This window comes from Salminus brasiliensis, chromosome 13, assembly GCF_030463535.1.
Source record: "Salminus brasiliensis chromosome 13, fSalBra1.hap2, whole genome shotgun sequence".
In the NCBI taxonomy this organism is placed as follows: Eukaryota; Metazoa; Chordata; class Actinopteri; order Characiformes; family Bryconidae; genus Salminus; species Salminus brasiliensis.
The window spans coordinates 8,076,317-8,143,275 of NC_132890.1; the positions used below are offsets into that span (position 1 = coordinate 8,076,317).

Genomic DNA, 66,959 nt, shown 5'->3' on the forward strand with positions numbered 1-66,959 from the left:
TAGGTTAAAGCAATAGTAAAGGCCAGCAGTAGCAGCTAATATCAACTTGATTGCATCATAGCAGCCGAAACCTAATTTGACTTGGTGACAGGGCCCACAGCTTGTCATCTCCAATCATTACAGCTGTCAGGAATCCATCACGTTTACAGCTAATTAGGAGTGTACTAATGAAGCTGGCAAAATGACTTTTCTTTTTACAAGCCTTGGGAAGCCAAGGGGCGAGAGTGTGCACATGTAACAGAGAGAGAGGATAGCCATGCACATACATGCATGCAAGTCTTATAATATATAACATAATGGAAATCCATTATCATGGAGTTAACGGACCAATAGAAAAGCTCTATAATGACCTGGAATCAAATATTCTATTAAAAGTTGTGAAGATTTTGTGAAGATCTCCTGTAAAGTTGGATATTTTACAGGATAATTTTTGAAGGTTTTTGCTATTTCCCTTCATCCTCTAATGGAGAATCATTTGTCCAAAAGCGATGTCCCAAACCCCACGTAAGCGCCAGCAGTACCTTTCGTCCTGGTTTAGGCCTGGTTTTTAGAACTAGGGGTTAAATAATTCAATATTCAAGAGGATATTTCTGGCCCCCCTCTGTTTCACATCCATGAAAATGTGTAGATCCCACTGAAGCATTCTGATGAAATAAAAGCCCCGGCAAGCGTATGGGAAAAGAATGAGAGCACTCACATGGCCTCGCTCTGATTGACCATTAAAGCCTTTGATGGATGAGGCTGTCACGGGGATAACAATTAAATCCAACATGAGACAAAGCTGTTCTGACAGGCCAGTCTAACGGAGCAAGCCATACCCCTCCATTAACCCCCCTCCTCACTACACACACTCACTTACTCATTCACACACACACACAGACACACACACACATACAAATCTACTGTAAAAGCAATTTTCCTTTACCCCAACAGTTCTGTGCTGCTACTTCTACAATAACAGCCCTCTTTATAAACTGCACATGTCCCTGGCCTGTCTGGGCCAATCAGGTGTTCTTGTGAGAGACGTTACAACGTCTGCATTTGACTTTAACGAGGTTATTACGTCTGAATTAGTCTCTACAGCCAAGTGTATGAAGAAAAAGACCAAAACTGAGAGTCCAGCCCCTGTTTTTCTCTCTTTTAGCCTCTTTTAGACTGAAGTCAGACATTTTTCCACAGACTCCATCACAGCATTAGCTACAGTGTTGTAGTAAACAAACCTGGAGCCACAAACTGCAGCTCACACCTGCCTAGGGTTAGGACCTGAATGTACTAATTTAACACACCTTCCATAAAAAACACACATAGTCCACTTTTTACAGCCTGGAAAAGCTGAGGCAGCTAGCACTAACAGCTGGAGCTGGAGCTGCAGCTGCAGCTGGAGCTGAAGCTGGAGCTGACTAAGGTGATGCCTTACCTGCCGCGCGTTTAGGCGCGTGCTGTTTCCTCCTGGTCATGCTAACGGCTAACGGAGGCGGAGAGGCGCGAGATCTCCACACACAATAAGAAGAGACAGGCTCGCTCCCCTTGAACCGCGCCACGTATCTTCTCAGCCACGACTCTCTCGCAGGGCAGGCGCTACATTGGCTGACGCGTTATGGGGAGCAGGTACGCGGCTCACGCGCAGGCTGTCCTTTGTTCAGAGACTGGGTCGGTCCGCCCAGACGTTAAAGCGAACAGCAGGGCAGTCAGTCACGCCTCAGGTTGAACACGTCACTCAAAAGTCTGCAGCCGAGATCTGCCTGGACGTGCAAGTGTGGGACACTCCCACCACCGCCTCGCGCTGCTCCCACAGCAGCACCCTTCAGACCAAACCGCTCAAAACCGGGGGAACAAACAAGGGAGGAGAACAAACGGCTTCGGCTGTTTCGGTAATTACACACTTCTAAGATGACTGAGAGTGTTGCTTGATTTCACAGAAAGCCCAGAGGAAGCACCTTTTCTCCACCATCTCTAGCAGCAGTGGCGTGTTTAGATAGACAGATAAAAAGCTTGTCTGAATTTAGCTGTTAAAATAAAATAATGAAAAAATTAAATAACTAAAATTAACATAATATGTTAAAATGTCATGATGATCAACAGAAATGATCCTAAATAAATTGTTCTTAATTTTGTTACATGACCTCCTGTAAAGTTCATTTTCAGTGGAAGTCAATTGTCATTCTTTTAAAAATCTAATGTGTCCATGAACCTGGACACAACTGCTAGATTACATAAAAGATAGACATCTAAAATTAGATATACAAGGTATATATACAACAATAAGATATATACCTGTGTATGTATATATATATATATATATATATATATATATATATATATATATATATAGGTATATAACTAATTGTATGTATGTATGTATGCATATATATATATATATATATATATATATATATATATATATATATATATATATGGTGGTTGGTGTGGTAACAGATAACACCACTACCTGCCACTGAGCTACCACACCACGTGGGAGGCTGGGGTTCGATTCCCAGCTATGCTGTGTTACACCAGTAAGAGTCCTTGGGCAAGACTCCTAACACTACATTGGCCCACTTCTGTAATACGAGTAACCTTGTAAGTCGCTCTGCATAAGAGCGTCTGCTAAATGCCATAAATGTAAATAAATTATATATATATATATATATATATATATATATATATATATATATATATATATACAGGTGTACCAAATCACTTTTGTTTTATATGGGTGTGTCCTAACTATTAAGACAACTCTCTCTTTCTCACTATACAAACACACACATGTTTAGCTGTATATATGTATATACAGCGAGAGAGAGCAAGTGAAGAGAGGGTTGTCTTAATAGTTAGGACACACCCATATAAAACGAAAGTGATTTAGTACACAGTGATCCAGGTTTAGACACAAGCTGTGGCTGAAGGGGGACACCTGTTAGGCCATGTTTCCTTGTGTCTACTGATCACTGTCTGTTAAACCCTTTTCATTTTAATTGGGTGTTCCTTACCTTTGAGAAACCATGTGTGAATGTGTATGTGTCAACTACTCAGCTCTGGTGAGCCTGTGCCCACTGCAGCCTCAGCTTTCTGTTCCTGGCAGACAGAAGGAACCTTACAATGGTCTTCTCCTGTTGTAGAGGTTGTAATTATTGCGCCTCTGAGTTATTGCACACAGTAAAATATTAAAATGAATTACATTACTACTGTTATTGTTCATATGAACAGCATATTTTGAGTTTTGCAAAGAGGAACCATAGTGTCACACATTGAGGGAGGAGTTATAGAGTTTGATGGCCACAGGTAGGAATGACGTCCTGAGGCGCTCTGTGGTGCATTTAGATGGAATATATATATATGTCATTCCTACCTGTGGCCATCAAACTCTATAACTCCTCCCTCAATGTGTATATATATATATATATATATATAATAGATATTATAGCTTATTTGGTGTTGTAATGATTGGATTTTCAGTAATGTCAACACATCCCATCCCCAGTAAAGGCAGCAATGGGTTTTTCCATATGGAAACATGTTGGTCTACACTATAGCCTTAATTTCTAGTGAAATGCATTATTTGATAAGTGTTCAGCCAAACCCCTAAAAATCTTAGTGGAAATTTCACAGAAGATGAGAACTGGATGATCAGACATTGCAGTTCCTTGAAGTGTGTCTGTGTGTGAGAAATGAATAAGCGTTCAGTTAATTATGCATTTTCAGCACATTCATTTGCTTTTTGCATTTGCTCTGTGTGCCAGCTCTGTGTAAAGTGCTTGGTCCCAAGGCAGAGACTGCATGCTCTTTGTTTAGCCATTCATCTACATCATTCATCATCCTGCTGCCACAGAGCTGTATGAGAGCATCTTTGATTTTTACATTTACTGCAACATAGATCACACCCCAACCAAACCAAGGCCCGCTATCGACATCGACTGAATGAGCAGCTGCAGAATGGAGCTGGAGAGTGCTTGACAACGGAGGCTAGCAACACTTGTAGTCACAATGAAGTGTGAACTGAAACAATATAGTTCTGAAACAATACAAAAATATGTATTTAGTTTATATATAGTTTATATATATTATTATATACATTTATATTTATATATCCTCTCAATTTATATATATATATATATATATATATATATATATATATATATATATATATATACAGACAACACATGAACATACACATGCACATGCCTGCACATTACATGCTATTGTCTCCCATGTTTATGGTGGGAAAGGGTGAGAGAGTGAAAATCAATCTTAGCCACACCATAATCAATAACTGACCAAGAAAGACACAAAATAACTCGACAGGAAAAGCAGAGATTTATGTCTCGGCTGCACATCTCTGTACAAGGCTCATTTTTCATCCTCATGAGTGAAAACCAAGTTGTTTATTTTTATGTTGAAATCTAACCTCCTAAACTCCTCAGAACTGGTGGTTTCCTGGCTTTTCCCCCCGCTGTTATAACCTAGGAACAACTCGGCCCGTTTGCATTGCTTTGCATGTAGTAATCCTGAGGGTGTAATAAAGAGCATAAGGGGTTAATGGGGAATTCCACTGATTTCTCAGACTTCATATTTTGAACAACATGAACATGAACAACATCGTTCAGCAGGGATTGATGTGAAATGGTTCATTATAGAGAAACTTACTGACCCGGGGTTCTTTACAGTGGTGGTGATAGTAACCAGGGGTCGGTGTCAATAATGCACATTTAGCTATTATTTTTTTTAGCATCCAAAATCATCAGTGAACCCAAACTCATCTTCTGAGTTATTTATGTAATGTTAATAATAATAAAACGGGACAGTCTTGGAACATATCATGAAAATATTAGGACACCCCATGAAAACCATTGTCTTTATTGTTTTTTAACAATATTGAGAGCTGGAGGTGATATAACTAAACACGTAAATCTGATCAAATGTATTTAATAGAAATGCATTTTTTTATGTTAGGAAATAGTTAGGACACACCACATTTATTATTAATTATAAATTATTAAGTATAAAATTAGAACCAGGTGCAGCACAATATCTGCAAATGATTAGAACATAGTATGAGAGAATTTAAACTTGTATGTCCCAATTGCACACTAATTGCTAATACTAATTTGTTTCTGAGTATGTCGCAGGTAGTATAGCTAAAAACATTACATTTATACTTAAGTACACTAAAATATCCAAAATGCATACTCAAAACTGGATGTTTTTTGAGTGTGGTTACAATAGACACTATTACCTCACAATGCAATGCAAACGAGAAAGGGAGGAGATTTGCATGTCTGGACAAAATGACCGATTCTCAATCTGCATTCTTGGCTGTCAGTTGCAGCCCAAGTACTGCTCAATTTAAAAGTTCACACGTAGTCAAGTATTGTCCGAACGCCCGGATGTGTTTAACGTCCCGCCCATGTTTTCGAGGATGCACAGCCAATATCCCAGAATGCATTATGCACCATACTGCTGTTCCATTTGCAGAATTACTGTACAGCGTCCTCCCACCTTCGGGAGTTTGTACTTGCAAACCGAACTTCAGCCAAGTCAGTACTGCCAAGTACACTAGTTAGAAAACTTAAAGTGATGTATGTTGGCATAGCAACTCTTCAGAACATCCTATTAGAAGAAAATGGGTTAGTAGGTTAATATTTTAAGATGAGTATATAGTATATACTTTATAGTATTAGTGTGTAGTACGCAATTGAGACAAAGCCTTAGTTTGCTTTGGCTCTTGATTGTTGAAATGAGTGGTATCTCCATGGTGAGATCCAGAAAGCTCCCTGAGGCCTTCAGAAAGAAGGCTGTAGATGCAGATGAGTCTGGCAAGTGGTTTAAAAATCGAATAATTACACATAAGACATTTCTTCAGTTATTCAGTATTTAGTTATATTGCCTCTATCTCTCAGTATTGTTTAAATAAAGGCAAAATGTTCAGATGTTTAAATATGCTAAAAAAGACAAAGCTTTTAATGAGGTGGAAAAAGATACATTATCTTGTGGTCTATTTTGCCTAACAATGCCCTACATGTATCTCCCCACTATAAATGGCTTTACAAACACTCATAAAACAATGCTTCAGGCATCCGATCTGAGCATATTCACAACCATTGCAATACATAACTTATTGAACGCATCTTTCATTCCTGTTGGGTTTGGTGCCTTTTCACGCTCTGCTTGAACAGTGTAAATGCTAAGGAGTGAGCTGTAATGGTATCATCACAGGGACCTTCCTGCTCTCCCCCCACCAAAGCGCATGCCTGTCACCCAGCATCTGAAATCAGAAGGGACACCTGCCAGCAGGACGCCCACCCTACCCAGAGTTCACAGGGGGGTGTGTTTGAGCCACATGTCCATCAGTGCCACTGTGAAGGCTCCATTTGGTCTCCTCCTGCCCTCGCTCGGCCTGTGTTTTGAGAGGTCCCGTTTTCTGGTTTGATCCGTGATGAGCAGATGACCTTTTCTCCACGTCAGGTGTCGGCCTGTGTAACATCATGCTCTTGCTTCGCGTCAAGGCAACATGCCTCACCTTCACCGACTCGGGTTAGGACTCTCACAAACAATCACAAATCTGTTAAGAGGAGATGTAAAGCAAGGCTACAGTGGTGAGAATGTAAACAACGGTGAAGGACACGGGTTCAGAAAAGCAGGGAGGCGCTTTTGTTTCTGTGTTGTAAACAGTCTTGTTTTGGGTTTAATTAAGACGTTCAGCAAACAAGGGCTTTGTGCACTGTGAATAATGTCATGCTGGCCAAGACCGATAAGGCTGAGCAATCTACGCTGACCCCGCGACTGACCAAAAAAAGGAAACTCTAGACTTCTTACTCTAATTCTTGAGACTATATTAACCCCCCCTGCTCATATAAATGGCACATAGAGCTGATTTCTCATCCCTCTGTTCACCCTCACCTTGTCCAGCTGTGCATACTAAATGTTCTTCTAAAAAATTTAATCTTAAAAATTTTAATTCAAAGGGCTTTGTGAAGTGATACCTTGGAAGAACTACTTTTCCTTGAACAGCCTCTCAATTATCGTATCTTTAGAGAACTGTTTTTAAAGGTGTGTGAGTATAAAAGCCATCTTTAAAATCTAAAGAACCACCACACAGGACTTCCACACACCCTTACAAAAAAGTGCTGTAATAAAAGCAGTGGTTCTACACAGAACATGACAACTTAAATGATTAAATGATTAAATTATTATTCTTCATCAAATAGAAACTACTGTTAATGTTTTTTAAAGAATCTTTTTAAAAAAGTTCTTTGGAGCGATGGGTTTTCTAAAGACAACCTAAATGCATTTTTAAAGAGATGTTTAAAGGCTTGTGAGCTCTCTAACATTTAAGGAACCATTACATTACATATATAGTGGGGAAAAAAAGTATTTAGTCAGTCACCAATTGTGCAAGTTCTCCCACTTAAAAAGATGAGAGAGGCCTGTAATTGACATCATAGGTAGACCTCAACTATGAGAGACGAAATGAGAAAAAAATTCTGAAAATCACATTGTCTGATTTTTAAAGAATTTATTTGCAAATAATGGTGGAAAATAAGTATTTGGTCACCTACAAACACCTTAAAATTTTTTTTATTTATTTTTTTTTTTTTATGGGGTGTCGGAGAACCCCATTCTTCTCTATGATGGAGAAACTATATAAAGAACCTATTTTTAAATGCTTTTTAAAACGACGATTCTCTAAAGAACCATGTTTGTAACAGAAATCTGTGTTAGAGAGAATTTCTAAAGGTTTAAAAGACCTTCAAAAGGTTATTTACAGTCATACGTCTCTATTAAAAAACATAGTTCTATAAGGAACCCAACATGGTTTTTCTATAGTATTGCATTTTCTGCCTGTAGTATTATAAGTATAAATTTAAGAGTATGGCTTTTATCAGAAATCTTCAGTGTAAGTTATTGTAGTTTTGTATCATTTCTATTGGTCCATTTATCATGAAATGTTTACTATATAGAAATAGTGGACACATGACAAATAATGCACTTTTAATATGAAATTTCCTCATAATTCACCACCTATATGTTATGCCTGATGACCCTTACAAATCTAATGAAGAGAGAGGTCACAGAAGGACATGGCAGCACACGCAAAAGTCAACATTAAGACAATAACATGTTCTAATGAATACAGAGACCTCATTCATGAGCACAGAAGCTCCTTTCTGACTGGATGGCAGCAAAGGCACGGTCATTGACAGCTCTGCATAGATAATTAAAACTTGCTCTTAAAATATAGATGTGCAGATGGGGCGTACAGTAAAAATGCAAATCCGTCACCTTTAACCAGTGTCGGTTTGACAGTGACGTGAGATCCTGCTCAGTTAGGCCCGATGGTGGGTTGAGCTCCGTCAGGTGAGGGGCTGACGGGGCCGTATGGTGGAGCTCCTGCCTGTGACAGGCTGTCATTGGGAGATGTCTGCCATGTGGCTGTCTCTCAGCCTGTCTGTAGGCTGAAGGATGACCCTTCCTGCTCACTGGGGCTTCACCGGGCCCGCCATCACTGTCTCTCAGCTCGCGCCTTGACAGCAGACATGACGCCCGAGACACATCAGCCTCGTCTACAGGTAGGTCTGGCCCTCGTGCTCAGTGATGGCTCGTGGCAAGGAGAGGGAGAAGGAGGCAGGAGTCCGTGTATGTATGTATGTGTGTGTGAATATGTCCGTCTTCCCCTAAAGGTGTATGAGCGTCGATGGAAGATATTGTTCTGAAAGCTCTTCGGATAGAAGGTGACGCACACGTTCAAAACCATAATCTAAAACTTCGGCTTCTTCTGGGCCGTTGTATGTCTCCAGCGTTTAGACTCTATGACAGGGTTCAAGGCGCAAGGTTACGTGTTTGTTTTGGTACTAGTGAAAGGTGGACGTAATGAAATTTGGAGGCTATTTTTACAGCTTATCCATCATCCATGACATAAATGCATTTCTGCAATTAACTGTCCTTCCTGATGGGGCAATTTACTTTGATTTGTGACTGCTTTGGAGGGCGAAATATCCATCAATTTCTCCCCACAAAACATACAGTAGATATCACCAACAATTTTTCCTAACACATAATTTTGCAAAACAAATGAAATTAAGAGGGTGCAAGGACAGATGAGATGTGAAGACTCACTTATTCACCCCTGCTCCCCACAAACACAAAAAGAGAGAGGTGATTGATCTTCAGTTGCACTAACTCTAATGGAAATTTGGTGAGCTGACCTGATCGTGCTCTGAATGCAAACTCTGCAGATGAACAGAGCACTGTACTTCACCTAAAAACGCTAACGAATGAAGACCAGCATGGGCCAGTTAGCATTATTCAAATGAGATCATGCAAAAAGACCCCAGACCCCTCTCACTCACTGTAAGTAATGGTAATGGTGTTCTGTAAATACCTCTTCAGTGAAGAACTATCTAATATGACCCAAACAAGAGTTTTGCCCTCAAAAATGAAGAGATCAAGAACATCTAATTGGAGGGATGCCAGAGATGAACCACTTTGGTTTTTGTTCTATAAAGAGCCTTTAAAGTGAAACACTACAGAAAAAGATGAAAACATCCTGCACCTTATATTTGGATTTATACATTGGGCCCAGGTCAGTTCACCAGTCCTTTCACCCCCATTCTAATCACCCACAACATTACAACCAATTCACTGGAATAACCAGCTAGGCACTTCCCTCCGTCAGTGCTTCAGTTGGTTAAGCCCACATCAACCACCAACTACTTTACACTTTAATGTTGCTGTGATCTCTCAACTGTTGAGTAGTCAGACCTACAGAAAAACATAGACAATGCTATAATGAAATACTAAAAGAACAGATAAATAACCCACACATAATACCTACACCCAACCCATCCCCACCATCCATATTCTATCCATCCACTGCATTGCAAGCTCTTCACAGGGGTCATGAGGTAGGCACCTCCCTTTGTCAGCGTTTCGCTAAATTAAGCCCACGGCACCTCCAGAAGGCTCAACACTGAAATCTGGTCTCCTTCAAAGCTCACTACACAGGATTTTTACAAATTACTCAGAACTTTGAAAGCACTCCAAATATAAAGTACCACCACTTTATGCATTCTAAAGAAATTGGTTATTTAAGGGTCCAATAGTAATAACAAAGGATATTAAGAGAGCCATGAATGTTTAACTCATGCTTGGCATGGAGAAATCGGTTTAATGGTTCTATATATCAAAATAAGACAAAAATGTCCTTGGCTAAACACAGAACCTTATTGCTAAGAATGTACCAGCAGGGGGGACAGGACATTACCCAAAATATTGAACCAATGATTGTTTATGGTCTGCTGTAGTTAAGCTGATAGCTAATGATTTTACAGCAAAATCTAACATTGACACACTGGGAAACTGTGCAAACATAGAAGTAAGACAAATCTGGGTCTGTTGAATAAAATTACACTATACCCTTTAATCAACAATAATCAATCACTTTCTCAATCAGGTTCACTTTGCACACACCAAAGTAGCCTGTAAACAAAAATTAGACTTTTATTAACACATCTGTTTATTTATTTATTTAAAATCTCCCTGAACTCCAAATCCCAGTCATCTTTAATCTGCTCAGTTCCAGACAACCTGCAATAAAAAAAAAAACTAGCAAGGCAATCAACTGATTCATCTGATTTTTTCTCAACTTTACAGCAGTAGAACCATTCACATATCACCACCTTGGTTCCTCGAGCCCCTGTAAACCCCCTTACCTTCTGAATTGCACTCCACATACTGGCTGTCACACTAATACTTATTCAATTATTCATGTCGTTGTTGTAAGGCAATGCACAGGCACACTTCAAACTCTCAAGTGGACTCACATGTGGGCTATCTATCACTTTAATGAAACTCAGTCAGCAGACTGCTTGGGTTTCCTGTACAACTGAACATCTGTATCAGACTAAAAACCACTTCATATGCTTTGGGACAAAGGCTGAGGGAAATATAGTAGGCCTATATATAGACAGCCTTTAGTGGTTGTATGTATTGACTTACTATGCCACTAAATCTTGATTCTGAGTCAGCTTACGAGTTTATATGGTTCATATGCTTTTCTATTTTAATACTGTAGCAAGCAAAACTAAATATAATTAGGAAAGAATTATTAAAGTAATAAATTGGCTGGTTTATTGTCCTGTTAACCAGTAACAACATAAAACAAAGTTCTAGATAAGTCTTGACCAAAATTTGGACCTACATCCATGGAGCAGGACATTTCCCAAACCAATAAACCAATGATTGTTCATGTTCTCCTGTAGCTAACCTAATACCTAATGATTTTACTGCACTAATTGGACTAATATAAACACACTTGGTCACTGTTACTTTTAGTTGTTGTTGTTGTGTCAGTTATTCTACTTCCTACTGCTACATCATGGCCTTAATCTTCTTCTGTGGTTGGTGTGGCACAACAGATAACACCACTACCTGCCACTGATCTACCACACCATGTGGGAGACTGGGGTTTGATTCCTGGTCTGGATGACTATGCTGCTACACCAATAAGAGTCCTTGGGCAAGACTCCTAACACTGCATTGGCCCACCTCTGTAATACGAGTAACCTCGTAAGTCGGCCCGGGTAAGAGTGTCAGCTAAATGCCATAAATGTAAATGTTCAGAATTGTTAGCTAGCACAGTTAGCTCTCTAAATAAAACTCAGTGAACCCCTCAGGGTCAAAATTAGCTCTAGCAAAAGTTCTACCAGGAGACTCTAATGCAGCATTATCCTTCTTCAGCCAATCACCAGCTTCCACCTGTGTTAAAAGACTTTTAGCTTTTTGCTGCTTTTTTTTAAGCTTTTTTGCTGCTTTCAGAAGTGACGTCACATCTTTCCTTTCTTCATCCCCACCGCCACCAGTTTGGTCCCGACGGCTCTGCCCCTGCCTAGAAGTTCAGCAGGATCTGCGAGAGTCCCGATGTTGCAAGACCTGGGCTGATAAAAGGGCCAATGCCACATATTCTAACATTGTTTCCATCTCATTATTTGTCAATATTAAATGTGTGCCTTGCTGCAGTCATGTCTCCAGAGTCTTCTGGCAGAAATTCAGTTAGTGACCAGGTTGTCTTATCGGTCCGAGAAAATTCCATTAGCATGCTACCGCTAAAATGTACTTACACCATTCCAATATTGGCAACAAACTGACACATTTTTGGGTTTTCCATTAAAACCAACTAAAGTCTTGACATTGGCCTAAAATCAGCTGGTGTATTCAGATTTTTTCGGTCCTGCCTGCCACAGAATTCGGCCTTAATGCTGACTGTTGCGCACTGTGACACACTGTACATTAATGACATTTGGCAGACACAGTTATCCATAGCGACTTATAATTATGTAATTATGTTACAGAGGTACGTAAATGTAGAGACAGGAGTCTTGCCTAAGCACTTTTAATGGTACAGTGTGGTGTTCTTGTCTAGACAAAAAATTGAGGTCAGCAACAACTAACCAACATACACTATATGGACAAAAGACGCCTACATGTCCTGCTTTTGTTGGAGGTACGGTCTCTACTGTCCAGAGAAGGCTTTTTATTAGATTTTGAATGAGCATTGCTTTGAAAATTTGATTGCATTCAGCAAGAGAGTTGGTGAGGTCAGGATGTTGAATGATCACCACCCCACCCTTACGCCCAAATTCCCAATTCGTCCTAAAAGTGTTGGCTGGAGCACCGTCCATCATTCCCGAGAACACAGTTATACAGCTCCACAGCTCAATGCTGGGGGACTTTATATGTATGTAATCATATGCTTTGCAGTGGGCATTACTAATACATTTGCATCACCGTCATACAAAACCCTTGTATCTCCAAAAAGGGAAAAAAAAACTCTTCCTAGATTTTAATGGAAGTCATTTTGGAGCATTTCCATTGGTCCATTCATGACAGTTTGACAGTCTGGTAATTGTACCCATGTGTGCTTCACACTCTATTCAACTCGTCACATAATTACCAGTATTAGCTGCGTTAAAGCAGGGTAATCATCAAACTGTGCTGGACGCTGGCCCTCCAGGACCAGAATTGGGCCTATATTGACATACTTGAATAGAAACAGGGTCTAATGGGCTGCTTCTGCACTACAGAGTCTGTGTGCTTGTCACTACACAGTTATATTAATAATGTAAATCTCATGAATGAACAGCAAACAAATCATACAGTTAAAAAAATAGAGTGAAAGTAATCTGCGGTCAATCATGGAACATCATGTAGATGTAATAGAAACAGAGTGAAGCGGTGCGAGATGTTTTCCGATGTGAACGCATCCTCTCCCCCAGCTGCGCTATCACACTGTGGCTGGACATATTTGCATGCTCAGCGCTGTTTGTCTGCAGTAATTCATCACAGCTCTCTGAAGTATTGAAAGCATCAGCAACCGTCAGCAGCCTTCTGTCAATGGCTCTGTTTTTTTTTAAGAACACAAGAATTATTTCACATCAGGGGCTCAAGCAGACCACTTACTAAAGGGACGGCCGGTTTGTAGTCTGCCTGGCATAACGCAGGCAACAGAGGTGAAGCTGGTTGTTTCAGAGAATGGGAAATGAGTGAAAACAAACCACTGATGTGAGAACAGACGTCGTCTTCGCCTTTGAAGGTGAGACATATTCCAACAAAAGGATCTTGGCTTATAGAACACCATTTTAACTGGCACACCTTTAGTGTGAGTCTAAGCCTTTTGGTGCTACACTATGTGTCAAAAAGTTTGTGGACATCCCTTTTAATATGCACATTCTGCTACTTTAAGTTGCACCCATTCCAAAAGCAGTGCCATTGGAACAGGACTCTCTGGAGCAGATAAACATAAGCCTATTGCACCATGCTGCCTAATGGCAAGCGTTGGCCAGAGGGGTACAAAGCCCTCCAGCATTGAGCTGTGGGGCAGTGGAACTGTGTTCTCTGGAATGATAGTTGGTGCTCCATCCAGTACATTTAGGATGAGGATGAGTTAGGGAGTTGGCGATGATGAGGTAGGGTGGCGATTATCCAACATCCTGACCTTACTAATGCTCTTGTAGTTGGATGCAATCAAATCTTCACAGCAAAGAACCACTAAAGAGACCTAATAACATGTATAACATATATATCATATTAAAGAAGCTCATAAACCTTTATGTAATAATGAAACATTTTTGATGGGGGAACCAAAAGGGGTTCTTTTGAAATATTGGTCCAAAGAACTCCTTTTTAAAGGTTCTGCACCCTGCCCTGCACATTTTAGAGCTTTCCCAGCTCCCAACACACCCGATTCAAGGAATCGGCTCATTAACAAGCCCTTTCAGAACTGCAGTGGTTGTGTTAAAGCAGAGGCCACTAAAATGCAGGGGGCAGGGTGGGGGGTCCTCCGGGACCGGGGAGGAGAAATACTGCTCTAAAGCATCTCCACCACAGAGAAGAACCGTTGAACCATTTAAGAACCGCTTGTGCCTGCAAATGATTCTTTGAATCGTTGAAGTGTGGAACCATTGCGTTTACCATTGAGAACCCTTAAACGATTCTTCAAAGGTGCATCCAATGAAAGGCTGTTAGGAAACTTCTATGGCGAGTGGAGAAGAACATTTGGTTCCTTGAAGAAGAACCTTGGGTTCAAGTCAAGAACCACAGATTATCACTCATTAGGCCTAATACATCGTTTACTGTTTACTGTGGAAACGCAGCACCGACAGCAGATCCAGCTCTGAGAGCTGCTCTGAATCTCAGGTGGTGCAGAACAACAACAGCGCCGCCGCTCGTGCGTCCGTCAACGCATAAAGGGGGTCTTGCTTTCCTCCTCGGCTCTGTCTGACCCCCCGCGCCTGGACCGGATCGCATGAGTTTATTTTCCGCGCTGTCGTGTCCGCGGCGCAGCGCCGCCATCAGTCGACGGTCATGTCCTGCATTTGCACCGGAGGAGCGCGCGGATGGGCAGACGAGAGCGTGTGTCACTTAAAATGACACGCGTGCCACTTTGCCGCGCGACTGGCGGCGACGGCGCGATGCGCACCCGTGTCACTTCACTTCCCCTGCGTGGATGGCCCGCGGCGGCGCGCGCCCTGTCCCTCCGGGACGGTGACACAATCGTCGGCGGCAAAGCAGGACGCACGAGACGTGGGAGTGATGAGCGCGCGCGGCTGAGTGACGGAGGCCGAGGCTTTTTTGTCGCTCCTCATTCTCACGATCTGCAGCTGCCACATCAAACGCCTCCTCTGCCCGTCTCCCACTCTCTATCACTGCGGTGGGCCTTAATCGCCCTGATGGGCCAGAATCAACTCACTGCTCTTAACAAACACACAGTGGTCAGTAGGCGCGCGCGCGCGCGCGCGTGTGTGTGTGTGTGTGTGTGTGTACGCGTGCCCTCATATACACTGCATATCATCACAAACTCGAACTTCTGCAGCACTGCTACTAGGTGACGTAAATAACAGCCTACGTCTGTAGATGCTCCAAGACCCCCACCACCACCACTGGCGACCCCCACCACCACCACTGGCGACCCCCACCACTGAATGCATTGTTGTGTAACAAACACTGTGTTACTTTTCTTATTTTAGTGGCATTATGAAACTTCTACTAGTCACAAAGATGTCCTTACTGTCATGCAAAAACCCAGTATCTCCATTTTTTGCCATTTTTTACATTTTAAAATCATTTGAATCAGTTCTTTACATTGTGTCTAAAATGCATGGACCAATCCAAATGCTCCTACACGACTTGGAATAAAATCTTGGTTTTGAATTTATGCTAAGTAAGAGAAATAGGCATGTATGACTCAATACAAATGCATGTATTGAGTAATTTAAGCTGTTATTAATGAATTAAAAGTTAGTATGTGACTTTGCCGGTGCTGAAAAGTGCTAAGACGCAATGTTACAAGCTAATTTACCACCCTGTTATTTTACCTCAGTACGAAACACCCTATCTGTGTCCGAAACTGTTCCTTATTCACTATATAAGCATTAGTTTAAAGGGAAAGGTGAACACACACACACACACACACACACACTAGTGAACTAGGGGCAGTGAGTACACACACACACCCAGAACGGTGGGCAGCCAACTCCAGCACCCGGGGAGCAGAGAGGGTAAAGGGCCTTGCTCAAGGGTCCAACAGTGGCAGCTTGCCGAGCCCGGGAATCGAACCCACAACCCTGTTATCAATAGCCCGGCAGCTACTTTATTACACTACTTTTCCCTATTTTGTAGAGCTGTCCAAAAATGTAGTGCTTTACAAAGGTTTACAAATTCATACCCATAATTCATAGACGGATTTGAAGACTTCTGTGCAGCTTTTGCTGCAGTGAGCTCACAGGCATAAGGAGGTGTCCAAAATCATTCACTACACTGTTTAATTCTGTTCCTAATAATAGTGCTCTGTCCAGTGATCTGGGTTTTCACAAGTAGGGAATAGTGAATGGGACAGTTTTGAGCACAGCTAGCTGCTGCTTTTCCAGCTCTGCTGTTATAGGCTGGCTTAAATGGCACCGGTCAAACCTCCCCTGCTGAGAAATCCAGCCTGGCCAGCTCAAGCTGGTTATGCTGGTTGACCAGCATGGGGTTTGTTTTTGGTTGACTTATTTTGCTTTAGCTGGTTTACAAGCATGGCCAACCTGACAAAGCTAGACCACCAGTGCCACCAAGCTTGACCAGTTTGACCAAACTGGTTGACCAGCATGACTTAGCTGGTCAACCAGCATGACCAGCATGACAAACATAAGATGTGACATACACTACGCTGGTTAAGAGCTGGTTAACTAGCCAGCTTACCAGCACTGGGTATGTTTTTGCCTGGATGTTTAGCTTTTCAACCTCCATGACCATCAAAAACCAGCGGAGACCATCCGAAACCAGCCTTGAGCTGGATTTTCAGCCGGTAGAAGTGGCATATTGTAGTGTAGTTTTAACACTAGAACAATATAGTGGTGCTGTCTTCTCGTTGTGTCCTCCCAGTATGATGTGCTGTTAGCAAGCTGAAGAGGTTGTAGCCAGGTTAGCTTTTAGCCTTGCGCACACTCACTTCCCTGGGTTTGGCCTTCTGAAGTCTTACCGGTAAAAATTAAATGAGCCGATGCTTTCTCTTCGGATGCGAGTTTAGCTCCAGTTTGATTCAGCTCAGCTAGTCCATTTTGTTAATGAGGGAGTGGACGATGGAGAGAAGAGATGGTAGCTAATAGGCTAGAGTTAGCTTTTTAGCCTAGCGCCGATCCATTCAGTTTCGGAATTACTATATTTGAGAACAATGAGCCATGGTAAGCAGCACTGCTTAAACAGAGCTAAAATACACTACATGTGTTCCACTGAATGCATTCAACTACTGTAAGTTCACCCATTGCTGACACAGATGTGCAAATGCACACACACACACTGCTTGTCTAGTCCCCCCCTAGAGAAGTATGGTCAACAGAATAGGACCCTATGGAGCAGATAAACATGAACATCATAAACACGGCACCATGCCTAATGCCAGGCACGGGCTAGAGGGACATTGAGCTGTGAAGCCGTGGGACTGTGATCTCTGGAATGATGGTTGGTGCTCCATGTAGTACTTTTGGGATGAGTTAGGAATGAGCTGGGATGGTAATCATCCAACATCCTGACCTCACTAACGCTCTTGTCATTGAATGCAATCAAATTATCACAGCAATGCTCCACAATCTAAAGCCTTCTTCCCTGAACAGTAGAGAAGGTTACTCCAACAGAAGAAGGATAAACTCTTTTTAATATCCTTGATTTCAGAATTCAGTCAGTGAAAGAACAGGTATCCCAATAGTTTTGTCCATACAGTGTAGACGAATGGCCCTTCATCAGAGGATACGCCCCTGTCCTCACGTAAAGCACTCTCTAGCACACTCTGCTGGATCATTTCGGTACCTGTAAATGGTTCTTTGAGCAATGCCATAGAAGAACCAACTTTTGGTTCAATAAAAGAATCATGTTTGTAGTAAGAATGAATGTGTTGCTGGGGAGAACCATAATTTGATGTAAAGGTTCTTTATCAAGCTTCTTGATAAAGAACTGGGCGAATAGCAGAGTACTATAGTCACCTTATTGACTTGTGCTTAGTAATGTCTAAGCTTAGAGGTATATTAACTATTAGTCTATTCTAACTAGCTGAGTTTTTTTCTTGGGTAAATAGCAAAGCACTTTTGTAAGTCGTTCTGGATAAGAGCATCTGCTAAATGCTGTAAATGTAAATGTTCTTCACATGCCCATCTCTATTTCAGACATGGTTCTATATGGAACCAACATGGATCTTCTAAGTATCATTTGAGTATCACTTTTTCTTTTTTTTTAAAGTGTGTGCAAGGCCACGGCATGCAAAATACACAGTAACAGATTTCTCTTGACTCTGGCGAAGTGTGCTACACATGACGTGTTTTATTTGGCAGTTTGCAGTATTTACAGTACTTTGTTCATGTGGTCCCTCTGAGTGTGAGTAGGCTACTGTGGTGCCACTTGCATTCAGCACATTAGCGTTTTAATCAACAACGAAACACTTTGGCTTTTTTACAAAGCGATTACCTGGGGAGATGAGAAATTAGTCAAACTCGCTTTACATCAGTGACAGATGAGTAACATATGATTAACATAGTAATTACAAATCAAAACTCCAAAAGGAACAACCAACAACTAGAATGTTAATAATACACACTTTAAAACACACTCTCATCCCTTGAGCTGTACAGATGTGCCTTTCCCATAGATGTCATCAACATCCATACAACAACAATAGTCCATACGGGAACTGTGTCCATATACACTCGTCACGTTACATTGACATTGGCCTGACGTTTGCTAGTCACCAGTTTATAAACACTGACTTTAACAATTCTTTTAAACAATTCAATCAATTTTCACATACATACAAGTACTTCTCTCTCTGCAGAGTCCATATGAATAATCAGGTTGGCAGTGAGGAGTGAAGCTATCGCAGGATTTTAGGCGCCGACCTGTCATTGCAAACGGTTTTCCTGAGACGCACCCCTCTGCGGATGGACTTCAGAATGTCGTGTTCGCTATCCGGGGGCGGAGGGTCCTCCAGGTGGCCTTGGCTGGGCTGGGGGTCCGTGGGGAACGGGTACTGACCTTCTCCCAAGGCGTGAGCGTTGGCCACAAGCTCTCCAATCTTCTCCACCAGGCTGTGGCGGTTAGCAGCCAGGAGCTGCTCCTCTGTGCTGAGGGCCATAGCGCCAGGCTGGTGGGAGTACACGCTCATGCTTGAGCCCCACGCAGAGTTAGGCAGGCTCATCCGTTTGGGAGAGGCTTTGTATTCCAGGATCTCCAGGGAATCTTCACTGTACAGGCTCTCCTCGCTGCCATTGTGCTCTGGAGGAGGGCTAGGGAACCCAGGGGAGTCTGGGACAGTGGGGGTCTTGACTGGAACGATGGGAGGCCGGATGGGAATCGGGCCCACGGTGGATGGGACACGCCTCACGCCGGTTTTGGAGGAGGGGGTTCTGCGGATGGTGGCCGTTCCGGAAGAAATGACGGTTCCTCCTGACGTTCCTTTGCCATTGGCGGCAGAGGAACCCTGGGCACCCACTCCTCCAGGGAGCCCTGCAGTGCTCGCGGGCCTCTTGGTCTGGATCATGCGACGGTAGTTCTGGGCCAGGTTGCTGTGACGAGGGACGGTGGAGGATTTGTCAAAGTCCGTCTGAGCATCACTGTCCGTGTCTCCGTTCATAGAGTAGCAATCATAGTCAGAACCTGTAGTGAGAAATCAAGGTAATTAGAAGTGTTATAGTCAGTTAATGATTATTTAGTTAAAATCTAATTGATATGTATTTGGTTCCATCATCCAAGCAGTTTCTAGGTGGTTGCTATGGTGTTGCTATGTGTTCACTATGGTATCCCACATAATTGCTCTGGCATTACTACGTGGTTGCTACAGTGGTTGCTATGGTGTTGCTTAGTGGTTGCTAGGGTGTTGCAAACCTTTATACCCCATTCATTCCTACAAAAACCATTCCATTAAAAATCACTATGCTGAAACCGCAAAGTGTGATCATGTACTTCTACCTTACATTCTTCTAAATGGATGCTGCGTGTGTGTTCATACATGTGTGTGTGTGTGTTGGGGGAATTACCATGAGAAGGGATGGTGTCTTCAGAGCAGGAAGGAGTAGTGTTTTGTGTGCTGTATCCACTGGAGTACTGCAGTGAGTCGCAGCTGTTCTTCTGCTGCTCCAGACTCAAACCACGAGTCAGAACCATCGCCAGCTCGCTGGCTGCAGACATCATTGGCTTCCCATGCTGAAAGAGAGAGAGAGAGAGAGAGAGAGAGAGAAAGAGAGAGAAAGATTTGCACAGTGTTAATGAAAATGACACATAACACAGATGTCCAGCATTATTCTGCTGTTTTGGCAGAACAATGCAGAACATTTTTGATGGTATGAGCCAGGCGACCCTTCCAACTGACCACCGCCAACCCAACCAAGTCGCAGTTGCAGTTACAACATTAAATCTGCTTCAAAAATGACTAGAAAATGTTCAGTAATTGTCATAAAAATAATATGTAAAACACATATATATATTGACAAAAGTATTGGGACAAGAGTTTGTCCTGCTTTTGTTGGAGTAACTGTCTCTACATTCCAGGGAAAAAAGGATTTCTACTAGATTACTAGACTAGTTGCATTCAGCAACAACAGCGCTAGTGAGGTCAGTATGTTGAATGATCACCACCCCACCTCATCCCCAACTCCTCAAAAGTAATTGAATGGAGGACCAACCATCATTCCACTGCTTCACAGCTCAATGCTGGATGCTTTATACCCCTCTAGCCCATGTCTGGCATTAAGCATTGTACCAGTAGGTTCATTTATATCTGCTCCAGAGAGTCTTACTCTATTGGCAGTGCATTTGCACACGTGTGTCAGCAATGGCTGCAACGTAAAGTAGCTAAATGCACTTAAATAGGATTTGCCTTTGCTTTTGTTTTGCTAGCGTGGTTTGCTTTACTTTGTGTTGTGCCGCAGCTATTTCTTATGCACCTTTCCGCTGATGTTTGCAGGGCTCGCTCTGGTCCTATAAGGGTCTTCAGGGTGCGCCACACCATTCCCCCTCAGGCCACCAGGGGGCTCTGCAGCCTCACTTTTGCGCTGCAAGAAAGCAGCGGGCTGCTCATAGTGAGCTGCTTTGGACCAGTCCTGCTGTGGGAACGAACAAGAGCATTTAGTAACCCAGTGTAGTGCAAACAAACCACAGATGGATATGCCTGTGAGAGGTTAAACAGAGCCAAAAGGGTGACCGCAAGTAATTAAATAAAGGAAAGATAAGCATGAAACCAGATCAACGAAATAAATTAAGGCGTAACAGAACACAAGAACCTAAATGAAACGTGACCAAATGGTCAAAATGAAAACAAACCTTCCAGTGAGGAACTTTTGATGTGGGTGAGGGGGAGTTTGATCCAGGGGAATGGTTAAAGGATGGGGACGCAGGAGCTATGAAAGAGAGATGCCTGATGGAGCCGTTATAAGTGTGAGCAGGGCGGAAAGTAGCGAAGGATGAGCCAAACTGTGGAGACGGAATGACATTTGGTCAGATGGTCAGAATGTTTGTGGAGGAAAGACTCCACTGAGCTCTATCAGGCAGCAGAACAGAAGCAAAATCATGAACCCAGACAAACTTAAGAGAGCTCACAGAGCTCAAATGAAGGCAAAGGCAAAAATGAAAGCAAAGATTCAACAGTACAAGTGCAGCTTGATACGCTGAACTTGCAGCCCATGTTGTAGACTGTGATACTCACTGCTGTAGGAGATCCACACTCACTGACAGACTGGCAGGTCTCTGAGGCCTCAGAGGATGCAGAGCTGGATGACTTCTGAGGAGAAGAGTCCAATGGCCAGTTTAAATGGCAGCCATATAAATACACTTTAAGATTAGATAAAAAATGTAATGCTGAGCATGTCAGTCTAACTAGACGATACACCGATCTGCCATAACATTAACACCACTGACTGACCAATTATCTTTTATTACCGTGGCACTTGTCTGAGGGGTGGGAACATTAACTAGCAAGTGAACAGTTCTTATAGTTGATGTGGTAAAGCAGGAAAAATGGTATGAAAGCAACACAGAAATCTGAGACACTTCTAAAACACTATCCAGGGCCAGACTGTGATGACTAGACGACTAGGTCAGAGCATCTCAGAAACAGCAGGTCTTGTGGGGTGTTCCTGGCATGCAGTTGTCAGCCTACCTACCAAAAGTGCTCCAATGAAGGACAACCAGTGAACTGGCCACAAGGTCATGGGTGCCCAAGGCTTACTGATGCTCAAAGAGGCCCCACCTCACAACTTACAGGACTTGTAGGATCTGCTGTTAATGTCTTAGTGCCAGATACCACAGGACGCCTTCTAAGGGCTTGTGGAGTCTATGTTAGTTTTGAGCCTATATAATATTAGGCAGGTGATATTAATGTTGTGGCTGATTTGTGAATGGTGTTAATATTAGATGCTAATCACCTGGCTGGTGATGTCCGAGGGCATTGGAGAAGGAGGTTTGGAGTGCATGTTGGCATCTTGAGAGATGAATCCAGAGTCATGAGAGGAGACACTGCTCAGGCGATGAGCGCCACCTGGTGGTAGATGCACCAAACTAAAACATAGAGGAGAAGAGATTAAGAAGTTTTCTGGTAGTTGAACCCATAGAGCCTTAGACATTCAGTAACTCAAGTAACTAAACAGCATTGCCAATAACTAAGCAGTATCTTCAGTAACTAATTACCTAATTATTACCTTAGAAATGTATTTATTATTAATGTTAGCTATGCAGTTTTCAGAGTGAAGAACCAAAGCGTAGGCAGACTCATGGGCCCTTAGGGTTTAAATGGTTAACTTAATGAAGAATTTGTATTAATGAAAGCATCCTGCCTAAATTAATTAAGTATTAATTAATGAGTGATAAAAAAGAGCAACATCCAGGAAAAAAATAATTTTTAAAATTGTATTGGGTTTAAGGTTTCAGGGGTTAACTTAATGAAGACGTAATTAACAAAGACATCAAAATCTAATACATCAAGCATTATTTAATCATGCTGTAGGTTACGTCTGACATAATCTCAGTTTTTAATTTCATTTCAATTATCTCTCCCAATGTCACAGTTCAGTGCAATCCACAGCCTGGGTTTTCATCATCTGGCAGTAGGACACCAGCCTGGAGTGCCACACAATGAATGAAGCCTGCTGAGACTGTCTACATCACAGTAACATCAGACCACTGGGTAAAACATTACATGATGTGATGAAATGAGCACCTGCACAAGCTGCTCTTCCTGGAGCCAGTACTGCTGGGAGAGGAGGGGGGAGTCTGGTAAGACCAGCTGTAGTCAGAACCCTTCAGGTCCAGAATTACCTGGTGGAGCAAAGCGTTTCTTGATCAATCAGTAAATCAGTGAAATTACGACCATTTATTTTGTATCACATATCACCTTTGTTTGTGCTACCATCAGCCATAGCATTAAAACCACCAGTCTAATATAATACAGTTAATCCTCATGCAGCCAAAATAACTTCAAAATAGGTCCATTAAGACATGGACTCCACAAGTCCTCTAAAAGGTGTCCTGTGGTATCTGACACCAAGACGTTAGCAGCAGACCCAGTAGTGGTGAGGTAGGAGCTCCATGAATCACATGAGTCAGCCTTGGGTGTCCACGATTGTCCGTCCTTGGACTACTTTTAGTAGGTACTGCTTACTAGGAACACCCCACACGACCTGCCTTGTGTTTTGGAGGTGTTCTGACCCAGTCGTCTAACCATAACAATCTGGTTCTTCTCAAAGTGGCTCAGATTCTTACGCTTGCCCATTTTTCTTGCTTCCAGCACATCACCTTCAAGAACTCAGTGTTTACTTGCTGCCTAATATGTAGATCCCAATCCTTGACCTGAACCAGTGTAACCAGATAATCAGTGTTATTCACTTTACCTGATCACAGTTTTAATGTTATGGCTGATTGGTGTATATTGTACCAAGTCGATGTTGATGTTTATAAGAAAGTACCTGTTCACTGGCCTCTGGCAGTTTATGTGGGTCGGTGGTCAGCACAGTGAGGTCATCAATAATGGCCTGGAGATGAGTGACCTCTCCAAGCATAGCAATCTCTCCATTCTGAAAATCCACAGCATACACAAATCCATAAATCACACACACACACACACACACACATCGAGACCAGCAGCACTGAAAGAAGAGCTTAACAAAACCTGTTAACAAGGTGCTCTATTTGCCCCACACTCACCACCACAGGCTGCAGGAAGCTGATGAAGGTGCAGTAGCGCCCCCTCTCTTCGAGGAGGGCTCGGCGCACGGCCTGCTTCTCCGTCTCCTCCATCAACAGATACATATCACTTACATCCTGCATTGCGCTGTCCAGCTGAGGCTGCAGCCCCCCTCGTCCTGAGAGAGAAAGTGAGAGAGAGAGAGGAAATCATAATCAGTGCATTATGGAGCACTAATTCAGTCATCATGCACTGACAGATGCAACATGAGCTGCCCAATCAGGAGGCAGTTATGAAAGATGAGAGCACATGAGATGTTCGAAGAGGATGTTGGCACAGATGTTCCACATGAGGTCACTATATCTGGTGAAAACAGACTGCGATGCAGAAAGTCACCGATGACAGAACACTGTCAGCTTTCATGCAGGAAACACCTTCACTAATACATGAAATCAGGACAGTAACATTGGACAATGAGAAACAAACAGATGGGCCTATACAAACACAGTGTTTAGAAGATCCCACAATTCCCTACTGTGAAATATTGTCATGAAATTGAAGCGTGGTGGATGGAGAATGGTGACGGGTATGAGTTGGAGACATGCACGGCTGAGTGTATTTCAGAGACGACAGACGACAGAAATGAAGCTTGAGGGAGGGATAAAATCACTTAAGTGACATGAAATACAGTCTAGTCTACTGGCTTAAAGGAATGCATTGAGGTACAAGGCCACTGCTTTAATACATACCTGGGAGTTCTAAAGTTTATAGGGGGCACAGGTCAAGCAAGCAAGAGTGAAAGAGGGAGAGAGAGAGAGAGAGGGAGAAAGAGAGGAGGAGGGTCAGCTTTAGAGAAAAAGACTGCAACAGTGAAGAGGGATGCAAGCAAATGCAATTGCAAGCCCATAGTTCAGATAGTACAGATATGCATAAACAAATCATCAAAAGTACACAGTAAGTAATGGTTACAGAGCATTTTTTTTAGTTAACTCAAGTCTAAAGTTCTCCTAACTCACATTTCTTACTTCTGCATCTCAGTTTGATCAACAACACACACTAAATACAGCCTCAAAAACATCAGTAAATAAGCTGCAGCTGAAACTGATTCAATACTGTGTAAGTTGTTTAGTCTATAGCTCCTCTCCCTCAGTTTGTTTACTGTTACTGATTATTCCCATCTGCTAACCATGGAGAGCTGTGATGTTAATGGGATTTGAACTTTTGATCTCCTGTCGCTTCACAAGCAGGCAGTAAGACAGTTGCTCAAGCCACTCATTTACACATTTACATAGTGTAGTTTCTCAGCTCTAGACCGGCCCTACAGTCTAACTGCTGCTCATCAAGTCTGGGGAGATCAAAAGTTCAAATCCCAGCAAGGCCTCGGCGCTCCATTGTCAAAAGCCTCCCAGTCTGGACATGTTATAGGGGTGTAGGGGGAGTTTTAACCTGCAGATGGGAATTAACAGTAAACGGATTGAGGGAGAGGAGCCACAGACCAAACATCTTACACAATATTCAACCAAATTGAATTTGGAGGCTCAGCTTATTATGTTTTGTCGACCAAACTGAAATGCAGAGCTAAAAATGTGAGTTTTCAGAACTTTGGACTCAACTATGTTGAGCTAACTCAAAAAGCGCTTTGCAGTTACTTTTCTAAAAATGAATAATTAGTGCATTACCTGATTACTTGCACAGTAAACAGTGATGGACCAACAATAGCTGTGAGGATTACTAATAACAGGTGTCTCCACCAGATGGTGCTAGTGAGTGCAAAGGTCCCCTGTCTGTTTACTGTAGAGCTGCTGTAGCCCTCTGACCTTCATCTGTAACCCTTAATCTGACTCTAACCTGATTCATCCAACCAGCAGAAAGGATCGGAGCCCTCAGCTCTGACTCATATCACACTCTAATGCTCAATGTGGCGACTACACCAGTCCACCAATCCTCACAGAACAACGACTGAAGGGATTGAGACTGCAGTAGGAATTGCAGAGAGCGAAGGAGCCGTCACAGTGGAGTGGAACAGACCTTTTCTGGCCTTCTTCTGTAGCTTCAGAGTGTCTGAGGACTTCTTCTTGATCTCCTGCCGAGACCGCTTGTACTCTGCAGAAAGAGAAAAAGTGTGAAGAGATTAGATGTGTCACTGTCACGCAAAAACCTTGCATCTCCAAAATGGCAACTTCACAAGAGAAGGAAAAAGACTTATGTTCTAATGTAAAATATGACAAAATATTATGTTCTAGGTTATTTTGGAGCATTTCTGTTGGCCCATTTCTTATGAAATTTTGATACAATGTATAAAAAGGTTAAAAATGATAACTGGCACTGCATGGCCAAAAGTATTAGGACATCCCCCCTTGAAGCATTGAATTCAGATGTTTCATTCGGTCCTTTTGCCACAGCAGTATTAATCACCTAGTCATGCAGTCTGCCTTTACAATCATTACTGAAACTCAGAGGACTTCTGGGCTGGAGCTCAGAGAGGCTTCTAGGCAGGTGCATAAAGCAAAAAGCCCCCCATGAGAGGTGAAAAAAGTGAAGTAGGGTGGAGATGGGACAGTAGAGGATGCACAGTTGTGCGATGAGATGATGAATGAGTGAGAATAAGGGTTTATATAGAGCTGAGTGGGAGGAGTTTTGATCATCTCCCAAACTAAGTTTTGTCATAACTCCACTTAGAGCTGCAAAGGGGTCTCTAACTCCATATGGATTTAGAATGGGGTGTCATGAAAGCTCCTGTAGGTGTAACGTGTAGGTGTCCCAATACTTTTGTCCATACGGTGCATGAGGTATTATTACAACGCTGGTGCTGTGCTATATTTGGTGGTTGGTGTGGCGCAACAGATAACACCACAACCTGCCAGTGAGCTACCACAACATGTGGGTTCGATTCCCGGTCTGGGTGACTATGCTGCACTACACCAATAAGAGTCCTTGGGCAGGACTCCTAACACTACATTGGCCCACCTCTGTAATACGAGTAACCTTGTAAGTCACTCTGGATAAGAGCGTCAGCTAAATGCCATAAATGTAAATGTATATTTCCTAAAGACCACATTCAGACGTCATCCATACCTTTGGCATGATCTTTATCTAGAAGGGCGGCAGTCTTCTTCCACTCCTCTATCTTGTCCTGGAGTGGTGTGATCAGTCTCTCCATAAGAGCGCTGCGTATGGTCAAACAAGAATCACAAAATATAATCAGCAGTGATATAATAGCATCAATACAGAACAATGAGCGAGGAATGCAGAGTCCACATCTCTCTATAAGCACTATAAGCACAAGTCATTTGAGCTTAGATTCACTCGCTGCAAAAATAACCCATCAGAGCCTTAAGGCAGCGGACGGGTCGATGGACGTGTAAGGTCATCTGGACAGTGGAAAATCAATGTCTGGCATGGCCAGTGAGTTTTCTCTCGTGTTTAATTGGAGCAAAGGCAGGGATGAAAATAATAAGAACATGATCGCATCGATCACTCACTTGGTGAAGTGTCGCAGTTTGGCCTCAATGCTGCGATGCCGCATGCACATTCGGGTCAGAGCGGAGCCAATGTCCCTGGTAGCACCTGGGAAAAGACAAACAGCAAAACATTAGACAAACAAGACGTAGGTTCAAAGTCAGACTGACCACAAGTAGACAGTGGATAATTTAGAGAAGCTGAAAATATGAAGTTATAAGCATAAGTCTCAACCCAGTCTGATCTAACAAGGATCTCACCCACAAATACAAAAGCTGGTTTTCTACTATCAGATGATGTTCTAGATACTGATGGAGCGTAATAAAAGAAGGCTTCCATAATACAAAATACAGGAATTACAAGCTACACCATGTCCAATTAGGGTGATTTGTCTTTTTCTCATCTCAGTCGTCTCATTTAACGTTCTTTTTAAAATCAAGAGTATTAATAGGGGGGTTGTCCTGCCCTTGCTGCAGTTGCACCTACTGATCTTCTGGGAAGACTTTATGCAAGATGTTGGAACATCGTTGCTAAGATCTGAATGCATTCATGTTTGATGATTAGCTCTGAATCACAACCATCACTCACATTCATCCCAAATGCCTTGGTTGGTGCCGTCAATGGACAAAAGTATTGGGACACCTGCTTATTCTTCTGACATCAAGGGTATTCAAAAGAGTTTGTCCTGTTTTTGTTGGAGTAAATGTCTGTACTGTCCAGGGAAGAAAGCTTTCTACTAGATTTTGGAGCATTGCTGTGAGGATCTGATTGCATGATTACAAGAGCGTCGCTGAATGTCAGGATGTTGAATGATCTCATCCCCAACTTCCCAAACTCATCCCAAAAGTATTGGAGGGAGCATCAACCATCATTCCAGAGAGCACAGTTCCAGTGCTTAGACATGGTGCCTGGCATTAGGCATGGTACCAATAGGTTCATGTTTAGCTGCTCCAAAGTGTCCTAATCTATTGGCAGAACTTCTCTGCAGGGACTAAGCAGGCTGTGTGTGCATGTGCACATCTGTGTCAGCAATGGGTGCAACTTAAAGTAGCTGAATGCATTCATTAGAGGGGGTGTCACCAACATTTGGACACATAGTGTATTTTTAGATGAACTATTTAATTTGTCAAATAGCTTGAATGGTGTAGAGTATCAGCACAGTTGTATTCCTGGTGGTATGTACTTCAAACTATGTTTGGATCTCACATCTTATTTTTAATCATGGCTCTTTCCAGAACAGTTCTTTGAAAAGTCCTTTAGTGGTTCTTCTACAGCACTATAGATATAGATTGGCACTATCTAACAGGGTAGTGTTACAGGCTTTAGATATAGGGTAGTAAAATGTTGTTTCCATGAAAACCTACAGTTGCATGTAAATGTGTTAAACCTTTCTTTTTCTGCAAGGGGAAAAACACAGGAGCCAAATCAATGTCTGGGTTTCTGATGGTTAAATAAAGAACCTCCTGGCTCCAGCCAACCCACTTCCTCCCACCACGGCTTTGATGTATCAAGAAACAATCACCACTCTGGTGACCCTGGAAATAATGACCTGGCAGCATTGCTTTCCAAGTGTAATTAAAATGGGGTCTTAAGCTGTAAAGATCAGTCTGGGCCCTCATGCAGCCGAGCTCAGCCAAGATTTCCCCTGTCTGATAAGACCTATAGTAGCACTGTACTTACTGAGCCCAATAGGCCACAGCAGCTATTAAGGGTAGGGGCTCTGAAGCCAAATCAGACTCTTGAATAAATAGTTTTAGGCAGAAATTTAGATCGCTTTAGATTTTTAGAGTTTTATTTATTTTATCTCCTTTTGATCTCTTTTTTTTATCTTTTGCCTATCTATTTGATGTATGCAATCTATAGCATATGATAATTAAGAGAAAAATATCCATACATTTAAATAACAGTGGCATTGCTTTTGGGCCATTGGGCCATGCTTTGAAGATCCCAAACACCCTCTATTATTAAATTAAACAGAACAATATAACAGTAAAAATACAGCGCATCCAACAATAAGGGCCTCAAGGCCTCAAAGACCTTTTATATAGTGACAGGTAGAAGATTGTCTATCTATTTGATGTATGCAATCTATAGCATATGATAATTATGGGAAATATACCCATACATTTAAATAACAGTGGCATTGATTTTGGGCCATTGGGCCATGCTTTGAAGATCCCAAACACCCTCTATTTCTCAAAGGTTTATTCACTTGAAGCTTCCTCATAGAGGCGAAACAGTCTAAAGCAGTCAGAGTGATCCATAGGTCTATATATACACTATGTAGACATACGTATTGGGACACCTGTTTCTTCTGAAAAATTAAATTAATTAAATTGAAAATGCCTCTGTTTGAGTAACTGTCTACTGTCCAGGGAAGAACAATTTCTTTTAGAGCTTTGCCATGAGGATGTGATTGCACAGAGTGACATAAGCATTAAGGAGGTTAGGAAGCTGGATGATCCCAACCCCACCTCATTCTCAACTCCCCAAATTATTCCAAAAGTATTTGATGGAGCACCAACCATCAATCTTAGAAAACACAGTTCCATTGCTTCACAGCTCAGTGCTGGGGGACTTGCCAATACACTCATGTTCATCTGCTCCAGAGAGTCCTATTCTATTGGCAGTACTTCTCTACAGGGACTCACTGTTAAAAGTATAAAATTCTTGAGAAACTTTGGGAGGGTCTTTAGTTATTTACTTCTAAGGTGCTTTGAGGAACCGTCAAGGAACCTTTTTTGTCTTTTTCCTCAAAGCACCATAAAAAGCTCCTCCACATAAGCTCCTCAAAGGATCTTATACTTTAACATATAGGTGTAGACAAGCTGTGTGTGTGTGTGTGTGTGTGTGTGCATTTGCACATCTGTGTCTGCAATAAGTGCAACTTAAAGTAGCTGAATGCATTCATTAGAAGGGGTGTCCACAAACATTTGGACATATAGTGTAAATGAACTTTGGACAGTGTTCTAAGCTTAGATTTCTATTTTGACTTTTTTTTAGGAAGACTTAATCAATCAAATGGCTTCGCTGTCTAGCTTGGCCTCTGTGTAGCAATTAAAGGCGCCCCAAGAAGTCCTTATTTTGTTTCGGAGACTGAAAGCACAATGCTTAGCATGACGAAACAAGGGAAAGTCCACATATGTGGGTGGATTCATGCCTGTACGCACCCACTTGAGTGTGTGTGTGTCCACCTTTCAGTACAAAAGATGCCCTTTAGACTTAACGCAAGTTGATATAGGCATGGACCCGCCCATGCTGTATGTGACCACATTCTTTACAACATGCATCTTCACATGCATTACAGTTCTATAACGTGTAAATACAGTATGTGTGTGTCAGGAGAAAAGTTCAACCGTGCCCCCCCCGGTTCACCCTTTCCCTCTCGCCCCAGCTGGTCCGAAGGGAAAAGGAGGGAGCGCAGTGAGGGGATATCCCTCTATTCTTCCTTGCTGTATCTGCCTTTCCTGTTCGCTCTGTTTCCTAAACACCATTATTGCAGGAGAGAATGGGAGAGGCCTGTGCTAACCTGGCCTGCTGCTGCAGCACGCACTAGACAACACACCCAGCTGAAGACACGCGCGTCACACTGCACATATCTGAAGTCCAGCTCTGTAGACTGTTTGCTGTAGCTCAAAATGAAACACTTTCCAGGTTCAAATCACACAGACCTACAGAATGTCATGTTATGTGGTTTTAGGGTTACGAACTAACATTAGACAGGCTTCAGACACAAATTGCCGATGCAATGCATTTTGCTTATGATTATCTGATGCTCTGATTTATGCAAATGCTCATATGATGATTTTATGGGCACTTTTCATTTTTATTTAAAGCATCATTATGCAAAAATTGGTATTTCTTACTCCTGGGCTCCCCCTATAGCAGGGAAGTGGAATTGGTGTGCTTGATCCCCCCCTTCGAGAAGGACACGCTTTTCTTGACAAGCTGAGAGATACAGAACTGTCACTGAAAGTTAAAGAAGCATGTGGCCTGAGTAATAATACAGGATTTTACACGAATATGATTTACTTAGAATTACACAGCCCTCATGAACGTGATCCTGAGCCACTTCACCAAAGCTGCATAAAGCAGCATCAAGCTTAGAGTAGCAACGACATTGAGGCCGTTCTCCAGGTCAGTGAAACTTCACAATATTTGGTAGCTGTTGTTTTAATGTAAGAACGGTACATAGTAAAGCCTGTAAAGTCTTCATATTTTAATAATTAATAAAGTCCCCTTCCAAAAAATCCAGAAGAATATGCCTTTACTTGCATAATACAGTACAAAGATTCTTGGCTTAACATATCCCAGCCTAAAAAGCTGTGATCAGCCATGCTATAGCATACCTGGAGCAGCAATGGTTGGCTCACTGGCTAAAGTGCTGTGTAATTGATCACACGGTTGTGGGTTCGAATCCTGGATCAACATAGCTACCACTGTTGGGCCCATGTCCAACGCCCTAAATCCTCTCTGGCCCAGAAGTGCCCTAGCATGGCTGACCCTGCGCTCTGACCCCTGCTTTCTATGCTTGGCTGTGTTGTTTATTGTGCTGTTCTATGTAACATGTGGTCACAGGCACTGATTCTGAACCTTTTATTTTTTTTTTGATAATGCAAAAATACACTTAGAGGCACTAACACTGTAATACTTAGTTACTTTTTAAATGGTATCCAATTCAACCTTAATGTTAAGAATCTTAAGGTTATCTCAACTGCTACAGAGAGTATTCAGTGTAAGGCTCGCTTGACCATTTAAGAAGCCTCTTTGCGCCAAGATGCTTTCAGGAAACCCATCTTTGGGCAGTGGAATTTATTTGTGTAAAAACACTAATATTGAAATACACACATGCTTATAAGAAACACCATGCACTGTAATCGGATGTCTGTGTGGGTGTGTTAGCTTAACCATGTCAGACCTTTCCTCAAGAAGGCCAATTATTCCAGTTCCATCCGATAGCTAGTTCATCTAATCAGTCCTTTATTAAAGTAAATCAGGTGAGCTGCTGGTGGAACTGAACACATCCATACACTGCCTGAAGATCACAGAGATGTTCAGCAACATCATCTGGTCATCTTCTGGTCAACATCATATGAACTTCACTGCCAAACACATTCTGACTAATGCTTTCAGTATTTTTGCTTATCTGTATTTATTCCAATGCTGTAAAGTGTTTTACAGGCAGAAGCACAAATCCAGAATCCATTTCGTCCTCTGGCCTACTGAGTGGGATGTTCTCGGCAGCAGCTCAGGTGACAGCAAAAGGAAGGAAAGGTCGGCCAGCTGAAGAGGGTTTGGAAATGATATGGAAAACCCACCTACCCACACCTACCGCATGTCCCTGACGAACACAGGGATACTACTGTTTGTGTTCAGCAATGTACATATACACAGAGTAACCACCTTATCCTGCATCCCCCTGCTGACACCAGTCCTGAGTCAGCTCAAATTAAAAATGAGCTCCGCTTCACTGCCTACAAGAGACCCGGTCCTGAGATGTTGTGCTCTCCCTTCACCCTCTCCTCGACGCTGGCTCTCAGAAGTTCACAGCTGCAGTTCAGCTCAAAGATGAAGAACATCAGGCCAAGGAAGAGAGGGAGGAGGGGTTAGTCTTTTTATCTCAAAAACAGACCGTCCCAATGTCACTGTTAACTTTATGCTGATACCCTCCACCCACCCACACACACACACCTGCCAGCTTCCTTTTCCCTTCCCCTCCCTTGAGAGATCAGCTGACAGCTCCATCCTGAAAGCGTTCAGAGACTTCCTGAATCCAGGAGTCCCCTGGCCTCCCGCCCTGACCGGACATGTGCGGCTCCCACAGCCTTCTCCAGATCACATGGTCTGGTCTGAGACGGTCCATTCAGCTGGCGCTTCCACATCCAGCACCTGCCCATGCCTGGGGAAACTATTTAGTTGAGCTGGAGACCACAGAGGCATGGGGGCACTCTGAAGGGATGCACATGATAGCTCTCATTCTGCCACTTATAGCATTGGCTATTTACTACTGTGTGAACTTGTGGAACCACATGATAATGTAGAAGAGCTATAACAAACATGGCCAGGTCTCCATTAACTCCTTAGACTCAAGTCTAGGGGTCAAGACTTCAATTTCTCACTCTAGTAGCTACTTAAACTAATCAATTAAAGCATGGCATATTACAATATGCACATTAAATATGTTCTGTCTACGTAGTACACATTGATGGTACACAGTAAATTCACTCATTTTGTAAATTTGTCAGCAAATTCATTAGCAGTTTAGCCCTCCTAATTAATGCTTCAGCAATAAGTAGGTTATCACACCGTACTGCTTTGTGAATCAACTTGGCCTTGTGCAGGTAAATTGAAAGGATTATACTTGGCTGAGCTACACTATTACTCTGATTGCATAGAACAATATAACACAAAAAATACAGCACATCCAACAATAAGGGAGGCCTCAAAGACCTTTCATATAGTGACAGATAGAAGATGGTAGAACACTGACTATACACTTGTACACACTGAGACATCTCACTGTGGCCAATGAGGATATGCATGAGCTTTGACTGCACTGGCAGCAGTAATTAAAAGGCAGTAATTAAGGGGACTATCACTTATTATCGCTGACAACTATTAAACATACACTGTGTGTCCTAATGTTAGAGGACACCCCTTGCATCATTAAGCTTCTTCACTTGGCATCCATTGCTGACAGAGATGTGCAAATGCACACACACACAGCTTGCCTATGCCCTGTAGAGAAGTATTGCCAATAATGCCAGGCTTGGGCTAGAGGGGCTAGGCTTGGGCTAGAGCCCTCAGCATTCAGTTGTGTTGCAGTGGAACTGTGTGTACTTTTTGGATAAGTTGTTTATGAGGTGCAATGGAAAGCCTTCTTCCCTGGACAGCAGAGACAGTTACTCCAACAAAAGCAGAATAAACTCTTGTTTAATACCCGTGATTTGAGAAGAAACAATGCATGGGCAGGTGTCCCAATACTTTTGTCAGTGTATGTCAAAAGCAGATTTATGAAAAAGGTAGGATATTGCCATTTTAAGATTAATACATAAATACAAACCCTAAAGTTAACTTTATACAGCGCTAGTGTTTTTCTCCACATTTTGGAGAAGAGTCTTTGTGACATCTGGTTTATATGTCAGCCTGTAACAGGAAAGCCTTCTGAACTGGAGCTCTAATGGCTGAAGAGGATGCCTCCCATAACTGACCTGCAATGGACAATTTCAAAGCTGATCCAACTCTAACCCAGATTTCACCCCATTTATGTAATTGTAAAACTAGTGTAATTTCGGATAATACAGGAGAGATATTTTGTTCTGCCAATCCCTGCATCAGACACACACACACACACACACACACACACACACTTACACACATAGTACATTATAGTAAACTACAGAGCGACTCCAATCCCTGCCCAAAATAGCCTCACAAATGATGATGATGCCTCTTAGATATTACATGTCTGGAACTGTGATAGGCTGACATTAGGGGTGGGTGATGTTCATAAGGGTTGGCCACATTAAAAATGTTATAAAATGATATGTAAATTATATAAATACTTTATTCTGTATTTTTTATTCAGTATTTTACATACTGTAAATCCAGCACTAAATCAACTGGGGCATATTACAATATATAACGGTAGTGGTGGCTCACTGGTTAGAACACCAAGTTATTGATCACAGGGTTGTGGGTTTGATACCCAGGTCCACCAAGCTGTCCACATACAAAAGAAAAAGTTGGGCCCTTAGGCAGATAGGGTAGACAGCTTTGTGGACCTGAGTATTAAACTCACAACCGTGTGATCAATAACTCAGCACTCCAACTACTGAGCCATTATGGGCCCTGCTCAAGGGCCCAACAATGGCAGCTTAGTGGAGAAGAGAATCCACTGAGATAAATAAATCAATACTCCAACCATTGAGACATCGTTGTTGGGCCCTAAACCATCTCAATGCTAGAAGTACTGAGTCATTGATCACAGGGCTGTGGGTTTGTTTAAGGGCCTTGCTCAAGGACCTGGACAAGAAGATTGAATTGTTGTGGATTCAATCCCCCCTGCCCATGCCCTTGTCCAAGCCACTGAGCAAGGCCCTTAACCAAACCCACAACCCTGTGATCGATAACTCAGTACTTCTAGCATAGAGATGGTTTAGGGCTGAGCTTCCTACTGAGCCATCATTGTTGGGCCCTAAACCATAGAGAGTTAGAAGCCTTGCTCCAAGGCCCAACAAAGCAAATTAGTGGACAGGGGATTGAACCCACAACCATGTGATTCATAACTCAGTACACTCAGTACACCAATCACTGAGCCATCATTGTTGACCCCTAAATCATAGAGGGTTAAAGGGCCTTGCTCAAGGGCTCAACGATGGCAGCTTAATGGACAGGGGTTCGAACCCACAACTCATCATTGTTGGGCATTATGATTTGGAATTCAAACTCACAACCTACTGACAATCGAGACAAACCACAGACAAACAGCTCAATTTGGAAGCCCATAAACCTCATTTTAACAAAGCATACAGCTGCTTAGCATTGCTGAAGTACTGCCAATGCCACCAACATGCTCAGAGAGGCGTTCTGTTGTGTAATTATTAATAAAGACACCGATATCATCCTCCTCTATATAGAGCTGTTCTTTTCTTCAGCACATCTAACATGTCTCTCTCTCTCTCTATCTAAATGCCCTCATTTGCTGTCTACTCCCCTGGCTCCTGCTCTCACTCCCCGACGTGCGTGTACATGTGCAGGTGCAGCCGAGGCTGCCAGGCGCTCTGGGGCTGTGTGTGTGTGTGTGTGTTTGGTTGTGTGTGCATGTGTGTGGAAGCCTGCAGTCTCCATGGTTTCTCTCCAGGGCCTGCAGAGGAGTCGCTCAATGCCTGGCACTGCAACAGCGCATCAGTGTGAGCGAGTCAAACAGAATTATTCATGGACGTCTCGCTTCAGTCTGCCTGCAGCTCAGCATCTCTCTCTCTCTCTCCTTCTCTCTCTCTCTCTTTTCTCATTCTCGCATACACACACAAGTCAGCTCAACACAAAGACCTGATTCTGCCATATACAACTTAAGCTAAGAGTGTATGCACTCTCCCCAACATCACGTCTACTTCAGCACACCTCGAACATGTGAAGATGAGGAAATGGAGCATCGTGAAATCTCACAATTCTCAACAATGTGATTCGATTCACTTATTCTGGTACAATTCAGAATTGTGCTGCTCTTTAACAGCCATCGTTAACTCAAGTGTTTTCAGTCATTTTGCTTGTTTTCTAGAAGTTCTCATTTCTGTAGATGACCACTCTTCACCAATCTTCAGGAGATGACTGCTCCTGCTTAAAAATCCAGCTCTATATCAGCTTCAGACTGTTGAAGCTGGTCTTTGGTGGTCAAGGTGGTTGAAAAGATGGAAATCCTGTGGAAAAAGCTTGTAGACCAGCCTAGCTCTTGATCAGCAAAGTGTATGTTTTCATTTGACTTTGATGGATGGCCCACTTGGTCAACTAGACCATCGAGCAGGTCACACTAGTTGACTGGTTGTGCTGGCTATGCAGCTCAACCAACTGATTGCTGGTCAAGATGAATGACTAGCTTGTTAGATCAGCTAAACCAGCTAGATCAGCTGAACCATCAAACTGAAACAAGATTACACTCTTGGCTAAGCTGGTCAATCAGCTCAACCACCTTGACCACCTTGATCTGACCAGGCTGTTTTTAAGTTTGTCAGTAGACTCACTAGTGCATCACATAGACCATCCAAGGAATCCTCCTTGGTCCTGGAATAGATCTGCTTTGTGCATTATGATGTTTTCCAAGCTCTAACACAGTGGTCTACAGACCTTCCTGGAGATCTTGGAACTAAAGCTAATCCACCCCATCTGATCCAGCTAACTGCTGCCTTCAGAAGTCCTCGATTGGCTGAATGGGGCGTGTTAGATTTTAGTTGTAGAGAGGTGAAACCTGCAGGAGGGTTGGTCTCCAGGAGGAGGGTTGGAGACCACAGATATAGAACCTCTGGGATTTAAACTAATTTACCAGTGGGAGTGCTCTCCTCTGCACTGTAGAAGCAAGGTCTCAGCTGGAAGAGGGAGGTTTGAGCATTGGGGGTTTGAGCATTCATTTCCTCTGTGATTAGAACCTTAAACCAAACAATTCCCTTTATCTGAAAATTCTCTATTTTTTAGCACAGTATGACTAGAATAACGTTCCACTTTTGGTTTCATAATGAAACATGTCTGTAACAGCAAGGTGAAGAACCTTCATCAACAAGCCACACATTTACCGCCTGTATACAGGCCTTAAACACTCATTTCTCCACCAAACAGCCCAACAGCATTATTCCACAGGTGACCTCAAACATTAACCACTTCTCATGGTTTTGAGAGACACATTTAATGTATGGAGGGTTCAGAGGGTATTACACACATTGTAAGAGTGAGAACAGAAGATAACTGACAGGAATTGTATGAGCCGTCTGCTGTAAACCACACAGGACAGTCTCTAAACTTGAGGAAATTTAAGGTGTGTGTGTATGTGTGTGTGTCTGTGTGTGCGTAAAAGACTGTTTACTCTGAGATTTCCTGCCAAGGGAATCAGCCACTGCTGCTAAAAATACTCCACACTCCTCTTGTCCCTCTCCAGATGTGCTTTGCATTACCTTGACACTAAACACACACACACACACACACATACACACAACTGTACTAAGAGGCAGTCAGACAGACATTGTATTACTGGAGTTTAAGGCTTTACTCTCTCTCTCTCTCTCTCTCTCTCTCTCTCTCTCTCTCTCTCTCTCTCTCTCTCTCTCTCTCTCTCTCTCTCTCTCTCTCTCTCTCTCTCTCTCTCTCTCTCTCTCTCTGTGTTGGACTCTGTTAGACTTAGGTGTGGCCTCAGGGTAGAAAAGCAGGCTTGGGGACCAGAAGGTCACTGGTTTGATGCCCTTGACTGTCAGGAAGTGGGAATTGGGGTAGTAAAGGAACAGTGCTTTCCCCTGCCTTAACATCCATGGATGAAGGGCCCTTGAGCAAGGCACCTCCTAATGCAGAGTTCATACTACACGATTTTAGCCCTGATTTTCCGCTCGCCAACAGGTTTTGGAAGTCGCTGAGAAAAACATCCGCTCTGAGGCAAATCGGTGTTCGCTCGGGACTCAAAATCGGCTCTAAATTGCTATGTGAGAATTGTTCAAAGCTGTGACCCAACCGGGTTATAAAAATATCTTGCATGCTAAATATCTGGACATGCTGGTGAGTCGAAATCCTGTAGTGTGAAAAGTGTCATGACCAGTTTATGACTGGCAGTGAGTGCGATTTGAACACCGCTGTATCAAACTTTAGCCGAGGTCTAAATCGCGGGGTGAACTGAATGAGTGTCAATCTGCCGTTCCAATCCCAGTTTCACTTCGCTCTACCGTCCTTCTTCACACCACAAGTTCCTTGAACTCCAGACATTGTCCTTTCTCTCTCACTTCTCCAGTTTCCACCTTTTATCTGACTGACTCTCTCTTCCTTACTCTCCCGTCCCCACTTCCTGCAGGATGGGGCTGAACGTGATGTACTGTTCTCTCACACAGTTCCAGCTCTGTGTTTGTTTAAGTTAAGTAGGATGATGTACAGCACTCACACAGCTAATGTGTTGACTCTGGCCCTCTCCCCTGCCTCTCAGCGCTGCTGCTCCTGCGCTTGCGGTAAAGACGACTATAAATTCATTTCATTGAAATGTTTTAAAGTGGTACAACTGCTGGTTTAATAGAATACAGCTTCAAGAAAATAGTTTTGTGTGTGTGTGTGTTTTTTTTTTAATGATGAAATGTCAACAAAATAAAATTGGTATCCAAACATTGGTATCCAAATGAAATCACAAGCTTGAATTGGTTTTAGACCTTTTGCAGGTGCAATATGAAATATTCAATTAATAAAATGCAGAGAACCATGTAACAATACAAATACACAGCAAATATCTTAGATTTGATATATTATGTTTGATATATATTGATTTATATATAAAGCAAACGTTCTCAAATAAGTATAACATTTATGCTAGATTTTAATGTTATATATATATATATAATAAAATGCACATATCAATAAAACAATACAAAAACACAACTTGTATCAAGTGAAATTTATAAAGAAAACCTTTTTTGACCATTTATTTAATATTTCATGTAATTTGGTGATATAAGGAGGTATGATTGTTATTTATCAGAGAAATTAATCTTAAATTGATCAATAATATACAGCAAGCATCTAATTACATCATATTTTCATGTTTTTTGCCTCATTATTGGATCACCACTTTTCCAAATATGAGTCTTTTGTGATATTAATTTTATAAAATTATCATTCCTGACGGGCTATGTTAATTATTCTGGGCACAACTATGTTTTCATAGCTTTCTGGCTTCCAACTAACTAAACACATTCATAGGCCAAAAATTGTTAAGCCCTTTATTGTTGTTTTATATTATAAAGTAATTGCAAACCACTGAGCGTATCTTTGTGTGTCAGTTGGACCTGATATATTTGTCATTTCCTGTGACGATGTGTTAGGAGTGAGTGGACTACAGTAAGTGTGAAGTTGACGTTAATCTCCTGCACCGATTCTCACCCGTGCCCTACACTCCAGATGGCTGGCACGGATACATGCCATCTGCCAGTCCAGAGCACCCAGGCAGATTAACCGCACACTACGCACCCTGCACACACACACACACACACACACACACTGACATACACACAGACACGGCTGTGCAGAAACTCAGTCTGTGTGTCAGAGCAAGGTAAAGAGGATTACATGCCTCTGCCTCTCCACCGCAAGCTGCAGATATCACACTGAGAAGACTTATACACACACACACACACAAACACACACATTCACACAAAGATATCAAGGAAGGTCTAAGCACAAACACAGGGCACACAAACAGGCCCCAGGGCCATCATTAAAACAATACTCCATTACTACGACTCCTCTCAACCCAAGCAGGTCTGAGACTCCCTCCCTAAATCCCCTTACCACAGAGATTACAAAGCCCTAGGTGGACTTTCATCATTCTTAAAATACAACATAACACTTTACAGAGACCTTGTTCTTAACTTACATCCAACTGGATGTAGCATCCAGTGCTAATACTGAATACTGTGAATAGAACTTGATGATATTACTCATATTTAAATAACATTTACACCAGTCAGCCACAGCATTAAAACCACCTAGCTGAAGGTGTCCTGTGATATCTGACACTATGTTGTTAGCAGCAGATCCTTCAGATCCTGTTTGTTGTGAGGTGGAGCCTTGACATCAATGAGCCTTGGGGCACCCATGACCCTGTTGCTGGTTCACTGATTGTCCTTCTTTGGAGCACTTTTGGTAGGTATTGACCTGGTACTGCATAGTGGGAACACTCCACAAGATCTGCCTGATGTTTTGGAGATGCTCTGACCCAGTCTCTGTCTAGCCAATCTAGCCATCATAATTAGGCTCTTGGAAAGTGGATCAAATTATTAGGCTTGCCCATTTATCCTGCTTCCAGCACATCACCTTCAAGAACTGACTGTTCACTTGCTGCCTAATATGTAGATCCCACCCTGGACAGGTGCAACTGTAAGCAGATAATCGCTGTAAAAAGTATTTATAATAGTGAGTGTGTGAGTAATTGGGAGTGTGGGCCTACACACAGGCTCTCTATGTTTAAGGGGTGAATCTAACCTTAACCCTGTTTCTAATCTGCTGATAATCAATTATCAGGAATCTATAGTATATTGCCCAAAAGCATCCAGACATTCTTTTAAATGGGTCAAATGGGTCAATTCAGTTACTTAAAGGCTCACTCATTGCTGACACAGGCATTCAACCGTGCACACTCAGCTTGTCTAATCTCCTCAGAGCAGCACTGCCAATAGACTGGGACGCCCAGAAGAAGACGCCCAAAAAGCCTAAGATACTGGTTCCCAATCCTGGTTCTGGAGTTGCCCGGCTCTGCACACTGTAGTGTGTTGCTCTGAACTCAGAAAGGGCTTGTTTGATTTCTGCTCATCTGTGGCCTAGGCTCACCATGTTCAATGCCAAGCATCGCCTAGAGTGGTAAATACCCCAAAGCACTGGGCTTCAGAGAATTCAGAGCGCGATTGAGCTCTATCCAGTACTTCTGAGATGTGTTAGAGTGCTCTTTGTGAACCAGAACCTGGACAAACACTTTTTTAATACCCTTGATTTCTGATGAAATGCTGGAATAGCAGGTCTATAAAACCTTGGATGTGCAGTGTAAAGCAGGACAAACACAATACTGAATCCTGAACTGCATAACAACAAAACAATGCCTTCGACAGCAACGAAAGGCCTATTCCCAACCCATGGCATTCAAAAACACAATGTCTCGCAAGTGTGTGAACACAGGCCCAGAGGAACAAAGCGTTTCTGAGTAAATATCCCTCTGAAGCAGTTTTGCCCCATGTCGCGAATGTAAACAAATGCAGCTATTCTTAGAGGTCAGCAGGCTCGCAAATACGAAGCAGACAGAGACATCAAAAACCTCCACGCCTGTCTGACACATGTTCTAATAGACTGCCTTCAAACTCCCACATCTGCTCTATAAATACTGACCATGACGCCATTGCCATAAAGCTCTAAGAGACGTGCCAAACAGCTGAACTCCTCCAAAATGAAAGATTGGGGTTGGGGGGGTGTAATAGACAAAGTCAAGGTTTTTAAATTGAGTGTGTTCACTTGTGTACATTCACTCAAACTTTTCTAACACTTCAAATACATGCATATAAACACTCACTTCCTCTGCTTTCGTCCTCTTTGATGAAACAAAGCAAAACTTTCATCTCACTGGGAAAATGAGAACCATCGATATTTCCTTAAAAGCCAGAGGGTCTCAAAACAGACCAATTACTGCAGCCATCTGATCATCTAAACCAAACCATAGGAAGGAGGTCAGTTTCCTGGTTGCTTTAGAAGTTCAAGTGTTGCCCTATCACAGAAGATGCCCTGAAACATCCTGAAACGTTCTTTGGTCCATTACAACAGTGTAACCTATTTGGGTGCTGTGTAGAATCATTTTGTAAAGGTTCTCTAAAGAACCGATAACATTGTGTTTTCCATCATAGTGAAGAACCCTTTCAATATCATTAAAGAACCATTTAGCTAAACTGTAAAGCTGTGTCCGAAACTGGACACTATTCTCTATTGACTGTCCTCATTGCTGTGCGACAGCAAATTGCATCGCATAAATCTGAACATCTGTTTTCCTCAGAGAAGCTGCGCTCGAATCTTTAAGCCAAACAGCGCAATGTATTATGGGTATTCCATGTCTGTTTGGTGTATATCATTTTTTTTCCACTATATATTACGATGCCTTATGGGATTGTTACAACGCACTGAAAATTCTGCACCATGGTGTGGAGTCTTCTGGTGGTTTCAGACTCTGCTCTTAGCTGAGCTAAAACTGAGAGATATGTGTGATGGAGTTATAAGGAGGTGACGGGGTGGTGGTGGGTTGTGAACTACACAGAAGGTAGAAATGGGAACTTATTATATATTTTAGGTTGATTGAAACATTGACAAATGAAACCAAGTTACTAAAATATTAGAAATGAACTGAAACTGAAACTAAAAACTAAAACCAAAAAATTGAGTACAAAAGTACCTGAAAATGAATAAAAAAATAAAATAGACTTAAAAAACTGGACTGAAATAAAATCATTAACCACAATTAAAAGATGAATTTAACTAAAAATGAAAACAAAACCTGACCTGAATACAAAATAGACTAAACATACTGCTAAAACTAAAATGGAAAATGAACCCTCAAAACAACCTAAAACTAAGCTTTAAAATCTAAATAAAAACCAAAAATAAAACTAGAACTGATTTTAAAATAAACTACTACCACAATTAAAATACAAAATAGACTAAACGTACTACTCAAACTCAAATGAATAACAAACCTTTACAACTACCAGAATCTAAAATAAAATAAAAAATTAAAATAAGAAAAATAAAAATAAAAACAAAAAATAAAACCCGAACTGAATAAAAATTTAAAATAGACTACTTCTAAGTACTATTACTACAATTAAAACAAATAATGTTATAATATCTTCAAAACTAACTGAAATTAAATGTACAAAATTACAATTGAAACCCAAAATTAAAAGATAAATAAAAACTAAAAACAGAACTAAATACAAAATTAAAAGTAACAAAAACTAAAAGTACTGCTAAAACCAACACGAATAATGCACAACTACCTGAACCTAAACTTAAAAATAAAATAAATAAAAAAAACGAATTTAAATATATTTATATATACTTTTTATATACAGAATTTTTATACAGGAAAAGGGTGTTGTCCAGTGTTGTCCCTTTGTTTACTTAATATTAGCCACAAATATCAAATATTTTAATTACATGGAAATGATGTAGACATTGAAATGAAGTGTTCAAGTACTCAAGTAAGTGATGCATCATTTTTATTTGTGGCACATATTCAAAAACATATCTGCCACGAGCTGTGAGGAAGTGACAGAGACTTACTGTACATGATCAGTTAGAAAGTGACTGTGCTCTTAATTGGGAGGCTGGATGTGTGTCAGTAGGGAGCGGTGGGGATGATGGCTGTGGCCTGATGGCAGTGTTTTAGTGAAATCTCCAGCTGTGCCAGCACTTCCAGCCTGCCCCTGATTCAGAATGGACTGATTGCTAACACTTAATACCAGGGATTAGCAACTCCATTTCTATTGGCGGGCACTAGAGCGGACAACATCTTCAATGTAGCTACATTACAGATTGGAAATCAGGCCACCACACACACACATACTCACGTATACACGCAAACAGGCATGCGATTTATGCTGAAGGACACCAGATATAAAACTAAGCGCTGTGTAAAATGCTGGGTATGAATGATAGAAATAGAAGTGCCTTCCCAAAACCAGTTTACAGTGGCTGTTGTATTATTAGCATGTACGGAATGATCTAATCAAATAAACTGCTTTCAGGCAGATGATTTAAGGCTCAGAAGTAAAAACGCTCCAGTGACAGCCGTCCACTAAAAGTGACTAATTTATTGCTGTGGTGCAGGTTTGGAGGCCCAGCGTGGACCACAGCATTCCCTGAGGGCAAATAGACTAATCTGGTTCATTGACGTCTGGTAATGATTCTGTTGAGGGTAGAAAGGGGGCATTAGGGGTAGGACTGGGCGATATGGTAAAAACACTCTATCACAATATGTAAAGACTTTTTTCGATACGATATACGATATTTATCACAATACATGTAATCACAGACTAAACACATCAGTAGTGACAGATTCTTATAAACTACTATTCATATCCTCTCCCGTACTGAATAGAGGGATTTTTATTTAACATCTGCAGCTCTTCATCTAATTAACCCAGTCTAATTACATTGTTAGTAATGAAATCTGCAGCTGATCAGTGTTTATTAAGCACTAACAGTCTCCTCGATACACTTAGAAAAGCATATTCTGAGACTCTGAGTTTTTACAGTCAAAATACTGCTGCTGCCTTTTCCAAACTTTATAATAACTCATCCTTCTTAAATTTATATTTCACACCAATTCAAATCACCAGCTGCCCTTTACAATATCTGATCATTTACTGATGGATGGACCAGTCCAAGAAAATTTGCCATAAAATCTAGTTTTATTAATTTAAATAAAATAAATTAAATAAAATTCATAATTAACTTAATTAACTTCTTCTATAAAGTTTAAAAAGCCATCTAAAGATTCAAGGTGATGCTACTCATAATAGTAAAGGTACTTTAAATGGTTCTTTGAGTGAAGCCAATTCGTAAAGACCCTTTACATCAAGTGAAGGTTCTACAGACCTTTGAAAGGTTCTTTACGTGTTCTTAGGTTCTTTAAGGTACCAAACATGGATCTTCTAGGCCTCATTCATAGAAGACCCTTGTTCCCAGATCAATCTGAAGCACCTTTATTTATTTATTTACTTTTGCCAGAAACAACATACAGAACGCTGTTGTGGGATTCATGGGCAGATCTAAAGATCCATAAGGTCTAAAGCTATAATATTTATTAGATGTGCAGCTGTTAAAACTGCCTGCCGTCAAGCTGTGGGTCATTTTAGAATGATAAAGCTGACGGACTCAGTGGAGAACGTGGGACTGTGAAAGTGAGCAGGTCTGAGCGAGATGGAGCATGCTCGCCCCAGTGGATTTGTGGCTAAAACTGGGACATGCTACCAAATTGTGCACCCCAGCAACAGCAGCCCTGCCAATAGGCTCACTGAGTCTCTTTACAGTGACTTTATGACTGAGGATGCACAATGATATCGGAGTCGTGTCAGTACTGGCAAATGACTGCTTTCAAACCGATGTCTCTGCAGATTTCACTGCAGTCAAACCGATGTCTGATTAAGCTTTTGTTGTGTGTCTGAAAAAACAGAACTTGAAGTGACATTGTACTTGAAGTACTTGAAGTGACTACTGTATTTGATTCATTTTACTGCATTTGTAACTGAAATAAATACATGATCCATAATGATATCATAGGTGAATTTGCATTCTACAAATGTGTATTGACATCTGATTTTTTGCACTGACTGGGAATGTTGGTGCATCAGTGCATCCCTTTACATGTAATAATTCATAAGAATGCATGATGATCTCAGGTCTCAGCAGATAAAATAAAAAGAAATTATGATTTTTATTGTTATGCATAATGCAATTATTAAGAGTGAATCAAACACTGTACATAAACTAATAGTTGTTTTTTATAGTTGTAAATACACCAATAATGGTTTTTATAATACATTTATATAATTATACATATTCAACATAATAATAATTGTTATAATAACATTATTTTTGAGAAATTATAGATATAATTTATATGTGTATATATCTATCAGAAAAAAATATCAAATACATAAAATAATAAACTAGTATTATTATGTAATATAATTATAATATAATGTAGTAATTATAATAATATAACAAATATTATATATATATATATATATATATATATATATATATATATATATATATATATATAATACAATATACCAAACTTGGTAATACTGAGATACTGAACAAAAGTATCTGAATTTTATTCATTTTACTGCATTTACTGTAAACCATGCACAAATATTATAAAAAGAAATAAAGTTTCTATTTCTCTGTTAATTGCTAATCCAGGTGGGTCCCACCAGGAAATATTTTAGAAACAAAGAAAAATGATCAGTATCTACAGATTAATGCATAGAAAATTTCTGATATGAGCCCACACTTCCCATTTTAATGCAACCCAAATTCACAACCCATCCGAAACACCTCTTCTACCTCTGCTCTCTCTGAACTGAGAGCAAATCACTGTGCCTGGTCTCCACTGGATACCTGAGTCTGGTCTAACAACTCTATTCAGGTGATAACCTTGGAAACTGTTGTAGCCCATAGCAACCGCCGCCATCAGTGCACGAACAGCTCGACTGCAGCGGACGCTGTGTACCCTCCACAAATCACTGAGATGATGTTCCTGTACGCACAGTGATTTGTGAAGCTGGTAGGATATGGTATGCAGATAAGAAAGACAGATGCTAACATGGTTAATCCTGTTCCATGCCTACAGCTGTGTCTGACCCACATCTTAAAACTGTGCCAATGAATACTAAATTCATTTGACCTCTTTGAGTCCAAAATCGCTTCACGAGCCGGCCTAGCCGGAAAGGTGCTGCTGTCACTAGTGAGTTTAATGCTGGAGGATAGGCAGTGAAACAGGGTCTTGGAAGCGTGACCCGTTTTTAGAAATATTCTAAATTGGACAGACAAAGGAAACTAAAACTCAAGTAAATGATGGTTGTTGTATCTGCTGATGGTATTTTGAGTATCAAGTAAGATACTTAATTTTCCAATTAGAAATTGCAGCCTTTTCAGTCCCTCTATTTTCACAGGCTCAAAAGTAATTGGACAAGCTTTGTAACACAATTATAAATATCACTTGCAGGCAATGCCTGCCTAAAGTCTGGAAACCAAAGACATCACCAAATGCTGAGTTTCCTCCCTTGAGATGCTTTGACAGGTCTTTCCTGCAGCCGCCTCCAGTTGCTGCTTGTTTGTGGGTCTTTCTGCCTCAGTTTTGTCTTCAGTAAGTTAAAGGCAGCTCTGGGTCGAGGTCAGGTTACTGAACATTCCATTTCTTTGCCTTAAGAAGCTCTTGGGTTTGTTTTGCAGTATGTTCTGGGTCATTCTCCAACAAAGCCCTAAACACTTCAGCATTCATCCTGCTACTTCACTTCTATTAGCAGCAACATCATCATCAATAAACACCAGTGACTCAGTATCACTGGCAGCAATACATGCTCATGCCATAACAGTGCCTCCATCATGTCTGAGAGATGATGTGGTTTGCTTGGGATCATGAATCTTTCTCAGCTTTCACAGGATCTTTACCTCTTGTATTGGTCGCCATGTCCGCCACCTTCTGAAAGGCATCCAGGAAAGCTGCAGTAGCCAGTACTGTGGTCCTGAGGAGCGCATGGAGAACATAACATGAAGCAACATCACTACTGTTACAGTACATTTAAAGAAATGGAAGCAGGTCAAATGTACAATGATTCACATTTTACAATGCAAAACATGATATCTTAGCAAGTGCAATCCTCTCAAATCTAGACGAAATATACAATATAAATATACAATATTGCTCATTATTAGATTGTTGAAAAATATTATAAGATTATTATTATTATAACTTATTTTTTACTTGTTTTTAGTAATTGTATCTACTGAAGGTGTTTTATTCCACTGGCAGATAATGTTTCTAGTTTCAGGTGGTATTTATTGACCCCAGCTGAATTATCTATTATTCCATAAATATGCTAAATTCTGAATAAAAAAAAACAAGTTAAGATAAATTAGAAAATAATTCACTAATTGTTGCAGTGTAGTGGTTGTTATTAACCTGATTTCTCTATTTGTTCACACTAAGGTTTGGGAGAAGGGTCACGCCCAAACTCCTCCATTATTATGCACCCTAAAACGCTCAGCTTCCTTTACCCTTTAGGGATGTAAATTCAGTCTCTGCCTGGCAACGAGGGGGGTCCAGCTTCAGGTTTAATTAGCGGAAGCCACCCAGAACTCCAGCCCAAGTTTCTCAGAGCTCCTCTTTTTTCCTTGCCTCAGCTCACTGTGAGCATGGCCTGCACTTTTCGCAAAATGCAGCTTATCATACATCAAAACGCTGACTGATCAATGCAGGTTTACTGCAGTCATGAAGTTGGTTAGTCTTTTTCTTGGTTAAATTGTACCTCGTCTCTCTCACTTTTCAAAATGTTAGGCCTGTGTCTGCAGCTCCCAACAAGAAGCCAACATCTGCCTTGCTCAAATAGCTAGTACTGGTTTATTTACACAACTGGTGAACACTGGCACAAGCTTGTGAGGCTTGTGATGACTGGTTGGTGTAGCACAGTGAGCAACAAAGCTACCTTCCATGTGGGGGACTGGAGTTCATGGGCAAGACTACTAACACTCCTAATACTCTCTGGATAAGGGTGATACTAATGATAGAGTAGGGATCCAGCTCAGCCACAGCAACCTTAGGTAAATTGACTATTTTGGAGATCTTTTGTTCCAACAGAAGCCATATTCAAGTATCAGACACATTGCAATCTCTAGAAAAGCTGTGCAACACCTCAAAGGGCTGTCAACACTAGGGTTTATCACCTGAGTTGGGAGTGTAGCTTTGTGGCCTTGGCACTGAAGTCTTCCCACGCGGGGTATGAGTTCTAAAAAAAAAAAAGAGCAACATGAGTGTTAACATTATCCGTTACCAAGAACAATATATCTTTAGAGCCAAATACATCATACATCCTCCTACATACACACACATACACATACACAGGTATACAAGCACTTCAATGCACATTCACTAGTCTTCACATTCCACAAGACGAAAAAAACCCCACCTCAGATGAGGAACAGATGCTGAGTCAAGCGTAAACAGACATAAGCCCACCTCTGCCACACACACATCCTTCTCTGCATTACCAACCCATCCGTTACAGTGATGCTAGCTAGGTAACAGGGACTAGACGTGTCTTCGGGGCGTGTCATCTACTAAAACGAGGATAGCAGAGTCAAATGATACTGAGTATAAAGAGCCTTTCACAGTCAATGTTCTTCTCTGTTTACAATCAGTCCCCTCAACTATGTCCCTGAAGGCTTTGTACAACAGCTTTATGGCTCCAATGAAAAACAGATTCACCCTGTTGAGCAGATGCTCTTCAGACAGAGAGTAGATGAACATGAGAACAGCCAGTTACCTCTTAAACCTCCAGAATGTACTCTCTGAGGCTAAGAGCTGTACTTGTAAAAGAGGCACTAAAAGCATTCCCAGGAATAAGTGTCTTGAATAAAGCTGTTTTAACAAAGGGCTGAAGATGATCGTTTGGCAAAGGGTGCTTACATTAGAAACATGAGACCTGTGTCCAAGGTATAGAGGAGTGAGTGTCTCTAATGGGTCATGGACAATGAGATACATCTTCACCAGATTTTATATCATCCTTGTCCTGGAGGTATCTGGAAGGGAGCTAGTCCAACACACCCAGTTTCTGTTGGAAAGATACCTCTGAAACGTGAGTTTCATGTGTTGCTCTTGTATTATTTCAGGACTCAGAGCAGATCAGCTGCAATGAGAGGTGAAGAGGTGAAGTGAAGAACATTGATAATCTGGGTACATTGGCACCTGCCAAGGGGTGGGATCTACATATTACACCAAGTGAACAGTCAGTTCTTGAGGTTGATGTGCTAGAAACAGAAAAGTAAGGATCTGAGACCCCGTTTACACCTGGTCACTTCATGCACGATCGTATGTCCGTCTGACTTTTTGAAGACGCATTTGACTACCACTTATCACTGACCAGTGGGATGTGCTGGACAAACAGAAGGTCTATGGAGGTTGCACCTTGCATTTTACAGGACTTGCTGCTAATATCTTGGGCCAGCTACCACAGGACACCTTGAGAGGTCTTGTGGAGTTCATGCCCTCAGTGGGTCGCAGACTCTTTTTATAATAACTTGTTTATCCATTTTTTCCCTTTAGGAGTTATGAGGGCAAAGAGTGCCATCTATCCACTCTGAGAGAGTTTGATCAATTGTGCTCTTTTGAACTCCTGACACTGATGGCAAAGTGGCATGACTCAGGATTTGAACTTGTGACCCCGGGCCATAGTGGAAGCGCATTAGGCCACTGAGCCACTCTGAGCTCTGCCAAAGCCATTTTTAAGCAGTGGTTTTATTGTTATGGCTGATAGATCGGTGTAACAGAATTCACTCCTATACACTTTTTCTTTTAATGCCTGTTTTGGTAATCTGTAACTATACCAGCATTCTGAAGCACATATATAACTCAGGATGAGAGCCAGCCAGGTTAAAGTACGGCCTCCTTGTGACGCGGTTAGTTTTTTACATGGTGCTACAACTAAGCCTCCCAAAACAAGAACTCAGTGAACATCATAAACTGTGTGGTTGTATTTGTTTCCTTTTGTGTTTTAAAAAAATGCTATTAAAATAATGCTAATTCTTTTTTTTTATTATTGGTCCTCTCCCCTAACACTTGCTAAAGCAATACCATTTTGAACATTCCAGCCCCTTATTTGGTGCTGCAGAGGTTTTAAATTAGATACACTCTTTGAGAAATTACTGCCATGTTGAACGCATTTGCCTCCACATAGCTATGGCTATGTCCACTCTCACAGCCACAGGTGGCTAATTAGCTTTCCTGTCGTGTGCAGAGCTGAAGGCTATGAAGAGATTGAGTCTGAGACAGATGAACAGAAGAGGTTGTTGCAGGTCACGAAAGGCCCATGGTGCTCCCAGTCCAAGTGAACCCTTCATTCTTCAGAGGCACTGATACACAGCAACATCCTTTCCCATTTATATTCCTTTTATCTCCTTTATCGGAAAAAAAACAGAAAGCTGGTAGTACTTCCACTATTTGTAAGGCATGGACACAGAGGAGGAATGACTGGAGGTAAATCAATCCCACTCTACATTAGGAAAAATTATTTTTTTTAAATAATACCTGGCTTGGATGTGTGGTGGTTCTAGGGGGAATACATATTTCCATTATGGTAAGGTTATTTACACACTATTTACACAAAAGGTTCTTAGATCTATTAAAGGGTTTTTAGGGAACCAATAACAATGTTATATATCTATTTAAAGAAACAACTTTTTGGTTTAAAAATACCAGCAGTTTTTAAACTGACTCATGGGAACCCCAGATGGTCCATACACACTATGGACAAAAGTATTGGGACACCAATTCTTCTAATACTTGTTTCTTCCCAAATGAAGGGTTTAAACATTATTAGTATACATATTATCCTGCTTTTATTAGAGTGACTGACTCTACTATCCAGGGAAGAAGGCTTTCTGCTACATCTTGAAGCACTGCTGTGAGGATTTGGTTGCATTCAATGACAAGAGCGGTAGTGAGGTCGGAATGTTGGATGATCATCACCCCACCTCACCCCCAACTCCCCAACTCATCCCAAAAGTACTGAATGGAGCACCAAGCATTACTCCAGAGAATGCAGTTTCACTGCTCCTCAGCTCAATGATGGGGAGCATTGTACCCTTCAAGCACATGCCTGGCATTAGGGTTTTTTGTGTGTGTTTTTATGTTTATCTGCCTTAGAGAGTTCTATTCTATTGGAATACCTTCTCTACAGGGACTAGATGAGCTGTGCATGTGTGTGCATTGTACATATGTGATAGCAATGGGTGCAATGTAGCTAAAGTAGCTAAACGAATACATTAGAAGATGTGTCCACAAGCATTTGGACATATAGTGTATTTGTTACTGGCCTTTGTGTTACAAGTTGGGTCGGAGCAAAAATCTATGCTGTCTAGGGGCACTTTAGGAGCAGTTTGAGAATCACTGCTATATAGAGGCATTTTTAAAAAGTCATGGTCCTATTTATATTGATAGTGTTCACCATAAAACCTTTGAAGAACCAGGTGTTTCACAATTTGACAAATATCTACCTCTCTAGAGGGCTTGTGAATATCTCAACACATATTAAATACTGTACTCGATTGTATCGCTGTCTATCTCTGGGCCTACTTAGCCTCCATGTAACATCCTCAAATCCTTTAAAACTCTGCTTAACCCAAAGGTCAACTCCAGCTTGTATGTAGATCTGTCTCACACTAGCCTCCGATCTCTTTCAGCTGCCATTACGCCACCCAACAAGATAAAGAACGATCTCTCAGTTCATCCTGCCTTCCATAAACACAAATCTTCTGTACCTATCACAGCTTTTTCGTGTCTTTGGTCATTCCTCGCACAAATGGCCAAACAAGGGCTTTCCCAGAGTGCAGACAACATCACTGACATCACCACTCCCTCCCGTACGTTTCTCTCAGGGAGTTAAAAGTGCCACATGTCGAACAAGCAGAACCGAGGCCAAGCCTGGACCTGAGCCAGCACTGGGCCCTTCTCCACTCTGCCGGCCACCGGTGCTGGCCCCAAGCCAGGGAAGTTCTCTCATATGATGGCATTCTGCGAGCGATAATAACAATCACTACTGAGAGGTGGAAGCAGCATGGGAAAATAGTAGCCATCCATCAAACGCTACGCACAGCCACTCTGTTCTCAACAAAGCAACGGGTTGGCAGCCGCCCCACAAAGTTGCAAGCTTCCGTGGAGTGTGAGATCTGAGCGCCGGAGGACAGCATTTCGAGATTTAACAGTTGAAAAGTGTTCACAAAAGTCAAGCATGTGGGAGAGATGACTATATATAGAACATAGAGTATCTGATATGACAGAAGGAGAGTAAGAGGAGTGCACGGCCAGTTGTCTTCATTTCTAATTGACTGTCTACACACTTTCTGAAGAAACAGTACTTTTTAGGGTATAAACACTGTGAGTGGGGTGACACCCTCAGGGGTATGGCTTCAGTTCTTTTAGTAAGAGATCATATATATATATATATAGTTTGGATTGAATTCAAACTCTATAGCCTAACTTCAGGCTTTTTGTTTATTTTTCTTAAGGTACAATTCGGCTTTCCCCTGGGGAAGTGAATATAGCGCACCATTACAATTAATTGGGTACACAATAGGACCTCAAAGACCATGTTATACCTTTGAAGTCAGATTAACATTGTTTATATCTTGGGAACCTAAAATGGACCTGGGCAGTACATATAATAATATATAATGAATATCGTCGCTGTCACGCAAAACCTCCAAAATAGCAACTTTTAAAGGAAAAGGCAAAAACTTTTTTTTTTAAAGGAGCTGTATCTGATTTCAATCCAATAAACTTTCTCAATAAATTTAGTGGATGTTTCCTCCCAGTTTCCTTCGCATGCTCTCCTGTCTGTTTACACACTGGAAAAAAAGGTGGGGTGTGTTTGAGTTCACATATTAAGAGTCCTTCTTCAGAATCGTATACAGCACCTTTAACCTTCAATGAAAGTCAATGCGAAAAGAGTTTCTTCTTTTTATAAGTCATTTCAGAGCATTTCTATTGGTCCATTCATCGTGAAATTTGGATACAATGTAAAGAACAACTGCCTGATCCAAATAATAAATAAATAATAAATAGATAAACTACAGAGGTCAGATAATTTGTACATTAAATGTTAAATGGGCAGTCTAGGGGTGGTTCAAAGAGTCAAACTTGATCTGTTCGTGTTATTAATGTGTTAAAATACTATCACTATGTGTGCTTCCCTAAACATTTTTGTGACATCACAAAAATAATACACATTCAAAATGTTTCATCTGCTTAAATTCCATATGTGTGAATTAAAGCGGCCAGAAATTATGCCTAAGAGGTTCTTGTGTGACAGCAATGATATGTACATGCAGCTTGTATTTCAAGTGTGTCAGACAATCTCTGTCTGCAGTGTCTGTACGCCATGTATCTGTTTATGTAGTGGTACAAGGACAGCACTAATTAAATTGGGCCCTGATAACCTCTTGACCCCTAAACGGCAGGTCAAACTAGCGGCACAATAATTATCTTCAACTACTCTATAGATGGCCAATCAGGGGCCAATCCACTAATACACACTCGTATACAGTTTATTAACATCACTTTTCAATCTAATTTCCAGAACTGCATTGAATCTGTATTACTGCAGACTCAATCACAAACCCATAGGGGTGCATTAGTGTGAGTCTCACACCTGTATAGTATCACCAGCGTCAGCAAAGGATCTTACATACATACAGAAGCAAGCTACAGAGGGTTAACACACTACACTGGTGCTTATGCATTAAAAAAGTGGACAGGACTCAGAAGTAGCATGTCTGCTGGTGCTTTAGCTCTGCCATGCCTGAAGCTATGAGTGTTAGACTATTGATTATTACTTAAAAATTGAACTGACCATTCTTTTGGTCAAATAACCAAGCCACTGTCACCTTACCATCATGCATGGCCTCTTCAAGACCTGAGCAATTAGGGAGCCCACATGGCTATAATAACACAATACACACAACTACCTCTATTTACACCCTGTTAGAGTGGGTGTTGGCTAGTTGGTCATGCTTTAAAAAAAAAAATCTCACACACACACACACACACACACATTCACTAGCGAAACTGTAGCTTTCTAAACAGGTTCCACAGATCGTGCTTGGATTTCGGGTACACAACAAAGCAAGCCTTCCTCCATGCTGCACCCCCTCATCATCAATCCCAGCATCAATGGTCCAGGCAGCTGGAGCCCAATGGAAACAAAGGCAATAAAAATCCTACACCCCTACAAGCTCCCCACACATCGTTTAAAAGGCTCTGGTACCTTCATATCATTGACGACGGCTTGGAATAATCCACCCAGAGCTCCACACTCCTTCTCCACACTCTCCATGGTTCCAAAATCCGGAATGAATGAACTGAGAAGAACCGTGACGATGTTCTGCTCTGAAGAGACTGCTTTCCAAAACAGGGGCGGAGGGGGGCTGAGAAAAGAGGCTGCTCCCCCTTACATCCCGCTCCCAACACAAGAACCAAGTCTCCGTGGATTGGAAAACAACGCGATGTAGATGTCGACACAAGCTGGGGAACAATTGAGGCTGTGGGGTGTTGCTCTGAGTCCGTGCGTCAGGAGATGAGTGCTGGGTCAGAAGAATTAGTCAGCCCCCCCCCTCCAGCCCCCAAGTCTACTCTCGACGAAGCGATCCAGCGCACTGTGGCTCTGCCATGGTTTTGAGTGGTCAGTGAAATCCAGTAGAGGCTTTATGGAGAGCTTGGAGAGCAGTGGCCCTCTCAGTGCTGGACCGATAATCGCAGGTCTGGAGAGAAGCAGATCTCAGCGATGTAGCTGTGGAGCGGCTGTAATTCGACACTGAGGGGGTGGGGTTGTGGGCGGGGCGATGGGCGGGGCTTGTGGAGACATATGGACATATGGAGCTCAGGACAATTGAGCGATGCGCTTCTGTTCACAAGGATTCTCACCAGAAAAAGTGCCTTTGTTTGAGCCTTAGGGACGAGGTCAATAGCACAGCTGGCATCAAGTGTGTTGGTGGAACTAGTGCGTGTTTTGCTTCCTACAGAAAAGCCTTTGTCTCATTAAAGAGAAGGCTGGTGAAATAGCATATGCTACATTGGCTTGATTAGATACACATATAGACTAACATGATGCTACATCCCTTCCCAGCTGACTCTCCTATCTGTCTGTAGATCATGCTCGTTATTACGCACATAACATACATCCTCTAAAGCCTCTGTTTCTGTTATCTAGACTGGAGGACGAAGCTCATATGTGCTATATGATGTTAAATATTTGCATAGTATCTCCAAAGCAGCAACTTTACAGGAGAAGAAAACAACCTTCTTAACTCTTAATGGTTTTTAATGGAAAAGCATCTTCTTTAACATCATTGTGGAGCATTTCTATTGATCCATTCCTCATGAAATTGAACACAAACATCAGATTCAGATTGAGTCCAAATGTGAAAAAAAGAAAAACAGCAACTACACTAAATGGACAAAAGTATTGGGACACACCTCTTAACCACTGAATTCAGGTGTTTCATTCAGTCAGAATTCCAGCGTGGCTCTGTAACAGGATGCTACCATTACATTAACAAGTCAGTTGGTGGAATGTCTCCCTTGACCATGATCAGCTGTTATTAAAATGATAAGTATTTAGGAACCACAGCAACTAGGCCACGAAGCATCCGACCACGTAAAGTTACAGAACGGGTCACCGAGTGCTGAAAGGCGCATAGTGCATCCTGTAGGTGTCCCAATACAATATATATATATATATATATATATATATATATATATATATATATATTCCATTATATATTGTGTGTATGTATATATATATATATACATACACACACACAGCAGATTCCCCTGTTCTGTTCTTCTTTATTTCTTGGGCTTAGGTTTGCAGACTTATAGCACAGCATTCTATATAGTGCTGAAAGTGGTTTTTGACTCTTTAACACTGTTAAAATCTGTAATAATAGTGGAACCCATGTTTGGTGCTATATAGAACAAATCTGAAAAGGTTCTTTAAAGAAACATACAGTTGCTTGCAAGAGTTAAGACACCCCTGTTCAAATCCCATGTCTTGTTGATTTTCTAAGTCAGGCAGAGCACAGTTTCCATTTATCCATTTATTTATTTAAAATACAGAGCATATAGAGTTCATACTTGTTACATGTTAGTTAGTTAAATTAAGCAATAAAAGAAGCATTAAATTATGCCTTAAATTAATTCTCTGTCTTAATAAACCTTTAAGTCTGACCATGGGCATCCACTTTTGCATAGGACTGTACACATGGCAAGTTGCTTGAGTTGTTGGTTCTATAGGCCTACCATTGCCTGGACTGAAGAATCCTTTGGGAACTCCTTTTATAAGGGTGTATATTCCATGATGAAGTAACAGTCATGAATTTAATGGTATAAGGTTTCTTTTTGAAGAAATAAGCTGTAGCAAATAGACTGGTGTTTCTTTCCTGCCATTTACATCTGTTTAGACTTAGATCAGCCCTAATCCTTCTCCTCTGCACTACCCATACCAGAAAAAAACACTGCTTTGCCGTTTGCTTTCAAGACAACCAGGAAGACATCCATTTACAAGAACCTTTCCTTTCTCTGAAAACTGTGGTGTATTTTGGTACAAGCCTCAGGAAAGATCCTCTGAAAACCGACCAAACCAAATGGAATCTTTTATTATTAGACTCCGGAGCAGAGTGCTCTAAACCTTGACCTGTCCATTGGACACCGTTGCTCCAGGGCTGAAGAAGAGGAGTGGTCACTGTGATTCATTATTGCCCCCTCACCTGCTCTGCATTCCAGCCATATGGCCCTGCTGGCTTGCTATCTGCACGGACTAACACGACACAGATAACACGAGGGTGTAAAACAGACACTGGACTAAGGGTCCCGCAGCATGATGAACCCATAAATTCCTGATTTACCTTGTGTCCGCAAATTCAGAAAAGAAGGTTATGTAAGGGAGCTGGGATCAAGTTATGTAACCATGAGTGGGGGGGAACAGAAGGAGAGAGCTTCATGTCAAATAAACAAACTCTAACTTTGAACTGCTGTTTTCCATCACAGTTTTATCACACCCCTTAATACTAGGCTAACAGTCCAGTGTGCGTCTTGATGGTGTGGGACTTGGCCTCGTGCTTTACCATGTGATGTTTCGAGATAGTACAGAGAAGTAAAACACTGAGATATTATGGCAGATGCCAAGGTCTTTATTCAGAGTTATTCAAATAAATCTTGTTATTTTTTAGATATGACAGACGCCTCCACACCACACTATCTCCCTCTTTTTTTAGGTCTTGCATACTTGTCAGTGAGTTGGGTTAATATTGCCTCTGTCATAGCACTGAATCTACATACAGTTGTTTAAAAAGTCGTTATATATACTTCATTATCATCATCTGTATTACCATAAACATAACCACTAACATCATCACTATCATCAGTTATGAACACTGCCACATCCCCATAATCCTCACCTGCACCACCACCACTATCACCATAATTATCTCAGTCACCACAGTCCCTACCATCACCACCATTATTACTACTATCATCCAAATCACTGCCACCATCATCACCACCACTACCATCTCTATCATCTCCATCGTCACCACCAGCATCACACCATCTCTGCCACTACCATCATCATCATAATCATCACTATCATCAGCACCACCACTACCATCAATTGTGAACACTGCCACAACATCACCATATTCCTCACCTGCACCACCCCCACTATCACCATCATCATCTCTGTCACCACGGTCACTACCATCATCACCATTATTACTACTATCATCCAAATCACTGCCACCATCATCACCACCACTACCATCTCTATCATCTCGTCACCACCAGAATTACAGCATCACACCATCAACATTATCACTATCATCAGCACCGACACTACCATCAATTCTGAACACTGCAAAAACATCACCATAATCCTCACCTGCACCACCACCACTATGACCATCATCATCACTGTCACCACAGTCACTACCACCATCACCATAATGCTCACCTGCACCACCACCACCATCTCCATCATCATTTCTGTCACCACGGCCACTACCACCATCACCATAATCATCACCTGCACCACCACTATCACCATCATAATTTCTGTCACCACAGTCACTACCACCATCACCATAATCATCACATGCACCACCACTATGACCATCATCATTTCTGTCACCACGGTCACTACCACCATCACCATAATCCTCACCTCCATCACCACCACCATCTCCATCATCATTTCTGTCACCACGGCCACTACCACCATCACCATAATCATCACCTGCACCACCACTATCACCATCATCATTTCTGTCACCACAGTCACTACCACCATCACCATAATCATCACATGCACCACCACTATGACCATCATCATTTCTGTCACCACGGTCACTACCACCATCACCATAATCCTCACCTCCATCACCACCACCATCTCCATCATCATTTCTGTCACCACGGCCACTACCACCATCACCATAATCATCACCTGCACCACCACTATCACCATCATCATTTCTGTCACCACGGCCACTACCACCATCACCATAATCATCACCTGCACCACCACCATCTCCATTATCATTTCTGTCACCACGGCCACTACCACATCACCATAATCATCACTTTGCCATCCAAATCACTGCCACCACTGCCACCATCATCACCACCACTACCACAACCATCTTCTCCAACATCACTTCCACCTTCAATACTAGCACCAATACTAGTACCACCATCGCCACCAGCTCCATCATCTCCATTGTTACCACCACTATCACATAATCTCTACCACTACCATCCTCATCATCACCATCATCTCCAGCACCATTACCATCATAACTATTAGCACTACCACCGACACCATCACCACACTATCATTACCACTATTGCCATCATCAACAACCACTGTCATCTCTACCTCTACCATTATCACCACTACCATCATCGTCTTCCCTATCATCTCCTGCACCATTATCACAATTATTATTACAACCATCATCACCATCATCTCAACCACCATCATCCTCACCATCATTTCAATAATTACTACCATCACCACAACCAACACCATTATTGTTATCATTGTTATGGAGTTAATTTGAAAAATCCTTCGTAGGTAAAGAATGTAATGTTAGATATTACAAATCGGGTTTGATTCCTGTGTGCTTCACAGACAAACTGTAGACTATGAAGTGACCACATTTTCCTGGAGAATTGCTAAAGAAAGCTAAGAGCTCCCAAAATACTTCATGAGGAGCGGGCTGTTGTTACACCACTTACAACCAGAACATTCTGTTCATACAAAACAACAGCTAAGATTCTGATAAAATTATAAAAGTTAACCAGGAAACCTTTTTACTGGACTTCCAGTCTTTTATGCGGTGGAAACCCCTAAACCTTTCTACGTGTTTTCTCAGGCCATGATGAGTCATTAAAACCCCTGCACTCAGGTACAGCCTGCTCGGGCAGTGCCGTTTGTCCTGGGTCTGCCATTCCAGAGTCTCCAAGTGCCCTCCAGAGTCAACACAGAGCAGATGCCTTTGCACAATCCTAATCCATCTCAAAGCTGCAGTGATCTTGGCAGATGGAAAGCCATTGTAGCCATCAAACTCATTGTAAACATGTACAATATAAAGGGTCAGTGATCCTATAAATGTATAGGCTGCACAATAAGTCTAGACAGAATATGAGGCGTTAAAGGTAGCTACTGTGAATGATATGGGGAACTTTGCAAAAAAGAATTCTGGCTGTTTTCTGCTCACTTCATACTTTCGAGATGACACACTGCTGAGAAGGAGGGGAAACAGCCCAATGCTCTTGTGTTTGTCTACTGCAAGGTATTTTTAAATGAGTGTAACTCTGGAACAAATTTATTTTTCCAACCATGGTACTTAAAATGCCTCTCTAACCATGGTCTGCCTACAGCTCGGCGAGGAGCCTTCTGTGGTCCTGGAACTATCGTCTTCCCCCTTCAGCCAGAGGGATCCCAGCTCCTTCGTCCACACCGGGGCCTTTACCAGGAACATGTGAGCCTGTGGAATTTCCTCTAGAGCTGTCTACTAAGTCTGGGGACTCCTCCAGATCCACTAAACAGTCTGCAGGCACGTGTGGCTCCCTGTGCTTCTGGAGGAAAGAACGGAAGAAAGCAAAGAGAGGGGAAAAGACTTGCAGGGAGGACTATGGGAGTATGAAGCCACACATAGAGAGCCAGGTCAGCATTTGACTGGGAAACACTGGAGATACTATGGATACTGTACAGAAAATGGCAGAGAGAGTTTAACTTGGATATTCCTAAATAGTAAATTTTTATAGTAAATGAGGACATTCCAAAACATCTAATCTCTTTTATTATTATTGACCCTTTAACAGGTATTGTAACGTCATGATAGACCTTCTTTTGCAGTAGTGAGATGAGGCTTTTTAGATATTTACTTCAAGATATACAGACAGTTAATGTAAGACAAATGATTGAATTTCATGTTTTATACCCCCTAATAATATTATTTTTGCTGAATGACAGAAACTTGATAATAAAATATCTATGTTACCCCAAAACCACACGTGTGACCACACGGTTGAGTCGCCCAGTTAGGATAAACAGAATTGGACGCTAACATTAGCTCAGCATAAACAGTGCACAAGCTCATATCAGAGCCTGAAATGTATGTGTTTTACCTTTCGATTGACACCTCTTTAACGCCATGCTCTCCTTACATAATAAAATATGTAATATATCCATCATAGCGGAACACTGTGTATTGAATAGCTATAGCTACAGCTATCTAGATAGGTAGGTAACTATAAACATTACATTTTAATGTCCATGTTTTATTTAGCTCACTAAACTGTTTTACTTTCTAGTGCCATTGTCTTAAAGTGACGGTAACCCTAACTGGGCCACTTTCAGATTCTGAAAAGTTGCTAAATGAGGATCCAGGAACACAATTTCACACATAATTTTTGCACATGTACTACTTATTGTGACTGTTAAAGGGTTAAATGATACATCATCTCAACTGCCATACTTACACTTACAGAATCATGCGTTGGGTTCATGTGCAGATGTGCTTGATATGCTTATTTGGACACAAAGGCATCCCTGCCTCCAAATGGAAATCTCATTTTACCACGGACCCCTGGGAGTCCCTGGACCCCGGTTTGTGAGCAGCTAGCCTAAGATACACTAACAATGTGGTATGCTTGGTCGGGTTCATAATCACCTAAACAAGAGAGAAAAGAAGTTGAAGAAAAACCTCCTTTCGTTGAACCACTAGAACTATGCAAAATATGTAAACATACAAGCAAACAACAGACGATTTATTATCACTTTTCAGGACTATTGCTCAACACAGAGTCTACAGCATACAGATGTTGGAAAAGGGGCAGCTTACCACAGTCTGACCGCAGAACAGACTGTTCTCTGTGAAGACTGAGCCGCGATAAAGCCACACATCTGGAACACTGCAGGAGTTTATTTAGCACTTCAAATAATGCTCACTCAGCGTTTACAATGCGTCTATTTGTAAGTAATAGATCCATTGTCCACTAAAGCACTTCTTTCTGATTTACGCTGGAAATGATTCTGATGTTCTGGATATGATTTTCTTATTATTTCACGTGACTATTGTCATTTACTCTTGAGCATTGAAATTATAATTGGCAATACTGTATCAATTCTCAAAAATGCAATATTGATTATTAATTAATAGCTTACATTGATTGGTGGCAGACGGCACCTCATTTTGTGTTGTGTTTGAACCCGAACCCCTAGATAGCTGTAGTTGTACTCTGTTTTCAGATCCCACTGATCTGATAGCATTCCAGTCATTTTTTCACACAGATTTGATACATATCATGTATTTGTGTTTTTATTAGTGTGTCAATCTGTTAAAAAGTTTAATGGCGTTAATCACAACAATATCCTGTGAATAATTATTATTATTAATTACAAGGTAAAATGCTAGCTAGCACGGCCTTGACTTTTGGGGCGTAAGATGACACGGTTGAGTTGCCCAGTTAGGATAAACAGAATTGGACGCTAACATTAGCACGGCCTTGACTTTTGGGGCGTAAGATGCCTAACAAATTTTAGTGCCTAACAAATAATTAATGCCTAATAAACAGTCTGGTGTAAGTTCTTTATTTTATTTTATAATATGTCAGTGTAGTTTTGGGAACTTTAGCCTTGAACACAATGAAACTCAGACACAGAAGCTTTAATAGAGAAAATGCTTCAGCAACTTTTTAAGAGATAAACAAATGCTCCGTCATTGGATTGGATTAAGCTAAGAGCTAAGAGCGAAGCAGCTGTATCTGTAGCTAGTTATGAGATTTAATTTAATTTAATAATATTTCAGCATAAATAATGTACCCTCTGAGCTCAACAGAAGCACTGCTGTGTTAAACAAAATACTAAACAAACACTAATACGTCACTAGGCTTTGTAAAGAGAGTGACCTTCAGGAGGAAGTTGCGGCCGAACTTGGTAAGATCATTAATTTGCGTTAAAAAAGGTTTACATATTAAAGTTTGGAGATTAATTGTGTTCGTTAATGTGTTAACGTTGACAGAACTAGTTTTTATACCTTGACCTTTATTCCTAAAAATAGATTTTAAAAACAACCACAATATCTTGATTCGTAATCCCTTAATCATGATACCTTCAAGTTTTATTCGTCACATATACAGCTATGCACAAATGAAAGCAACTCAAATCTGATTTGAAAAGATCAGATTGTACATGTCCACACAGCCCTGCATTTTTACAGTAAAATTAAAAAAAGATGAGTCCTATCGGCCTATATAAACGTAGCGTAACACAAGGTAATTGGGGTGTTGAACACGCTTGAACACTAACCGCCAATTCTGTTTTGGCAACTAACAGACACCTGCATGGGCTACCATCTCACTAAGTGATGGGGAGAGGGAGGGCCACCTTACCCATCCAGAGAGACCGAGGCTGGTTATCCTCTCTTGAACTCCTAGCCACGGATGGCTGTGGCATCATCAAGGATCCAGCCAATGATGGAGCCAGTGCTTAGATGGTTTCGCCGCTCTGGAGCCAGGGACATTGTTTTATGGTCTTTTTGAGAAGGCCGTTGTACCATTCTACTACATTCTACAGTTACAGTGTGAGGACAGTTTCGGGATCTAGTCTAGGCCGTTCCAGTCAACACAGAAAACTATTTCCCTTACGTTCAACAGACAAGCAAACTGGCAGCTGGTTGAGGAGGGAGGATGAGGAGTGGAACACTGTAAGTTCTGCCTGCTGTCAAACTGACAAATGTGTTTTTCCTCACTGTGTAGCGCTTCTGGACAGAACACTCTCTGACATGCATATGAACTTCACAGATCTCCCCCAGATAGGGGTTAAAAAAAGGACACATGCAGTAGGGTGGGGAGTAGGGGGGAGGTGTCGGGGTGGGCTGAGTCCCTGACTGTAGAGCTAAAGCAATGCAATCCTTATTCCTACGGCTCAGAGTAGTCTACATGATAAATAATTCAACATTTTGCAACAGGATCCAAAACAGACTTTTAAATCACCCACCCGTGCTTCTCATTCTCCGTTTCAGACTCCTCCGTTTTTTCTACTGAATCTCTGTCTGTCACAACAGCTGCAGACAGTAATTTCATCATTTCTCTACATGGTTCAGGCTGTAAATCATCTGTTCCACCACACCCCAAAGGTGTTCTACTGGACTCAGATCTGGTAACTGGGAAGGCCACTGAACTCATACAACCAATTTTAGACAACCTTCGCTTTGTGACCTAGTGCATTATTGAAGATGGAGAAATTGTGATCATGAATGGATGCATGTGGTCAGCAACAATACTCAAATAGGCTGAAGCATTCAGTTGAGGGCTGATTGGTATTAACAGAGCAGGCTGAGGTCCTGGCACCAAATTCTGACCCTACAATCTGTGAGCCTCAGCAGCAATCCAGATTCATCAGACCAGGCCATGTTTTTCCAGTCTTCAACTGTCCAGTTCTGGTCATCCTGTGCCTACTGCAGCCTCAGCCTTCTGGTCTTGGCTGACAGCAGCAATACCTGACATGGTCTTCTGCTGCTGTGGCCCATCCTTCTCACGGTTGGACGTGTTATGCATTCTGAGATGCTTTTCTCATCACCATGATTGTGCAGGGTGGTTTTCTCAGTTCCCATAGACTCTGAATCTGTCCACTCGAACCAGACTGGCCATTCTTCACTGATCTCTCTTTATCAGTCGGATGTTTTTTTTTTTTTTTTTTCTTTATTGCACAAGTCGGAATAATCGCTACAGGCTTGTGTGCTCAACAATCAGAGGAGATCAGCATACTCGAAATACTCAGAAATACTCAGAAATACTCAAACCAGGCAATCATGCCATGCTCCAAATGTATTTTATCATTTCACCATTACTGTGTTAAATTACAAGAACCTTGTATTTCCAAAACATCAACTTTACAGGAGATGGAAAATAAAAACTAAGGATTTTAATCCAAGGCATTTTGAGGTGTTTCTGTCTGTCCATTTCTAATTAAATTTGCAAAATGGAGATTTTTAAGTATTCCACTGTTGAAGGAATCATTGATTCAGGTGTACTCACTGACCTCTACTGTAAGTGTGGTTTAAGTGAACAGGGTGTGGACCAGGGCAAGGCATTGAAATGAGTGCCTGTGGTAGACTGTACTCTACATATATGCAGAGAGAGAGATTAGCTTGCCTAATGCTGGACTACTCCTTTATAATTCAATGATGACTTTAACCTTAAGAGATCTACTACAGTGAGGAGCTCAGGGTCTACAGGACTGCTGCTGCAACTGTGCATTTTGGTTCAGTTGTTCAGTCACATGATCACGTTTCCTCCCTGATGGTTACTAGTTCATTTTCAGGGCAAAAGTGTCTGAGCATGCACTGCCCTCCGCTGGCCATCGAGAGACGTTACAGACGTCCATGGCCAAAGCTAAGCAGGCGTCTAAAACAGGCTGTGTCCGAAACCTACGACATGCTCCCTACCCAGACAGGATTCTGAGGCAGGAAGGCACCCAGTCATGCCTGAATCGATTTAGTGGGCGAAAAAGCTAACGGCTAATAACAACACGGCTAAACGCTGATGTCTAGCAGTAAGCTGTGGACAGCTTGGTCATTTCAGGACGGTCACAGAGACCTTCATCACTACACTGACTTCTAAAGCACTGACCTGTGAGACAGCGTGGGCAGCAAGTCATCAAGTCAGCTACCTCCAGTTTCAGACGCAGCCACAGAAATATGACTTTGCGTCTTTGTTAAACGTTTTAGGGTATTTTTAAGGTATTTTTTCTATATTAGCTATTTTAACTAATAACATTAGCAAACTATACTGCAAAATACTGTCAATTTAATTCAATTTAGTCCAAATGTAGTCAAGTAATTTAAGTAATTTTATCTAGAGAAATTATACTATATTATACAATTATTTATAAATTATACTATATATACTATATACTATATTAGATAATATTGCTCGTTTCATGCACTAGGTCATAAAAAAAATAATAAAATAAAAATAAGTTAAGTGTCCTTTGCCAGGATATCACTTTTATAGTATACTCCAATATACAAAATTTGGGTATCTGGGAGAGCCTTGAGAACTAATATTCATAATTTCTTTCTATTTTATTTTATTCTATTTTTTTTTCTATTAAAACTGTAATAATTGGTTTTGTTTGTCTTTACAAGCCCTATGAGATTTGTAATGTTAAAAAAACCAACAAAAAAAACATAA

The 66,959-nt window shown here is 41.6% G+C and overlaps 2 protein-coding genes across 3 annotated transcripts in view; both read right to left on the reverse strand.

Annotated features, from left to right (window-relative positions):
* tshz3a (teashirt zinc finger homeobox 3a) overlaps positions 1 to 1,772 on the reverse strand; it is a 14,258-nt gene extending 12,486 nt beyond the window's left edge. Inside the window, exon 1 of the mRNA XM_072694982.1 lies at positions 1,418 to 1,772. Coding sequence (XP_072551083.1) covers positions 1,418 to 1,457 — 40 coding nt within the window. The 5' untranslated portion in view covers positions 1,458 to 1,772. The remainder of the gene's footprint in view (positions 1 to 1,417) is intronic.
* A 16,553-nt stretch (positions 1,773 to 18,325) lies between these two features.
* mtss1la (MTSS I-BAR domain containing 2a) lies at positions 18,326 to 55,994 on the reverse strand. 2 transcript variants are annotated; one of them, XM_072695122.1, is made up of 15 exons: positions 55,468 to 55,994; positions 49,373 to 49,434; positions 48,101 to 48,174; positions 27,676 to 27,760; positions 27,269 to 27,360; positions 26,222 to 26,296; positions 24,214 to 24,371; positions 23,976 to 24,083; positions 23,231 to 23,328; positions 22,440 to 22,572; positions 21,722 to 21,796; positions 21,340 to 21,489; positions 20,964 to 21,122; positions 20,058 to 20,223; positions 18,326 to 19,677 (listed from the first exon to the last, which is right to left on the reverse strand). In XM_072695122.1, exons 1-15 carry the CDS (start codon positions 55,534 to 55,536, stop codon positions 18,896 to 18,898), a joined length of 2,286 nt encoding a protein of 761 aa, XP_072551223.1. In that variant the 5' UTR covers positions 55,537 to 55,994; the 3' UTR covers positions 18,326 to 18,895. The 2 variants fall into 2 exon arrangements, with proteins under 2 accessions (XP_072551223.1, XP_072551224.1); XM_072695123.1 differs by lacking the exon at positions 21,340 to 21,489 and having other exon boundaries at positions 55,468 to 55,993.
* Positions 55,995 to 66,959: the final 10,965 nt, after the last annotated feature.

Coding starts and splice junctions, on each gene's coding strand:
- mtss1la (XM_072695122.1), bottom strand. CDS start 55,536: ATGGAGAGTGTGGAGAAGGAGTGTGGAGCTCTGGGTGGATTATTCCAA. Junction 21,797..22,439: donor CCTCGGACATCACCAGCCAG/GTGATTAGCATC, acceptor TCTTCTCCTCAG/AAGTCATCCAGCTCTGCATC. Junction 21,123..21,339: donor CAAAAGTTCCTCACTGGAAG/GTTTGTTTTCAT, acceptor TCGTTCCCACAG/CAGGACTGGTCCAAAGCAGC.